Here is a 69683-nt window from a genome sequence, read left to right as displayed (position 1 = left end):
AACCAGAGAAAAAGGAAAGAAAAAGAACAGCAACGCCAGTCAAAAGACAAAATCCAAACAAGCCAATGTTCCAGAGATCAAAACGGTTCAGCAAATTCATAAGACGACGGCACGATAATTTAAGACCCAACACGAAGAACACTGTCAACGAACTTCGACGAAACACACACAAGACACAAGCACGGTTCTCCGTTCGACCCGACCTGACCAGACACGCATGCATATGGAGCATGCACGCACAACCTTCGAACGAGCTAGGTGACTCCGACCGGTGCAGTCCGGATCGGAGGGTCTGCGGCGCAGCTCGAGACGCCGTTGAGGGCTCCTAGGGGCGGCGCCGGCCTAGCTGGTGAGCCAGACCATGATCTCCGACACGGCTAGCTTGTATATGTCCTCCGCCGACGGGCTCTCGCCACCAGCTACGTTCACCTGTTTTTTTGGTAAGAATGAACAAATGTTAAGAGGCCATGTGATGAAAATGATACTTGTATACAAGCAGATTTTTACTGAAATGATTTTCTCTGGTAAATATCCTTGTTGTTAGGTTCTACACTTCTACTTGTAGCTAGAAGGTTCGAGTGTGGACGTTGGTGCTTAGATCCTGGTTTTCTAGATGTTGGGTTTGGATATATACGTGCTTGCTGCATATTAGTGGTAAACCATGCTACTCTATAGAGCTTCATGCTTGTGGGTGCTAGGAGATAAAACTACCATGTGCAAACTCTTCTCTGGCAGCAACATGGAATCGCGTAACACTGCATGATTCAAGTAGCAACTGCCGAATAGTATAGGAGTACTCTTGGTTGCTAAAAGATTATTCAAATGTATTACTGCTTTAAAATTAGCAATGAGGAAACAAATTAAACCTCTTGATAAAAATCTAAGCTTCGATTCGACATATATTAATTAGACAAGCTGGTCGCATTTGTGTGCAACAACAAAGATTTAATCATAAATATAATTGCCTAATAATTCATATAAAGTAAAAAAATGGTATGTGCACTAAAGAGATATTAATGATGTGAAAATTTGGGTTATGTTTATTTGATTCCAAGAGTATTTAGCTCTGTTAAAGAAAGAAAATATATTAAACATCACTAGCAACATATATGCTAGAAATAATTCAAGTAGATTTGTACAAATAAAAATTTCTTGAACCTGCTCTAATTTAATTCTAACCTTTTAATTTCAATCCTATAGGCAAGGTTTACATAGTGTACACTCAGAAGCTCTGCTTCTATGGCATCACTTATAGTAAAACCTAATTCTTCATACATCATACTTATGTACCATCGACTAAACATAATAAAGATCTCAGCCCCTGAAGTTTAGGATTACATTTGTTACATCCACTGTTACCTAAAAGTTCAGATCTAAACGGGTACTTCTCATTAAAAAATATACAATGGCACAAAAAAACTTCCAAACACACTGAGATTTTTTTTGGATCTTATTGGTGGCTTGTGTAGTTTGTTATGTCAACTTTAAAATCATGTTTCCTCTAAATATACACTGTGATAGAAATAGACTTCTAATGTACTATTTTCTTACGGTTACCAAAACCATACAATATTCAACTTATGCAAATTGACATTTTAGTTAAAAGGATGAGTAACCGAATCCATTGATTAGTTTAGCGAGATTCAGTTTGGTCGTTATTGAAATATCTTTTACATTAAAATAGTACAAAGTAGATGTCTAACATACTATTTTTTACGGTTACCAAAACCATTCAATCTCAACTCATGCAACCAGTTTGCAAACTAATATTTTTCCCTAAAAATTTCCTTCTACCTCTCCTTCACCCATGACCAACAAAATAAGGGTGCCACTCCACGACTGCGCACCGCTACAGGGCTTCCCTTGCTACTGGATCCGCCCCTTACTTTACTGGAAGTATGTAGCCTCAACACATGTAAATTGTTTGGAAAATTAAGATACTTAGTTGAAATAATTAGATTTGAATAATATTTTTTGATTATTTAGCAAGATTCAGTCAGAAAAATATTTTAAACTTGCAAACCAATCCTACTATCAAATGAAATCTGTATTTTTCAAGTTCACGGGAATTAGACCTGAATCCCTTGATATAAATGGAAACATAAACGATTTTCCTAGCAACTCCTATCCAGACGAGTCCACCTACAATAGTGTCGGATCTGCTATACCTATACATGACGTTCTGAAGAGACTCTCCACAGGTCATATATGGAATATGGTTACCAAAACATCTGCAACCCAGACTGCTGCAAGTCTGCAACCCAGCATCTAGTGACATGCCCCCAAAACGAAACCAGGAGGACGGTGGAGATCGAGCAGGCTACTTACACGGGTATAGATGGTGATCAAGCTCCGGGGGCCGTCGGCCGCGACGTGGGCCGTGATCACGTCGATCGCGTGCTTGCTCAGCACGGACATCACCAGCGTTAGCATGCGGGGTTGCCGCGGCAGGCACACGTTGATGATGGCCTTCTCGTTCGACACGCTCAGCACGACGTTCGGCGCCGACCACGTCTGGAACCCGGCCGGTCCCGTGGCCGTGGCGAGAGACGGCGGTGCCGCGGCCGCGGCAAGCGGCTGTTGGTGGTGTGGCACAGCTGGGCCCCAGCCATTCGACATGGCCGCCATCCCTTGCGCGGTCTGCGGGGCCGATAGCAAAGCGGACACCACGGCCTCGGCGGCGGCTTGCCGCGCGAGCGCCTGTTCCTGCTTCCGCCTCTCCAGCTGGGCCTTCGTCTGCTCCAGGGCCCTGATGAAGTGGATCGTCTCTCCCACCAAGGTCGCCTTGTCGACCTGTCGGAAAAAGAGATCACACCACAACCACATAAAACCACGAGATCACTTGACCTTGTCCCGGACCAGTTAACGAACCCTGCATTTGCAAGCTCCAAGCCCTAGCGAGCCAACGCATACGAGCCTCGCACGATGGATGGGTGTTGTCATGTGAGAGCCTCACCTTCTCGGGGACATGGGGCATGAGCGCGTGCAGATTGCTGAACAGATCCTTCATCCGCTTCCGGCGCTCTCGCTCCGTGATGATGTGCGCCTTGGTGTCGCCGCCGTCGTCAGCAGCCAAGGAGCCCTTACCCTTTGGGAAGCCATCTCCAGCGGCGGCGGTGGCAGCATCCCCCACTGCTGGGTGCTTACCTTTGGATTTGTCGGCGTTGGCCTCGCCGCCGCCGGCCGAGCCATGCTCTCCACCTTGGACGGCATTCGGGAGGACGACGTCCTTCCCCTTGCTGGCATCCATGCCCACCGGGCTGCCAATCCTGGATCCACCGTTGCGGTTCTCAGCTGGACCCAGGAAGGTCATGGTCGTCGGCGGCGTGAAGATGCGCTCGTCGGAGGCGGCGGCGGCCTGGTGGTCATGGGGACCGTTTTGAGCCATGGCAAAGCCCGGAGGATTTTGGACGAGGAGGGGTGGCGAAATGTGATTTTGGGATAGGAACACAGTAGCGTGCCTTTATTTGTAAGGACGTGAAAATTACCACATGTTTTTTTTTCTGATTTTTTTTAATCTCTTTCGCTGGTCAGAGATGCATCAAAAACAGCCAAATTACAGTGCTAAAGGATGTGTAACGTCTCCTTGCGGATTAGCTGTTTCACGGTAATTTGGCAGATCCATTGGAGAGTCACAGTAGGCTGCTCACTGCTCATTTAATTTATACACAGCAAGAAAAAGATGCGGCTAAAATGGAGAGTTTTCTGCATGATGACCTCAACTCCAAAAGCTCTCTCAGTACTGATAGATCAGCAATGGTTGCTGCCTCACAATGTTATACTGTATTTTAATTAGTGCTTCATTCCTTTCACATTTACTACTCTACTGAATTATTACTTGCCAAAGTTATATGCAAAATGATGCGGAGCGGTGACACATTCCACAGCCATTTTCTATATGAACTTCCAGTTACTCTCAGAATATGTCGATTCAGCAAATTTTTCTGATGTAGTTTCCAAATTTCCTTTTTCTTGAAGTTCGTATAGCTCTCCTTTCGATTGCTCTGCAAAACATTCCCTTGGCGTGTCAGCATTTTCATCAGGTACCAACTTACCGTGTATCCATAGTAAAAAAAAAGAAGAAAAATCATCCTAAACTTTAGTAACTGACTGCCAAAAACCTGTGCACGAATCCAAGCAAAACCACGTCGTCCCCATCCTTCCATACATAACAAAAATAAAAAAGAAGAAAAAGAAGAAGAAAAGTAGTCCACTCCAGAGAAGCAAAGTGATTTTACTTGTGCAACAGCAAGGATGCAAAATTACAAATTCTGTTCTTACTTTACAGTGAGCAAGCAACATTTCACGCATGCGGCTGTGTCTCGTCGTCACCTTTGGTTATCCCACCAAACACCTGGCAGGTCTCACCAGGCCGCAAGCAAGGCGTTGCCGTTCTCCTCATGAGCGCCGGATACAGCTTAGCGCATTTGGCCCCAAGCGCAACAAGAAGCTGCCTTGCATGCCGGTCTTTGCGTTTCCGTTTCAGTTCAAGCCTCTCAGCAAAAAGCTTATAGCCTAAGCGAGGGTTATCCATGAGGAGAAGATAATGCAATGCAAAGGCTTGAGAGCTTAGCAGTGGCGTTGTTTTTTTTTTGCTGCTTTTCTTTGCCTGTTTCTGCAGCTTTTGATCCGCCTTGTTGGCTGTTTTGCTCAGTTTTGCTATGTGCGCGCTATGGTGTTCGGAAGGCGGTGATATGCTTGCACGGAATGCATATCCAAGCATAGTTATTGGTACCGGATCAGACATTAAACCGGTGAGGCTCTCGGTTAACGGTTTGTTTGGTCTGACCGGTTATTAGACAGCGGTCTAGTTGTGCGCCGAGCGCCATATTACCAGCTCCTATTCCGATCTATGGTTTTCTACCGATTCCTTTCTCGATTTTCTTCCGGTTCTCTATGAAAACCTGATATTCAAATGTTTTTTTCGGGTCAGATTGCATGCCGCCTCTTTTAACTTGATCAGACCGGCACAGGCTCCTGTTTCGGTTTTTTTCCGATCAGACTGCGGTCGGGTCGGATCCTAATAACTACGTATCCATGTAGTCGTCCAATCTTTGAGATCGGTAGGTGAATCAGCAACGGTCAACGAATGGTCGTGGTGAACTCGAGGCATCTTATCAATCTTGGCTGCCCAATTTCCTGATTGGCTAATAAGCACCTAAGCAATGGCGTACGTGCTTCAAAAATTGCACAAGAATGGAGAACTGAAACTCGCAAAACCTGAAAGCAGCTTCCAAGCGCAATTTTGCTTGCACATTCAAATTACAGTGGGGAGCAATTTAAATTCAAGATTAATAACCTTGCTGGAATCATACCGTTAGTGATGCCAAGGTGTTTTGTGATGAAATCTAATCCCAACTAGTAAATAGAAAAAAGAAGGATAAACAGAATGGCACATTATCTTTTGGTTGTGGTAAACATTAGCCGAAGTACAACCTACACAGGAGTCAGTAGCAAATTCCACTAGGTTGAGCTGGCAATATGATTTAGGATGACTAGATTTCAGTGACACTAAGGTGGTTGACACAGATATCCATTCACCTATTGAACTAGTATTTTGTGGTAAAATCTGGTGCCAACTGGTGAATAAAAAATTAGGATAATACAAATGGCACATAATGTTGTAGTGGTGGTAAAGAGTAGCCGAAGTACAACTTATATGGGAGTTATTAGCCAAGTTGGGAATATGCCAAGGTGGCTGGTGCAGATATCAATTCACCCATTGATATAGTGTTTTGTGGTGAAATCTATTGCCAACTGGTGCATAAAAAAAGAAGGATAATACAAATGCCATATAATGTTTTAGTGGCTGTAAGCATTAGGTGGAGTACAACTTATATAGGAAGTATTAGCAAATTAAACTAGGTTGAGTTGGCAATACGATTTAAGATGACTAGTATTTTAGTGATACCAAGGTGGTTGGCACAGATACCAGTTCACCTTAGTTATAGTGTTTTGTGGTGAAATATGGTGCCAACTGGCGAATAAAAAAGGATAATACAAATGATACATAATCTTTTTAGTGGTGGTGAATACTAGCCGAAGTACAACTTCCACAGGAGTTATTAACAAATCATACTAGGTTGAGTTGGCAACAGGATTTAGGCTTACTAGTATTTCAGTCATGCCAAGGTATGAGGCCGATGCATAATGTGAAAGTTGTAGAAAACCCTAGATGCTACCTTTACAACATTAGTGATTGAAGAGCAAATCAAATTGCTTAGAGGTGTTAAAGGATTCTAAATGGTAAATAAAAGTGCATGAAGGGAAAGGAATAGGAAAGTTTTAACATGGGAAGGAGAACACAGGCCAACGTGAGATCATCATGTAGAAGAAGACTAAGTGTCTCGTTTGATGCATCTAACCTAGGACAGCGACTAGCTTGCTCTTACTAAGTCGACTCCAAAGTTTTCCATTTACCTTTTCCACTCACTATCCCATTGGCCCTCTTTCTTGGTAAAATTCTCATTTCCTTTTTTGGCTGTTGTTGGGAGGAATTAGTCTATACTTAACCCTTATCCTCAGCGAAGGGGGTGATGTACCCATTTACCTTTTCCACTCACTATCCAATTAGCACTCTTTCTCGGTGAAGTTCTTGTTTTCTTTTCTGGTTGTTGTTGGGAGGAAACAATCTATACTTAGCCCTTTTCCTTAGTGAAGGGGGTTGATTTATTTTCTTTGCAGGGTTAAGAAGAGAAGGCCAAGTGATGCTAGCCCCCAAGATAGAATTAATTTCCATGGTCCTCTGATATGGAGCCAGTGAGGATGGCTTCGTTGATTAAGCTTGGTACGGTGGGCTTCACCAATTAAGCAGGAAAGTATTCGTCGTGGGCTTTGTCGACCCAACAAAGAAGGCTTCAATTAACAAAATAAGAGAGATGGGCTTCATCGGTCGGGCAAGCAAAAGATGTGAAGAAGTGATGTGGACGCATATGGAGGACGTTAGAAGAGGCTTTGCTATCAAATGCCAGCAGCATGAGAGGAAGCGGTAAGAGATCCAGGTAAGTATTTTCCTCCTATGTATTGCAAAGACCATCGTGCCCATGGATATCATTAATTAAAATATAGTGGCTGAAAGGACACCATCCGTAATGTCTAGAAGTGACGGTTTATCTCCCTAATAGATAGGGGGCACAATGATTGTGTAATTCAATATTTTTGGAGGCAAATAAATATTGATCAAGATCACCCTATGGTTTTCGTTGGCCCAAAGAATCCCAACAGCTATCGCCTACTGCTGCTCGCACATTGAGAATGTAGGAGTTTATGCATCCAACACCTCCCTTGCATGTGCTGAAGAGCTTGTTCTCAACATGCCTAACGAACTGACCATAAGGGTTGGGCGCCACATGCTTCGTGATAGAGGCAGGGTAGGGGGAGTCCACATACATAAGAAAAGACAGAGGGTTAGGGGTAGTGAGCATCGAACCTGCCCAAAGCAAGCAAGCGAACTGTAGACAATGGCTGAGACCATGCGGTTTCGTTCAAACCTCGGCAATAAAATTTTTCATGGATCCTAGCAAATGCTAGATTGTGATTAGACACGAAGGATTATCTGATATATTCAAGAAAGAGGAACAATAAAGGAAATAGCGAAAGCTGAAAGACAGTAAAGAACTATGGGATATAGACTTTGGTGTCAGATTCTCAAGTTTTGTGTACAGCTTTTTTTTTTCTGGCAGCAGCACAAAAGAGCTTTGGCTCCACAAACTATAGGTGAATGTACAAGAATGTGGCCCTCTTTTGGATGCATAATTTAAAATTTCATAATTGGGACATCATGCATACACTATCAGAACTACCAACAGTAGTAGTGAATATCATGACAAAACACTACCAGTTGGTGGTTGGTAACTTCCTATCGGTTGTGAAATTGTCATGCTGTGTTAATACCGGTTTAAGTTACACCGGTTGTGACGGGGTGGTGCAATTTCATAGTATGCTTCTCCATGAGGAGCATAATACCAAATTTATACAACCATATTATCAATAATCCAGGTTTGAAAATAATAGCCGTGATTCACAAAAGTCAAAAGGCCCCCGGAAAGAATTAGGGGTGTAGATGGTTACCTGAGCTCTATCTCCAGCCCAGCATTTGTAGAGAATCAGAGTATGACTCTTTGTTATTATAATTTGCAGCAAATAATATTTAGGATTTGCACCACAAAATGGCTTCGTGGATGTCCAATCCAAGTTTTGTTACTCCATTACCTCAAGAAAAGTCTAGTCCATTGTTATCGAATCGTATACGTAGCTCCTCACCCTAGTTCCTTATACTTCCTCGGGGATTGGCACTGTACTTTGATTGTCGTGTACTATTCTCAAGAATACATTTGTATTTTGGTCATGTTTCATTGAAGAGGAGATCTGGCTGGTTGTATCCATTCTCCGTGTCTTGCACCGGATTCGACCCACCACCAGAGAGGAAGACACTTTCTATCCTTTAAGAATGTCAGAAACACCTTGATGAACTCATGGGCCCTACAAAAAGTCACATGTTTCTATGTGTCTGTTTCTTTGCAACATTTTTTTCTTTTGCACTCAGAATTGAAATGTAGTCTCTCATGATAACCTCTACCAAATACCCCCACAAAAGATGTGTCGACTTTGGAATATACTCAAACAACAAAAGCTCAACCCACTTAACCAAAATGGTCCAAAACAAAATGTTTTCCATCCCTCATGAGAAATATTCTAAGAAAGCAAGGCAAATGATTATAGAGATATTGACATATGATAGTGATACTTACGAGTGCTTTGATGATGAAGAAATAGAATAGCATTAGGAAATAGCGAAGTTGAAAGGCAGCAAAAAAATATGGGATAGAAAGACTCATCAGACTTTTGGTGTCCTATTTTCAAATTCTGTATATAAACTCCTTTCTTTTTTGTAGAAGCACAGAAGAACTATGGCTCCACAAACTATAGGTGAACATATAAGAATATGATACTCTTTGGAAGGCTTAATAGGACCAGATATATGCTGTCATATAGAGTCCGGGATATTTACTATTCCTTTATCTATAAAAATGACATTATGCAATTGGGACACCACCGAAACCAGTTGGAACAACAACTAGTTGTAATGATTGGGCTTTACTATTGGTTGAAGCGACTAACCTGTTGTGGATGTGCCCTGAGGTTTCTCTAGGACCTTTAGCCAAAAATTGGTAGCGAACCAAAACTGATGCATCACCACAACCGGTCTCTGAAATTGGTTCCGATGGGCTGATGGGTTGGGAGTGATGCTTATTTCACAGAAGTGCAATATAAAAAAGCCAATGATCCAGAAATTAAAACGGTTCAGCAACTCAAAATGATTACACAATACTTAAGACATGACACGAGACGAATGATGTCACGAACTTCGACATACACACACAAGCAAGCACTGGTTCTTAGTTCAACCCGACCTGACAAGACACATGCATATAGAGGCATGCACAATCCTCAAACCTTCAAATGGCGAATGCTAATTAATTAAACAAGCTATATTGTTACTCCAACAGCTCCAGTCTAGAGGGGCAGCAACGCTGAGCACATTGATGGGAGGTGACGCAGCTTGAGACATTGTTCAGGCCCCGATGGTGATGCCGGTCTAGTTAGAGATCCACACCATGATCTCCGACACCGCCAGCTTGTATACGTCTTCCGCCGACAGGTTCTCGCCACCAGCTCCATTCACCTGTTTTTTTTTTAAGAATGCACAAATGTTAGTGGGCTGGGTTCAATATTTTCTGATGCAAACAAGATCGGTGCTACAAAAATTGGTATAAAAGAATAAATTGTCAAAAAATTACTTCTTAAATAGCTCACTGTCATGTTCTACAAATATACGTAAGCAAAAATATTTGGTGCTTCAATTCTAGGCCGTGCCCAATGTCTACAGTAGCACTTATTTGTGATTAGCATAGTTTGTTACATCCACTACTACCCAACAGATCAGCTCAAAAGGTTTGTTAATTTCCCATAAAAATACACACTGCGACAAAAATAGACATGTAATGTCGGAGTATTTTCTTACTGTTAAAAAAACCATGCAACCTCAATCTATGCAAACCGTTGGCGAACTGACATCTTTGGTCAAAAGGATGAGACAATAAGGTAGAGCAACTGTATCCATTGATTAGTTTAGTTAGATTAATTTTGATTGGTACGAGAATCACCTTCCCCATCAAAATGCGATAGAATAGATCTTTAATGTACTACTTTCTTACGGTTTCCAAAAACAGCATATGACCTCAACTCGTGCAAAGCCGTTTGCTAACCAACCTCTTTGGTGAAAAGGTTAAGATAAAATAAGGCAGAGTAACGGTATTTCTTGATTAGTCTATCTAGATTCAATTTTATTCATATTTGGATCACCTTTTTATTAGAGTGCGACAAAGTAGAGCTCTAACGTACTATTTCATTATGGTTACTAAAACTATGTAGCCTCAACACGTGTACATCTATTGAAAACCGACATCCGTTCATCAACACGTGTCAACTAGTTTAGCTAGATTCAGTTTAGTTATTACTTCCTATCTAGATCCCTTTTTGTTGGATTCATATTCCCGCCTCGGCGTCTGATTCAACGGTAAAGAGGTCATTTTCAAGTTCAAATATTGGAAAAATAGGTGCTCTTTATTTTTTATAAGTCACACTAGCAGCCCTACCACCAAGTGAAATATATCCTTTTGGGTTTGTTCAGATAGGTGAGGAGTAGATCCAATTCCTTCATATCAGGATGGAAAACAAAAGTGAATTTAGTGGTCGAGTGTGGTGGGGTGCGAATTCCTACCTATCCAAAATAAGCTCACACACAGAAATAGCTGATTTGCTACAACATCACCCGAAGAAGGATCCTCCTCCATGCATACCGACCTATTCCCCACTGGTCATGGTTATCAGATAGTGCAAGCTGCAAGTACGTCTTCCCGAACAATAAAATTTAGAGATGCAACTTGGTGATCCTTAGGTGCACTTCCAACCTTTTTAGTTCAAATACTTGTGCTATTTTTCTAAAATAGTATCTTATTTTGAAGAAGTAGTATAAATATTTAAACTAAAAAGGATTGAAGGTGCACCTAAGCATCACCAATGTACACCCCTAATGAAACCTAACATCGAGAGCATGCAGGTTACTTACACGGGTATAGATGGTGAAGAAGCTCTGGACGTCGTCGGCCCCAATCTGAATCGAGATCACGTCGATCCCATGCTTGCTCAGCACGGACACAACCATTGTCAGCATGCCGCGCTGCCGCGGCGCGCACACGTTGATGATCGCCTCGTCGTTCAGCACACTCAGCACGACATTCGGTGTGGACCAGGTCTGGAACCCGACCGGCCCCGCCGCCGCGGCAAGCGGCGCTGCAGCAGGCGCAGCAGGTTGCTGCGGAGGCACGGGGTCCCAGCCGTCCGACAGGGCCGCCATCCCGTGAGCAGTGCACGGCACCGAGAAGGAGGACGCCCCGGCGGCGGCGGCCTCAGCGGTGGCCTGCCGCGCGAGCGCTTGCTCCAGCTTCTTCTTCTCCAGCTGGGCCTTGGTCTCCTCCAGGGTCTTGATGAAGTTGATCGTCTCGCCCACCAGGGTCGCTTTGTCAACCTGATAGAACAACAGATCACGTCACATGACCCGCGTCAGAGCCAGATCTCCTCCCAGACTAGCAAGATCCAAGCCCTAGCAAACGCAAATGATGCGATCATGTGAGAGCCTCACCTTGTTGGAGACGTGGGGCATTAGCTCATGCAGGGTGTTGAACATATCCTTCATCCGCCTCCGGCGCTCTCGCTCCATGATGATGTGCACCTTGAGCTCGCCGTTGTCGTCAGCAGCCAAGGGGCTCTTACCCTTGTTGGAGGTGGAGCCGTCTCCAGCAGCGTCGGCGGCAGCTGCGCCTGTGGCCAAGTCCTTACCTTCGGATGTGCCGGAGTTGGCCTTGCCGCCGCTGGCCGAGCCATCCCCACCTTGGATGGCATTCGGGACAGCGTCCTTCCCCTTGCCGGCATCCATGCCCACCGGGCTGCCAGTCCTGGATCCACGGTTGTCGTCGTTCTCAGCGGGACCCAGGAAGGTCATGGTCGTCGGTGGCACGAAGCTGCGCTCGTCGGAGGAGGCGGTGTCCTGGTGGTCATGGGGACCGTCTTGAGTCATGGCAAGGGGTGGAGGATTTTGGACGAGGAGGGGAGGCGAAATGTGATTTTGGGAGAAGTACACAGGAGTGTGCCTGTATTTGTAAGGATGGGAAACTAACCAGATGCTGTTTTCTGATTTTTTTAATTCACTTTCACTGGTCAGAGATGCCTGCGGAACAGACAAATTACAGTGCAAAAGGATGTGTAACGTCTGCGGACTCCGGGCCGATTAGCTGTTTCATGGTAATTTGACAAATTTCAGTATTTCACTGTGCCGCAATGGCCTGCTCATTTGATTCACAGTGTAAAACTCTAAAAAATTTGATTTTTTTAGAAAAGAGAAAGTTTCCGGCCTCTGCAACGGCACACAACCAATTTTTACAACAATATCAGCTTCAAAGCTGATCACAAGTAATAAAAAAAAGTGTACCCCAACTAAAGGAAGTAATTAAAAAGAAATTCTCTTACCAACAAGAAATTCGATTTACGACCAGCAAGAGAAATATGAACCCAAATGAAGAAGTGTTTTCTGCATGACGACCTACACTTCAAATGCTCACTCAGTGCTAGATAGATCAGCAATGATTGCTACCTCACAATGCTTTTTTTTTACTAGCTACCTCACAATGCTAGGCTATATTTTTAGTTACTCCTTCCTTTCACACCTAATTTACTTTACTCAGTTATTACTTGCCAAAGTACGTTTGGCCTAGCGGCGATAAAGTCCTCAGCCATATTCTATAAACTTCCAATCATCTCAGAATGTGACGATTCGGCTAATTTTTTCGATGCAGTTTCCAACAAATTTCTTTTTCATGAAGTTGCTATGTAGTTCTCAACTTCTCGTTTCAAAAACATTCGCGTTGGCGTGCCAGTATTTTCAACAGGTACCAACTTATCATGTATCCATAGGAAGGGAAAAAAATACACCCTAACTTTAGTAACTGATTGCCAAAAATCGGTGCATGAATCCAAGCAAAACAGCGTCCTCATTCTTCAAATCACTACAGAAAAAGATAAAAAAAGAAGAAGAAAAAAGTAGCTCACTCCACAGAAGCAAAGTGATGTTGCTTGCGCAAATTCAAATTCAGTTATCCCTTTACAGTGAGCAAGTAACATTTCACGCAATGGTGTCTCGTCGTCACCCTTGGCTATCCCAGCAAACACCTGGCAGGTCACACCAAGGCCATGCCGGATACAGCTTAGTGCATTTGGCCCCAAGCGTAACAAGAAGCTGCCTTTGCATGCCGGTGCCTGCGCTTCCGTTTCAATTCAAGCGTTCTCGGAAATATGAAGCTTACAGCCTAAGCAAGGGTGGTTATCCATGGGGGCAAGGCAACACAGCTTGAGAGCTTTAGCAATGGCAGTCGCTAGCCATCCACGCGAGAAGGGAATCATCTTTTTGCTGCATTTCTTGGCCTGTGTCTGCCGCTTCTGATCCGCCTTGTTGGCTGTTCTGCACTTCTATCTGCTATAGTGTGTTCAAGAGGCGGTGGAATGTTTGCACGCAATGCTAATCTTAGCGCCATGGTGTGTGATCGACTTCGTGAATCAACAGCGGTCACTTAATGGTCGTTGCAAACTTCAGCCGCCTTAATAAGAATGTTGGCTGTCCGCTATCACAGTCATCCATTAATTCCAGCACGAATCTCAAATAATAGAAGCTGTGAAGCAAGCTAAAATAGTTCAACATTAAAGCCCTACGGTTCCTCGGGGCTCCTATGTAACTATATAACTTGTAGGGGAAGATGGTTAAGGAATATAACTTTTAAGACCATTAGACCCAGATTAGAGATCTAATTAGATTCAATATTTTTTGAAAAATAGTTCAACATTTAAAAAGAATAGATTCAACATTTTCTAGAAACACAATGCAACAATTTTTTTAAAAAATACTACATTCAACAGTTTTACGAGCTATCTCAACATCTTCACATAATAGATTCAACATTTATCAAAATCTAAATCAAAATTTTCTAAAAAAACTGGAGGCAGCTTCTTCTCTGACGGCGACGGTGGGCGGCAGAGGTAGCTGGGGCGGCGCGGCACATGCGGTGGAGGCGGGTGCGGCATCAGCCGCGGCGGCGGCGGCTACCATGGACAGCCATAGCAACGGGACGCACAGCCCCAGCAATAGCCGTGGCTGCGGCGCGAGCGAGGCATCGGGGGCAGCCTCCGCGGCAGCGCACGAGGGAGGCATCAGGTCCGGGGGCGGCGGCGGTGCGTGTGGGAGGTATCGGGAGCGGCCGCGGCGATTGCGGGCACCTAGCAGCAGCAGCCATGGCGGAGGCGGCGGGCGCATGGTGGATGGAGGCGGGTGACGACGGTAGGAGATCGGATGGATAGAAGTAGTTTGCACGAGTCTTAACATCGGAAGTTATATAATAAAAAATCTTCCGGAAGATGCATAGGTTTTTCCGCGGTTCCTTAGCATAGACATTGCTGCAGTTGAGGAGACCCGGTAACTTAACTTAATCGGCCGGATAAGGAAATTGTAGGCAAAAGAATAATTGGCCCCAGGTAGATGTGTGGCCCACCAGGAGCACCTGGACTGAACTTAATAGGCTGGATAAGGAATTTCACATGAGGAATGACCAGCGAAACATGTATGTGTTCCTTGATGAAGTAGAGCAAAGAACAGTACACAGATGACCGCAAGAGAGAGAAAAGACGGCTGATCCAAAGGAAGGGTCGGCTTGGCCGGCATACTAGAAGGAAGGCGGCGGATGGGCCGCAAGCACGAGTGACGACTTCTCTAGGTTCTGCCTAGATCGCACGAGCGTGTGGAGAGTGTGGACTCGTTGTCTATCATATCGGCAGCGATCTACGTCGCCCGCGCAGCTACCTCGACCGGTTCTCTTGCGTACGGGCTAAGCAAGAGTCCGCCGGCGCCGCTTGATTGCGCCGTCGATCGGCAGTCCAGACTCCAGAGAGGCGTTGAACGTTCGGTTTTCTTGCACGGTGAGGTCTGAGGTCACGCGTGCGCGTTGCTTTGGCCTGCTAAGCAATTATTTATGATTTTACTAACTAATATATTTATCAAATGACTAATAATTTTTTTCTAAACATTATACTCTAGGTTGAGTATTCATAATCACAACAAGTAAACCATGACTACACATCCAGGGGCGGATTCAGAATTGCTGCTTTGGGGGGCTCATCTCCCTTCTCCTTCCTCCAGCCACCCCTTCTTCTTCTTCTTCTTCTTCTTATCTCCCTTCTTTCCTCTTCTTCTCCCTCCTCCTTTCCTCATCTTTTCATGGAGTTCTTGGGGTAGGGGGGCTTGAGCCCCCATGCCCCCACGCTGGGTCCGCCCCTGCTAAATAGCATTGTTTAGGTTAGATTTAGCGGAGAACTTTGCTCATCAGCTGTTGTAGCCTGCCATTTAGTACTACAGTCATGGCGGCAGCTAACGTTAGCGTTGCTATAGCCCGTAATTTGAAACATTGATCTTGGAATGCATTATAATGAAAATGGTAGTTTTAATGGATCCTAATTGAAAAAATTCCTCGCATACCATTGGTTAAACTCTAAATACGTTATATGCTACTGTCAGTGACTGTGAGGGAACCCACGTATCATGACATATGAGGGATTATGAGTTTTCTCGGTGGCATATAAGGAAATTGCCCATCCTAATTCACCCCCTCCGGTTGTTAGAACATTGAATACTTGTTCCTTTCAATCTGAATTCGTTAATAAATTAAAGTAGCAATTTCATTCGTAGTTTTTGACCAACACTACTTATTTCACTATTTACATGTATAGTGTAAAAACCAAAAATATTTAATATTATCAATAAATTAACCACATTAGAGCACATATGGCAGTAACTTGGCTCCTAAACAAATAAAAGATAGTCATAGTTTAGTGTCATGCATGTCTAATTAATGTGCCTATGTATTGAAGAGGATCAATGGTGGTCACCCTTGTACGATGAGTGATTGAAAACGTTGTGTGGATTGATGTATCTCTTGGCTTGTGATGTGCAGGCGTAGGATGTGATGTGATGGTCGACGGCATGTGGTGAAGGTCAAGCGAAAGGTTCATGCTGATGGACCAAGGGCGGTGAAGGATGGACGCGAGTAGGGTTGGACTGAGAGACCCGAGGAGTCCGGGTGGAGTCATGGGTGATCCACATGGTGCACGGAAGAGCGAGAGTACATGGACGGATGAAGACGATATCGATCGAGACAAGTGGGACAGAGGCATCAAAGGCTTGGCGGAGCCCGGACACTCAATGACATCGAGGAGGTCTTGTAGCGGCCAAGCGGAGATGGACAGTTTGGAAATCAAAGCATGCAGGTTTTTCGGTTTGGGCCTCAAAACCGGGGGCACGTTCAGTGCGGCCGGACGGTGGAGATGGAAGGCACGTGGTGTCATCATGAAGCTTGCATCGAGGTGAAGCAAAGTCGTGAAGGCAGCATGTCCGTCCGGTGCATCGATAAAAAGTTGGACTATTTTGCCCCTGCGTGGGCTTGTATCTAAATAATAGAGTTGGGGGCATTTTGGTCTTTAGGCCAAGACTATATATATGGAAGGGGGCTTAAATTTTCACTCAACTCTCCCATTCCTATTTCTCATTTTCTCTTTCAAGGCTAGAGTTTGCTTAAATGAAGGGGGATTAGGCTTAGAGAGTGATTGCTCTAGGTTTAGTGCTCCTAATAAAAAGTGGGAGGATGATGAGTGGTTCCTAGCCACGAATCTTCTTAAGATTTTCTTGATCTAATCATTCATAGTTGATTCATGGCTAGTCTTCTCCGTTTTTCTTTTTCTGCATTGTCAGGTGATTTTTGGATGAAGTTTTTTATCTCATGATTGGCAGCGATTTGGGGTGTTTTATTGGAGCAAATTAGTGCTACGATATGTTCAAGAACACCTAGGGTGATCCCCTACCAAATCCATGCACGAACACCACAAATTTTGAGATTTCTCCAAAACCCCTTTTCATGTGTTCTTGACCAAATCCGCCATATTGAAGGTGATAACTCGATCTTTTCGTAGAGATATTTTGGGCAAGGATTCACCGTAGGGTACAGAAGCTATAGCTCAAAAAGTTTTAGGTTCGGATCACGTTTGGTTAGATTTCACGCTTTGGATCTTGAGGATGTTCTTGAGCTCATTTTGTCCCTCTTCAAAACAATCTAGTGGCAAATTTGTGAGCTTTTCGAATTGATCTTTTGGGAATAGCTTTGGTATGTTGTTGTGAGCATATGGTTAAAATCTTTTAATTTTTGGAGGTTGTTTGATCGAGTTTCGAATTTTTCTAAACTCTACCAGCAGGTTGTTTTGGGAGCTGCGGAAACTCCGTAGAATTTTGCGGAGTCTTCGGAGATTTCTTCGGAGTTTTATATGGAGTCTCCGTAAGCTGCGGAATCTCTAGAGAGTTTTGGGGAGTTTCCGAACTCCAGTGCTGATTTTCGAAATCTTGCTCCAACAATATTTGGTATGTTTCAACTTTTGCTTCCGTTGGTTTTGTATGTGCTTCCTAGCCATTAGCTTATCTATAGCTAAGTGAACTTGATCCTGCTAGAAGAGAGGGATCGGGTTTGAATTTTGCGATATAGGCCTTGTTCTAGAAGAATTTTTAAAGGTTTCCATTCATTCCCTCTAGTTATCATTCCGATCCTTTAATTGAGTAGTAGACAACGTATCTGTTCACAATATGAGCATGTGGTGACTTCAGTTTGTCCTCTCATATTTTTTTACTCAAGGGTACTTTGGCACTTCGTGAAAGAAATTCGTGAAAGAAAATGATAGTCATGTTCTTGTCGTGCCGTAATTTTTTTACTCAAGGGTACTTTGGCACTTCGTGAAAGAAAATGATAGCCATGTTCTTGTCATGCCGTAATTTTTCAATAAAGGAAAACAGGAGTGAAGAACAAACCTCTCGACACTTTTAGTTTTTTACAAGCTTCATCAACCTAGTCTTGTTTAAATATTACCTCTATCTCAGAAAGAATGTAATTCTAGGTTTATACTGAGTCAAGCTTTCTTAAATTTACTAAATTTATAGAAAATATTGTTAATATTTATGACTTCAAATAGATATATTATCAAAATATATTTAATTGTAAATGTAATTATAATTATTTAGTACCAGTAATATTAATTTTTATATACTTAATACAAATTGAGATAAATTAACATTGACTTGATAGGATACTAGAATTGTATTTTTTAGATGGAAGAAGTACAACGTTAAGTATATTACTGGTGGATTTCTAGTCTTAGGTCCCGTTTTGTTTCCCTCGGACTAAAATTTAATCCCGTCATATCGGATGTTTGGACATTAAATATAGAGTAATTGCAAAACTAGATGAATAAATAGAGACTAATTCACGAGACAAATCCATTAAATCTAATTAGTCTATAATTTAATAATGTTGTGCTACAAGAAGCATATGCTATGATAGATTGATTAGATTTAATAGATTCACTCGTGAATTAGTCTCCATTTATATAATTAGTTTTATAATTAGCTCATATTTAGTCTCCTAATTAGTATCCAAATCTGCTAATGATAGATTGATTAGATTTAATAGATTCACTCGTGAATTAGTCTCCATTTATACAATTAGTTTTATAATTAGCTCATATTTAGTTCTCTAATTAGTATCCAAACCTCCGATAGGATCCGGAACTAAAATTAAGCCCCTGAATCCAAACAGTCGTGTAGAAACCGCAATCTGTCAAATCGTATGTAGCTATAACAAAATGGTGGGCCGAGCCGGCGGCAGCTATTTGACTGCCTGATACTGGCGAATGATGATTGCACGCGTCCGCAAATATTTCCAAGGAACGGCGTGGAGGATACCGTGTACGTCCCTAGGCATGTTTTCCATTTCCTTACGGGAAAACGAACCAAGACAAGAAAAATTCTTGAAGAAATTGAACCTTCTAGTAGATGCTTCAGAAGGTTCTAAAGATATTTGAATATCGTGGCTTTCTAGAAAATTCGGCGCTGCAGAACGAACGCCGTCATTTTCAACGGCACAACGCCAGCCGGTGTCCACCTTGCCGCTCCAGCTTGCTGACCTCAGCCTCAAGAGTTCGAACCTTACATGCTGGATTCTTTCATGTACTTTGCATTTCTATATCCATCCAAACTACAGCTTCAAGTATATAAATTTTTGATAAAAATATAGATCGGTACGGCCGGCCGTAATTCTATTCGATTCCACGGCCGCCCTATTTTTTAAAAGAGGACAAACTCTACATGTACAGATTTTTTCTATCAAATTTCTCCATGGTCTGGACAACAAAGCAACATAAAATAAAAGTGCAAACCTTATCTTTACTCTCTGTTATCCAGTAGGTGTGTGCATGCATGTGAGGGTGAAAAGGAGAGAAGAAAAAAAAAAGACGAGTGAATTAAGCACATGAATGCATATGTGAGGGGAGAAAAAGAATGGATAGCCGTGACATGCACATAATTTTAACAAAAAGATCGTAGTTTCAAAATCGAGCATCAAAATCAAAATCCGATTACGTAGTTGTGTTTGTTTCAATAAGAGCTTCAAAACAAGATCTCACACCACCATGTTTCAGTGATATATTTTTTTGAGAAAATACTTTTTGGTATATTCTAATTTGCTTATGATGTTTGCAAAAATTGCTTATGGCTTTATAGAATGCTGCTTCATACGTCTAAATTCAGTTAAGTGGATGGGGCGGATTTACAAGGGGGCTAGGGGGATCAAGTCCCCTACCTCCCCAAGATCAATGGATACCCTTTTAAGCCCCCTTTTATTTTTGGGAAGAAAGAATGAAGAAGAAGAGGGGAGGAAGAACAAGAAGAGAAGGAAGAAGAAGAAGAGAAGGGGAGGAGGAAGAAGAGAAGGGAGATGAGCTCCTCTTCACTCACTAGCTAGATTCGCCACTGGTTATGAAAATAAATTGTTTGGTGTGATTAGTGAACGAGGGTAAACAACTTTATTGGATAAGTGAATGTTTATTGTATAATCAATAATAGCTAACTTTAGCAGATTAGTTGAGCATTTTAACTAATTTATTTTGGTATTTTTCATTATACGTAAAGTAATTTATATATCTTTAAAAAATATTATCGAAATATATACAAGTGGGATCTTATTCCGAAGGTCTCTTCGAAACAGATATAACTGTGCAATCGGAATTTAAATTTGATGGATGGTTTAAGAACTATTAACTTTTTTAAGTTTTAAAATTGCTTGCACGTGGTCGTTGACCCACTATGGTAAACATTGCGCGTGGGGTGGATGTCAAATTTAAGCCGCCGTGCAATAACGCAAACGCACAGCAAGACGGAACAAAATCATTACCAAAAAATATTGCTTCCATCAATCCTAGATCCTTTTCATGATCCTTTAGTAGGATGACCCTTTCTAACTTAAATAAATCAGCGATCTTTTAGCTGAAAGAAATTGATTTGGCGGTCATACCTTGCCACTCCTACGCTGAGCCTCATCACATATGCATGGCTGGTAAATAGCCATCAGATGGATTAATTCCTAGCCGTGAAAATTGTACATCAGAGAAAAAGTGTTCTTTGGGATTAAAGGCTTGGATGCCAACCCCCGAGGAGCTAGTATGATATCTTTCTTATAGCAATAAGAGATTATTATTTTTAGTCAGACGAAACTTTGGATGATTATTTAGGCATCCAAATGACTTTTATTAAATACATTGTCAATTTAAAGTTGTAAACATCGATTAGAGGTAGCTACAATCTTCATTTAAAAAATCTTCAAATGACTATGAAGGTTTTAGGAACCCTTTTCATACCTAACTACAAACTGATAGATAACACTCACTTTCGCTGTTAGTTTCATCATGGATCAACTGCATATAGTATTATTTCATCATGTAAGTTCTACTATTATATTTGATCTTTTGTCTACATGTGTATCATCATTTTACTATATACACTGTTACTCTATATTTGTAATTCACACTACTTAATTACTTCCTATCCATCAGTGTATTATGTTATTATAGTTAGTTGGATCTTATTTAACCACATTATATATATATCAGCATTTCGTTGTATTCTTAATTACAACAGTTCATATGATTGATGCTACATAGTGTATTTATTTCAAACAATAACCACATACCAATTTTTAGTTGTAATTTTTTATTAAAAGTACCACATTAAAAATATTTTTGACAAAACAGTTAATCTTGAAAAATTATGCCTATTGTTCGTATTTAAAACCGTCTATGATATTAATTTGAATCCGTGTGGGATCAAACAGGTTATCAATCAAAGTTCTTGTTTGGAACCATAAGAGATGATAATAAGTTATACCTCACGTTTGTGTTTAGAACTAGTGGGGGTAAGTCTTGCGTAGATCCTAGCTTGACAAATAATTTTTTGTCGCATGATTTGAGTGGTTACACATGTACCTGTTCATAGAAAGTTTACACACAGGTATTAGAGATTTGTTTAGTATAGTTTTACTTGTTACTGTTGGCCTTGACTGAAGCTTGTACCAACATTGACTTCTAAAATCTATTGCCATATAGCATTTTTGATTTGTAATGGAAAGTAGTTTACAAACATTCTATATTTAGAGCTACTATCATTATAATTATGCAGAACAACGTGCTTTGAAATCTAACAGCGTTATCTGAAAATCTTCCTTCAGTGCCACGCGAAAGAGTACCATGCAAATTACAGTGTGATTGAAGAAGCAAGCAAGTACTTCCCCGTGTGGAAAAATGTTTCGCAGTTTCTAGAATCTCTGGGTCCAATTTTTCCCAGTCTTGGCACCGTGTGCGCAGACATTTCCCACTTCGTTTGCGCCATTGCTCACTTCGGAACATGCCACTTGCGCCAAAGTTAGCATTAGCCGGATCAGTGAACTATAAATACTCCCACATCTCCACAGCCTTTTCATACGAGACGATCACCGGCTGTGACACTGACACCACCAGCTGATGCGTCCACCTCCATCGTCCACGGTTCCGACGCCGCCGTTACGCGAGGCCACGGAGGCGGCGGCCATCGTGGCCGCCCTGGCCCAGGTCATTGCCGGTGGCCGTGGCGCGATGCTGACGACGCCACGACCGGCGACATCCCCCGCGCCGTCGCCTGTCGTGCCGCCGTGTCCGCCGACGGCAGTGGGCAGCCATCGCGGGGACGTCAGCCCGCCGGCGTGGCAAGGGGAGGCCTCGGCGTCGGCGTCGGCGCACATTGTTTCGGGTACGTCTGTTCGCTCCCCTGCCCCGGTCGCTTCGCCGAATGGATGCTCATGTGGCTTTTGCGTTCAGACTCTGCAGTGCCGCAAGTTCGCTCCGCACCTGCGCAGTGCTTGCTGCCGTCGCCAGCACAGGCTCCAATGGCGTCCACATGGCCGCAAGGAGCAGAGCAAGGGTTGGCGCCGCCGGCGCCGCGTAGCTACCGCGGGGTGAGGCGTCGGCCGTGGGGCAAGTGGGCGGCGGAGATCCGGGACCCCAAGAAGGCGGCGCGCGTCTGGCTCGGCACGTTTGTTACCCCCGAGGACGCGGCGCGCGCCTACGACGGCGCGGCGCTCTGCCTCCGCGGGAGCCGCGCCAAGCTCAATTTCCCAGAGGACGCGTCGTCGCTCCGGCACCTGCCGGCCCCTGTGGGCTCTCGGCAGCCCAGCTCCTGCTGGAATCGCACCATTGACCGCTCGCCATGCCCGGAGATGGTGCACCGGAGGGACACGACGGATGGGTTCAGCGGCGGTGACAATGGCCGGTTCTTGGGTTCTTGGAACATCGGAACCTCGTCGCCGTCGCCGAAGGCAACATGCTCGACTGCTCCCGTCAACGCTACTCTGCTTTGTGGGAGCCATGGAACAGGGAGCAGTGGAACGAAAGACGCGGGAAATGGTACAGACAAACGCAACAACGCGAGGCATTCATAGAAATCACTCTCTACATCCCGCTGTGGGATCGGATATAGCAGCATCTCGTAGTTGCCTTTTATTTTTCCTTTTGAGACGGCATTGCAATTCTAGGTTTTTTTGACGAGGGTTTATACTTAATTTGTGCATGTACAATATACCAACACAATATTAAAATTTGAACTTTCTGATCTTCTAATTCTTATTTCTTGGAACAGTCTTTTTATTTAGGGTGCTCGGCGCAGCCAGCGGCTGCGGCTGCAGCTGAATGGGACTTGTTTTTGTTTTCTTTAATACAGGTAAGGTATGATCCTTGATGGGTGGATTCAGCCTTTAAGTTTTGGTGGGGCTGAATGGCTGATACGAATGACTAATTGTACATGTACCAATACAACCTCGTACACGTACACTGGATGCTCTGTAATGGTTGTGAATAATTTATGAGTAAATTACATCACTATACAACAACTTGTATAACTATATTGCTTTGGTTTAACAAGCTGTAAAACATACAAATAGATACATGAAGTTGTGAAATGTGCGGATGTACAGTCCTATGTGTGCCACTAGCACCAGGTGCATCTTGCCATAATAATTGACCAGATGAACAGTAGTTTAGGTCACAAGTATTAAATTTAAGTAAGTGGAGGGATAAAATGCAAAATTGACATTCTATGCCTATCCCAACACCTCAACCCCTAACTTGGCTATTTTTAGTTTTTTACGACACAAACAATTGACAAATTGGGAAGGTGGCAGCCTAGCGGGTGGCACTAGCAGCACATGCCCTTTGCTCTCTTTGGTACAACATTATCTACAGCACCGTCCAAGACGATTAGGAGGAGTGGAGATTCATTGCGACACCTGTTGGGCTGCCAACCAGCTGATTCATGGGAAAGACGAAGGGCTTAGCAACGTTAATTTCGCAATTTGGCTCTCCAGCTCCTCAACTTAATACTTGTGACATAGTTTAGTAATGTTAATTTACCTTTTCCTTTTTGCTCTACGCCTTCTTAAAATTAACAGAACTATATCGTCCAGAAGTTTGATGCGAATCTCCCATCGGACGCTCTTTCGCAACATTTAAACTTAACTACTGCAATATTAGAAATGACCATTTGCAACATTGAAAATATTTATAAAAATGACATTGTCTTCGATTCTATGATAGAACATTCCCACAGCAATATGATATTATATTTAATACAATAACCATTGAGAATGGTAAATGTAGAAATAAAGTTTGCAACATACACGCTTAACTTTTGCAGCACTTAAAAGTTATAATCTCATCATTTTTAAACTACTACTACAACAAGCTAAAAGCTTAATATTTTTCTCAACATTTTCGCTACAGCTCTCCAAAGCTAGCATGTATGTTATAACAGCAAAATTATTATACAAGTAGGGATTAAAGTATGAATATTATGAGTATATAACACATGTTGATAAGGAGAACTCATCGAAAATAAAATTTATCAATAAATATTTCAATAATTAAATATATAAACAATCAAAACATAAAATAAATATATCCTTTACTAAATATATGGACATTTATCAAGAAATAATAAAAAGACTACAAAAAATCATCAATAAATAGACAAACTAAAGTATTTAAAATCAAACTTATCTTTATACATCTTAGTAAATCAAAAATAATATCATTGATCATTAAAAATAGAGATACCTTCTGAATACTTTCAATGAGCACATCATCAGTAACTTTGAAATTAATATCATCAAGCATTAGTCGAGGAGAAAACCCTTTGAATACATCATTAGTAAAGATATCATTTGCCATTAATTATAGAGATAACTTTTAGATAATTGCATATGGTTATTTACTGTCAACGAATACATATAGCGTTGGTTATTTTCTAATATAAATATGGAATGGGATACAGAAAAATACTAAAAAGCGAGATTCGGATATATCCATTTCAGTATCCTATCAAAATCGAATACAGGTAAGGATATTAGATAATTCAGATATTCACATTAATATTTCCATCCCTAATAAGCAGCAATTAGCTGGATAATCAAATAATTTGAATATTCATATTCATATTCATATTTCCACCCCTAACAAGTGCCGCTCAGCTAACTGTAGACTTGGAGCCCGCTTCTCTTCTCCCTCCTTCACTCTTTCCTCCAACTCGATAGAAATTTGATGTGAAAATAGTTCATATAGTTTGTCCATATCAACTTAGAGCAAGTATTATAAGATCTCGTAGACAGGCTAAATGGAATGCCACATCATATTTGTGCTAAGTTGGAGAAAGAGAAGAAGAGAGAAGAGAAGCATGCAGCAAATTTACTGTTTGCTCTCAACCAGCTGCAACACGTACTCCAATAAATTTGGTAAGAGAACAAAAGAAGGAAGATAAATCAAATATTAATGATGAAGTCCATCTATATAGCCAACTATTATATGGAATGACTATTAGATTGACTTAAAATGATATGGCAATGAGATATAGCTAGCAACAGGCTAAATTTGCTCCGACGTGTGATCCGAGTCTCGCATACGGCCAGCGTTTCCCCACTGCCATATCACCCGAACATGTAGCCTCACCGCTCCCCCCCCCCAATCACACGTGTTTTGGAATCCGACACATCATATTGACAGGAATTCTATTCCTCGCACGCGCTGCTGGGCGCGATCCTAGTGCAGAAGAGCCGCTAGGCTCGCTGCACGTGGGCCCGCGCCGCTACTGTTTATCTTCCTCGTGGAGATGAGCGCGCTGGCGAGGGGTGGGAGGTGGGGGATGTCGACCGGGGTGGGAGATGGGCAGAGCGGCCGCCGGTGAGGTCGCCGGCGGTCGGGGTGGTGGTCGAGACGGCGGAGCTTATGGTTTCGGATTGCCGGGGTTCCAGTGGCCACCGGTCCTAGAGGATGAGATCGGTGGCGGCGGCGGTCCGGCGGTGGTGGCGGTTCAGTCGGCGGCGGAGGCGAGACAATGCGCCGGAGTTGGATCTCTGATGGCTGTGGATTGCGGCGGGGTAAGAAGGGTGTGTGGAAGGCGACCGTGCGTGGTGGGCGGGCGGGCGGCATGATGGTGGACGGTGGACGTGCGGCGCGGCGGCGAGAGCTGCCAGCTGGGGCGGAGGACGAGAGGGTGTGGCGAGAAACGGCTATACGGAGGATGGTCCGAGAAAGGAGATAACCGGCAGTGGAAATAATTCTGCAATTGAATCCGCAGAAAAGCGATAAATAGACGCTCCCATATTGACCCCGCACCAACACCTCGCTATACGGTGTGATCTGACGTCGGAGGAGTGGCTCACGCGCGGTATGTGCAGTGGTGGGTGCGCCTGGTCTAGCGCAGCCTGCCTGTAACGGGGTCGAAATGGCGAGCGAATGGCAGCGCCGGGCGGCGCCGGCGCCACCCGGCTCGCCTGTCCACCCGACGGCGGCAGTGGCGGAGGCTGCTCGCGTCGACGGCTGGCGAGCAAGTTCCGAGGAACGGAGTGGAGGCCACGTGCGCACCTCTGGGCGCATGCTTCGGACGAGAAGGAAGTCAAAAGAATGGCAGAGGCGGAACGTTCTAGTAGCACCGCGTGCAGGTCACGGGATATCTCGGCATTCCCGAAGGTTCGGCTCCGTGGCGGCGCGTAAGCGTGTCCGCGCGTACCTCGGACTGATCACTGACACATCTTTTTTCACTGCAACTATGCTAAAGCCGTGGTTTTGCTCTCCATTTGTTTTCTCATAACTGAAGAGCTTTTTTTTCTTTGATAAAATTCTGCAGTTGTATCTGCAGATAGCAGCTTTTTTTTTCGGGAGAGGGGGGGGGGGGTTGGGGGGGGGGATCCTAAGTTAGACTAAAAAGTTAATTGTAGTGCTAATCTTCATTACTTCAATCATGCTCGACACTCAAAATAAAAGGAAAAAAAATGCCATAATAGATATATATGGTTATTCAAATGAAACTAATAAATCATTAAAGTGTAAATAGGTAACCTGATCTCCGCAGACCTGTAAATAATGCAATTATTTGAACAGCATATGCGTCAATCAGAACAGAGGACAAACCTTTGTCTCACTGTCTCGTGCTCTTCTGCTTGTTCATTGCTCTGGCACTTGAGTTCTTCATTTATATGTTTTGTTCATTTCAATAGAACATGCCTGCTCATTCCCTTCCCCATACTTGGATTCAATGTGTCCTCATTGCTGGTCAGTAATTCACATAGTTATTCAATCACCACATCAGCTCACAGAGGCAAATGATCGAGCATACGGTGTGCATAACGGAATTCAATTGAGAACAGCCAACATTGTCACTTGTGTGAGATGGGTGCTCAGGCCCAACACTCCAGCGTCATACGACACTAGTCAACAACAGTGCAATGCGTCAACACCATAAGGCACAAGCTCACGAAAGAGGATGGTCTTGCCTGTGTTACGCCCGCTCCAGTTCGCCACGTCGTTGCCGTACGTGCTAGTGCATGCAGCCGGCGTACATCCCAACCGCCGTGGCCCATGGGGGTGTCTCGCGTTGGAGCCTTAGTGGCGTGTCTGGGCCGGTGCAATGGCCAACGAGGTCGAAGCGCAGCAGGTCTCCGGCGGGAGCGCGACGAAGACCGACTGCATGCAGCAGCCATCTCCTTGACCTGAATAACCAACACCTTCTCCTCCACCTTGCTTACGGACGGGGAGGCAAGGTTGCGCCGCCGCTTCTCATCATCTGAGTTGGCGCCGCGCCGCGCCGCGCCGCGCCGGAGCCGCATTTCTTCATCGCGCCGCACCAGTACCGCATCTTCTCCCGACGAGTGCGGCGGAGGTGGTGGCGGTGGGGTCCCACCGGTGTCTCCGCTCGGCAGGCGAATGGAGACGCAGCAGAGGTGTGTGCGGGCTCTCCACGCGGGCGGCACAGCGTCTCCATGCGGCGTTTCTGTTACGCTCGGGACGAGACGCTGGAAAGTTCGGCAGAAACGGAGAAAGCTCCGGCACACGCAAGCTGCTGTGCCCGTGGCCGAACGGTCCGATTTAACTGAGACAGGAGATCGAACGGATGAGGTTCGCTGTAGACGTGGTCCAATGAGAGACCAGTAAACTAACTTCTATAGCGGATTTCTCAAACATAAAAACAGCTTCTACAGAGAGCATTGATCTTATTTACTATACCTTTTGGAACATTTGGAAGGCTAGAAACGCTCATAGATATTTCTAATAGAAGAAAAGACTTGAATCAAATTGCATTTGGAAGACAAACCAATATATTAGCCATGTTTGTAACTCGGGACGAGGACTCATGCTTGGAGACGAGCATTGAAAGAGTAAGAGATGGATCTTGGTTGAAAAATACAATGAAAAGCAGAAATCCTCTTTCAAGAAATCCAATGCTCACATTCATATGTTTTGGTGATGCATATTTATGGGACTGCCTTGAAAGAATAAGAGATGATGTAGCTCTGCCTACTTGCTTACGTAGAGCTCCTGTGAGTGGCATTGTGGTTAAGGCACAGTACGAGTGCTAGGGGAATGCATGGGGCATCCGTCTATACTGTGTCCTGATGTCATTCTCAATGTATTGGGTGTCGCATCCTATTAGGGTGGTTGACCTAAAATCACAAGGAGCGAGAAGTGTTTCTACATTTTACCCCTTCTTCTCCAGGATAGGTGGTAGGGTGGAGCGATCATCCAAGGAGAAGGACCCCTAAGCCATTGCTAGGCTCGTGTACGCCAAGAATGGATCATAGGTAGTCTCCTCCTAGTGAAGCACTACCCCTTGTTGAGTGAGGAGAGGCGGCACACGTAACTCCAACCTTCACCCACCCTAAGGAAGGCTAATGTGGGCATGTGTCCCTCAGGAGACACAATTCTTATACCAAAGGCATGGAATGAGTGTCCTGGACAATTCAAAATCCCAGTAACTAAATATCCACTAGACCCCTACCTCCCTCTCGACTCCTTAATCTGTTTGCAAATCTGATGCATCCCTTCGAGATGGTAATGGAGCAAGCATTTCCTTTGCTAACAACTTAGCCTCTCCTATTTGGTCAATTCACATTCAGGGCAAATGTTTGAATTTTGATACTCCCACTCATGCAAAGAAGATTGCTAACATTTCCCAAAGGGTTGTTTGCAAGTGACAATAATCTTTAGTATATTTGGATAACTGCTTGCCACAATTGTGCGAAGTGAGTGTGTTCCTGATAAAATCATTGAGAATGATACAAACTATACTACAAAAATCATCAGCCACTAAAGAAGAAATGTTAAATGTCATTAAATCTGTTGCCTACTGATACAAAAACTGTTGAAAAGTAGTAATTTTCCGGTAAATTTAGGTCTCACAGGAGTTTATTTTTGAAAGTGCTCATAGAGGTAGGGTTTGCGTACACGCATTCATGGGTGGGTGTGCGTGCGTCGTGAGTGTCTAAGTTGTACCGTGTAATCTAAAAGATAACTATTCCCTCAGGCAACTTTAATCGTTATCGACCATCCAAAAAACCAGCAGGCAGACTAGAGAATCAAATCTTTGGTTGAAGAGCTCACTTCTGATAAATTTAAGGATATTTCTTTTACTGCATCCTCAGTCAACTTCTCTCAAGACTACTATTTCTCACCAAGGATCTTTCCCCATCATTTATAAACTTTACTATGCGTTTGAACAAAATTCAAGCCTTTTATGGGGTGTCCTGCCTTCTGTCAAAACAGAGAAGGAAATGAAAATTTATCAATGCGCTTCACAATGATCGATTTTGGATCCACTCCGGTGCCCATGCTAGAATAGAGTAGCTTTGTCCTTGAAAATGATAGACGCGGTGACTGACGAAAGAGAAACCGAAGAGGCAATGCATCTAGACAACCATCTCTTCACTGTAGTCAGAGATTCAGGGAAGCAATCCGTGTGTGGAAAAGTCTCGCAGTTTCTAGACGATTGTGATCCGTTTTTCCCCTATCTTGGAAGTTGGGATCCTTCCCGGCCGCGTCTGCAGAAATTTTCGCAAGCCGCATGTTTTCGCTAATCGTCTTGCTGCGGAACACATGGCTTGCCGCCAAAATTAGCTGGAGCGGCCACTGGCGAAGTGAACTACAAATAGCCGCTTGAATTCCCCCTTTTCAACTGCTTCATCCGGACACGAACGCGAAGCGGAGAACGCTACTGTCCTGCTATGCGGCCGCCACCGTCTTCACCAGCGCCGGCGTCGTTGCTGGAGGCAGCCGAGGAAGCTATCATCGTGGCCGCCCTGACGCACGTCCTTGCCAATGGCCGTGGCGCGACGCTGACGCCGCATGCGCCGTCGCCCGTCGTGCCGCCGTGTCCGTGGACGGCGACGGGATGCCACCGTGGGCACGTCGGGCAGGCGGCGTGCCGCGGGGAGCCGTCGCCGTCGGCGCACATTGTATCGGGTACCTCCGTTCGCTCCCCTGCACCGGTCAGATCGCCTAACGGGCACTCACGCGGTCGTTGTGCTCTGCTTTGGCATTACAGCGCGTGATCGCTCTGCATGCGAGCAGGGCCTGATGGCGGCGTCGGCGACGCACGAGCTAGCTCCAATGGCGTCGGCGTGGCCGCAGGAAGCACAGCGGGGCGCCGCGGCGGCTGCGGCTTCGTCGCGGCGGCGTAGCTACCGCGGGGTGAGGCGGCGGCCGTGGGGAAAGTGGGCGGCGGAGATCCGGGACCCCAAGAAGGCGGCGCGCGTCTGGCTCGGCACGTTCGCGACCCCCGAGGACGCGGCGCGCGCCTACGACGGCGCGGCGCTCCGCCTCCACGGGAGCCGCGCCAAGCTCAATTTCCCGGAGGACGCGTCGTCGCTCCGGCACCCGCCGGCCCCTGTGGGCTCTCGGCAGCCTGGCTCCGGCTGGGATCGCACCTTGGACCGCTCGGCGTGCCCGGAGATGGTGAAACGGAGGGACAATGGCCGGTTCTTGGGTTATTGGAGCATCGGAACTTGGTCGCCGTCGCCCAAGCCAACATGTTGACTGCTCCCGTCGTCGCTCCTCTGCTTTCTGAGAGCAATGGAACAGGGAGCAGCGGGATAGTGGAATAGAAGACGCTCGTAGGAATCGCTGTCTACGTCTCGCTAGTGGTGGCAGAGCGACTTAAAATTTAACCTAGATATACAGACCAGGTTTTAATATTATATAATTTTAAGTGTTGTATTATGAAGAGACCATTAGGGTTATAATTACCACCCCTACATCTCCCTGCTGGATCGGCTTAGCATTTCGTAGCTATCTTTCTTCGGTGTAGTAGTTTTTTTCTCGAGTTCTTTTTTGTTTCACCGTGGCTACAAGCAAGTGATATTATTTTATTTTCCTATGGAGAAAAAATATTCTTTCCAGTTCGTCTCTCAATTTAATTTCTTTTATGAAGTAACAAATAAATATCTCCCTCTGACTCTCAAAACCAGTTCAGACTATGTCTATGTCCTAAGATGGTTTTCAACTCCAAACAGTGCAATTAGAAAATAGTTTTTTTCAGATAGATTAATAAATAAACTGCAAATAATTAGGTGGGCTCCACCTATGGTCTAATTTCTAAGATTACACTTTAGGTGGACTTCTTTCGAATAGTAGAGTCGCAGTTTTCATGGGACGGAGGGTAAATCTCATGTAGATTCACGTGGCGTTTTCTCCACATTCTCTCTCTCATTTCCAAATTAAACTTGAACCACTAGCACTGTTCTTAATTTGAACCACTAGCAAAGAGAAGAGTGGAATATGAAGCAGATCGAGTACTGTATCTTGGTACAAACTTTGCCAATGCAAAAACATACTGTTCACCTAATCTCTTTAATTGTACTTACGTGTATTCGATTTCCTGTATCGAATGTTCATATAGCCTTGGAGTTGGAAATTGTCGTGAATGCAGGTGTGAAGCGCAGCAGGTATAAATTTTCCTTCATTTTTTTTAACCTGATACTTGCTGAAACGACTGATAACTTTACAGAGGAGATTCTTCCATGAAAGCCATCATTTTTCGAGTGCTATACAAGATAACTCTTACCTACGCATATGATTTAGGAGTGGATTTACATTTGTCTGCTTTAGGATTTATGCACCTAGGAAAGGGACTTGGAGCTGTATGGGTAGGTTCTCACAGAATACAAGGATACTCAGATACAGAATTCCATGGCAGGCCATATGTGCACATATGCAGACGTACAAGCCGGGTCTGAGTGAGCAGGCACATTCGGCTCTGTTGTTGGTATGACATGAACAAGAAGGGGAGAAACTCGGCTCAACAGACGATCTTTTCACCGCTGTCTGTTCTCCAAACCCCTGTTGGTTCCCAATCCTACGGAGACAACAGAATGCAGAGTTTGAGCCACATTCTTTTGGGTTTTCAGTTTTCACTTCACGGGATCCACAACCCTTGTCTCCCCGTCCCCTCTCATATATATACCTGGTGTTACCCTTGACCTGAAGATATGTTTCTGCCGTTCTTTTAATTCATGTGCTTTTAAGACCAGTCTCGGTATAAAGTTTTATTGCACAGTTATCAAGATTAAAAATTTGGTAACCAAAACATGTGAGTGTCATGGGGATAAAACTCCCCTCTCATCCTATGAAACTCTCTCCTTTCTCTCTCTTCTCGTAATGATCCTGCCACATTAGCAAAACTTAATATACATGAACCTCTTATAAAACCTCATTAAGACTGGCCTAAGGCTGCAGTGATCGTCGCACACTGCACACACTCGTGCAGCAAATGCTTTTTACTCAACTCTTAGACAGAGTTTGTCGTTGTCTGAATTTTCATTTTGTACAGACCTTTTAAGGTCGGTAGCATGCGGACGAAAGCTGGAGCTCGAGGCCTTTCGGACAAACACCGAGGCTCCGTTTGATACTAGAAACAGTCGTACCGCGCACGTATCAAGGAAGCCAGCGAGGTTCTAATCATCTTTCGAGTTTTGGCCATTTTTTTACAGAGTATGCATACAGTGTCATTTTTTTTAAAAAATAATATGCATAATAATAATGTTTTCGTGTGCTCAATCTGTCTACTCATCAACTATCAAAAGCCAGAAACAATCCCACAAAGACGAATATACGGTGAAGGAGGAAGTATTGCTACACACCACTGATTCATGGATGAAAATTGCAGCTGCCGCTGAATATTTGCTGTCTGGCACTTTACTAGCAGCTAAGCTGCTAAGCAAAACAAAACAAGACTTATATGGACCCCTAATATAATTTGACATGCAGAACATTAAATTGGCCAACCGAGCGTCCAAGATCTTTTGTTTCGGCAAGGAGATGCATGCATTATGCAAGTGCCACGGGTGTAAGTGAGAGTGCGCCATGCTACGACATTTACAGATTCAAGACATGCTGATGAACAACGGAAACAGGGCTGTAAGCGAAGAACTACATATCTCAGAGGATCTAAAGCGAATGCATTAGGAGGAATTCCCGCCACGATAAAACACAAGAGTTCAGATTAATCATTACGGTGCGTTATTGGTGCCTATGGATAATGAAAATACTAAGGGCTTAGACATCAACGCGGTTAAAACACTGCATATCATCGTTACCGCAAAGAATCGGCAAGCCGCTCCGATATCAGTATCTGAATGATATGGCCACATTCCAGGCACCTCCCAACCCTAAGTGTATACTTCAAACCTGTATGAGAAAGGTTTCTCTTCTTGTATATGGACCCCAAATCGATGTTCTGAGGTAGCAAGACTGCCTATAATCAATTGTTTCTCTCTCTACTCTACCACGGTACTACCCTTGTACCTGTTGCCTTCTACATTCATGTTTCACCTCGGATGCTACTCAGACTCAGGATCTTATACTAGTGGCTATTGTCTCAAAGGGACACAAAACTAACACTTATTTACATGAAAATAAGTATGGCCAACTTATTTGGATTTTTCATTCTTTTATCACTGAAACTTCTACTTGATGTTGCACAACATCGAATTGTCGCAATAATCACTATAAAAAACGATTTGTAGCAACGTCTCGTTTTTTCCTGGAGCGGATCAAAATGTAACCCGTTCCTAAAATAAAGCGGGATTAATATAGCAGCAGACTCACCCTAGAATTGCATCTTCAGGGGGCGGGTGACGCCATCACCCACATCTGAAAATGAGCCCCATATTCAGGGGCGGGTCATGACGCCACCTGTCCCTAAAGATGGGATTTTCAGAGGCGGGTATCGCCATCACCGATCCCTAAAAATAGGACTCATTTTAAGGGGCGGGTGGCATCTCCACCCGCCCCTACAAATATTTTCACATTGGTTACAAAAATTTAATTAAATTAGAAAAATAACAAACCGCATAAAAAAGTGAAATTTGTACCCTAAGGCTATTGTGTCCTGTAGAACTAGAAAAAAATATGTCAAGTATATTTCATATTATATAATGCTTAAAAGTGTGGAAACTAGTAAGTATGACTTGAGTCGTATGAGATAGTAAGTGTTGGAGAATTCTACATTGTTGTTTCAACACTCTTAATCATTCTGTACACTAAAATATAGTTGTCACACATTCATTTTTTTTCTAGTTCTATAGGTGACAATAGGCTTAGGGTAAAAAAATTCACCTTTTTTAGATATGTTTTGCTATAATTTTTGAATTAATTGAATTTTCAGTATAAAATTGTAAAAAATTCTAAGGGCGGGTGAGCTCCCACCCCCCTAGAAATGATTTGTAGGGGCTGTAGGGGCGGATGGGGGGTCACCCGCCCCTGAAAATACATTTCTAGGAGCGGGTGGGGGGTGTCACCCGCCTTTGAAAATCCCTTCTCTATATATGTTGAACAGGATGAGGACTTAGCAAAATTTTCATTTCGCACGGACAAGGACGTTACGCTGCCAAAATTTCCTCTTCCCCGCCGGCGCCTCTCCATGTCGGCTCGGCCCTCCCACTTGCCGGCGCCTCTCCCCAGCGTCTCTCCTTCGCTGTCGCGCCTCCCTCGAACCGCCGTCCGCACACCTCCCTCGAACCGCCGTCCGCACGCCTCCCTCAACTTGCTGCCGCGCGACTCCCTCGATCCACAGTCGCGCGCCTCTGGATCCGGCCCGCTGCCGCATGCCTCCGGTTCTGCAGCACCCCTTGGCGGCTGCCACTCCTGCACTCATCGGCGGCCCCTCCCTCCCTCGGCAGTGCCCCTCCCCTCCCCTCCCCTTGGCCCACGCCCTCCCTCAGCAGTTCTTGATTTTTTTTCCTTTTGAATTAGTTAATGAATTAGTTAGTAAATTATTTAATGTGAAAGTGAATGTGACATGTGAATTTGTAGTGAAATTTCTTTTTATTTTGTCATTATAGTTAACTTTATTTTAGTGAATGAATAAGCATATGGCAAGTGGTGGCTTTGGTCGTGGTAGATTGGGTCGTGCTAGTGTCGGCAATGGTAGGGGGCATCAGGGTTTCCCTTTGCCTGAGGCTCGCCCTCTTGGCATCACTTCAGAAGAGCCAACAGGACTAGACCGACCTGATGTCCTCAAACAACCGTAGCAGCTCCAGGAAAAGTAAGATCATCTTTTTATCTTATTAAAAATTTTTGATCCTTATTAATGTTACATTATCTCTAATGCAGCGGATAGATGTGTTTATATGGCTTACCGAGGTAGTAAACTGCCTAGGTGGTACACCTCCTTAGGTGGAAACCATGGAGCGCCAAGAGTTCAAGAAACTAACAATCTCTTTCGAGATACCACCGAGAGGAGATTTAGGTAACATGATTCCAATAGTTACTAGTGGTAAAGAATCACCTATTTAGATGACATATGAAAGAAGTGCTATGGAAGCTTGCCTTTTAGAACTTGAGAGGTATGGTTATCTAATTCCAAACTTATCATGGTTCAAAATCAGAGCGCTTCAATAAAATAAATACAAGAGTTCAAAATCAGAGCGCTTCAACATATCTCAGAGGATCTAAAGCGAATGCATTAGGAGGAATTCCAGCCATGATAAAACACAAGAGTTCAGATTAATCAGTATGCTGCGTTGGTGCCTATGGATAATAAAAATATTAAGGGCGAAGACATCAACGCGGTTGAAAAATTGGCAATTATCGTTACAGCAGAAAATCAGCCAGCCACCCTGATATCAGTATTTGATATGGCCATATTCCAGGCACCTCCCAACCCTAACCCTAAGTGTATACTTTCAACCTATATGAGAAAGGTTTCTCTTCATGTACCTGTTGCCGGAGGTAGCAAGACTACTTATAATCAACTGTTTCTCTCTCTACTACGATACTACTCTTGTACCTGTTGCCTTCTACTTTCATGTTTCTCCTCCGATGCTACTCAGACTGGGTATCTTATACTAGTGGCGATTGTTTCAAAGGACACAAAACCAATGCTTGTTTACATGAAAACAAGAATGGACAACTTATTTGGATTTTTTGTTCTTTTATCACTGAATTTTCTATATGCTGTTGCACAACATCGAGTTGTCGCAATAAATATTGAGATTGGGTATATATGTGATGGTGGCTGCTCATAAACCATAGATTTATATAGACTGTCTGCTTACAAGCTACTTGTTACTGAAAGTTAAAATCATGTGTGTAACTCTACACCAACTACTTCGATTCTTCCATTTAACCACTATGAGTCTATGCCACATATATAGATGTAGCATACCAGGTCAATAGGGCGAGCTCGAGTACAATATTATATTGGTTACACAACTTCAATGCAGAAACGCAAGCATCACTTTTTTTCTCTATGTTCAATGTAGATGTTTGGACGTACTCCAAATAATTGTGTCCATGTGCTTCAATTCTACTCTTCTCTGGCTTCATGAAAGTACATCAATGTTTGCAGCATCAACATCAAGACGATGTCTGGCGATGGATTGGAAGTAAAGTTATGACAAGTTGAAGCATGATAACTTGGATGGAGCGACGACTGGGCTCTTGTTGAAAGGGTGTTCTAGGCAGCAGGTTCAGATTAGGTCGTCTCTCACGTCTGCCATCTCTCCATGCATCAAACTAGCTATTCACACCTCATATGTATGCCACCTTTACAGAGTTTCAGTTCCTTTTCAGGACAATGAGGTCGCAGCTGCTAGTTACTCTACTAACCACACCACTTCTTCAGTCAACAAATCAAACAAATTAAAGGGTATCGAAATCTCTAATTGAAAGTGGTAAGACGTCTAGTGGTATACTTATTGCACATCTCCCATAAACTGAATCCACACCTTACTAACTGCGACCACTAGCTTCATTACTTCTCGCTCCGAGCCCATGATTGTATAGGAAACTTTGCAAATGTTTTTGCAATATGCAAATTAACTTGTGACGACATTCTGCTTGTCATGTGATCTTTGACTCATTGATCTAAACTTCCAGTGACTCAACATCCATGGAATAGACTCTGCATTTTATAATGTTACTACTGTTAACGACAGATGCACTCCATAACAACACCACACTATCTTCAGTCCTACTGATGATTCCCGTGCAAAGAACCAGTAGTAGTGCTGTAGGACTCAAGCTTCCCAATACCTCCTATTCCCATATGGATTATTACTCTAGTCAATCAAGAAGGCACAAACACTTAAGGTATTATTGCATTCAATATATAGGGCCACCGAGGATCAAAATTGTTATTGTTTTTATCCTCAGGACGTCTCATTATGTTGGAGTCCCCTCCAATGATGAAAGGACTTTTTTTTGTGCTACAAACATGTACCTTTACTATGTTAGTGAGGAAATCAGTTTTTTATCGTCTTATGCTGGTCCATAGACTGCATATAATGCCCAAGTAAACCCATCCTCTTTATTTTTTAAAAGGAATTTAGTATAGAAATCCCCTTCAACAATGGAGTCAGTGTTGAAAATATTTGCATTGACCCCAATAACCATTCCACCTGATCTACCTCGTGGAGTCGTGGAGGCATAATATGCCATAGGTGTTCCAAACCAGCAAATAAATGATGTAAAGTTGAAGCAGGAAAAGTGCTTATACCCGTCTCCATAAAAAGCAAGTAAATCAATATGTTGCTCGTTGACAGTTTCAGAAGTGTAGTTATGCTTACTCAAGTCACCTAGATCTCTGCTATTCCAAAATATTCAAAATGGGCAGTCAATATAGGGTTTGTGTTGGAGGCCAGCACCCGCCAGTGCAGATGAATGTATGCTGGTGGTCAGCACCTGCGTAGAAGGTTGCTGGCACAAATCCCCAATCAGCCGCCAGTGCAAACGGTCTTTATTCATCTCAATCTCACTCTACTGCAATACCCCCCAAAACCATCTACATGCTGATCAACTTAATTAGGGCGCTAGATGGGAGCAAAAGGTTGTCTCTTACTTCCATCCAGGCTTGTGCCATTTTCATCCAGAGGGCCGCTCCTAGTTGGCATAACTCGATCATCACCAACAGAGAGCCCCTAGCTCTCACGCCAGTGACTTCGTCACCCCTACTATACCTATACCAATTTCTACGTCAACTCCAGAGGCTCTCATGGCGACAATAAGCTCTGCTCAGGTTAGTTTTAACCAACTTCTGCATTATCTAGATGTTATGATCATGCATGGGCTAAGTTTCATGTGGAATCGTACCTGATTATGTAAAAACTTAATTCAACATGAATAACTATTGTTGCAAATTAGAGTTTGAACTTGCTCCTTGAAGTGTAATATCTTGGGAGATGCTTCACCCCATTGGCACATAGATCTCCGATCTTCCAACAATGACAGCATGAGGTAGCACTTTGCTGGTATGTTTCGAGCACCCGGTGAACTGAAAACTAGCCTAGGGGTGACTTGGACGCACTTCTATCCAATGCAAATTAAATGCGGTGACTAGTTACCTCTACATCATACCAACTCGTGCTCTGGTAGGATGCTTGATCACTCTCCTAGTCCCTCTTATGTGATCCCTGTTATGCATGCACCAACCCTTATACTGGAGTTGATATACATGAATTCTCGGTGCCTCTCGAGCCTATCCTCTTCCATACTTGTACGGGTAAACTCTACCTCTACAGAGCACGTAGCAATGTGAAGTGATTCTTCGCAAAAAAATGTGAAGTGGTGAAAGCTGATGAAGTGGGAATCAGGAAGGATTCTTCCCTAATTCATATATACAGGAGGTCTCTCCTGTCTGTCCTACTTCACCTTCTTAAATACAGTTCTGAGTTATGTAATTTCCAGGTACTTGGTTGGTGTTCCATCATATAAATATTGTGAAACTGCGTAACCCATGCCTGTGAATCGCAACCAAATTAATTTCTCATTTAAGTAGAAAAAGGTATGCCAAGATAACTATTTTCTTTTGTCAACTTTTTTCTTTCACAACATACCAAAGTACTATGTTCGTTTTATCTTTTATGCCGACAACGTTTACGGGTTGACTGTCATGCGGTGGAGCCCCCTAGTCCGAAGGCCGAAAGGCCGAGGACGAGGAGCGAGGACCTTGCGGCAGTACAGGGCTGCTGGGCGCTGGCCATACTGCCGCAGGCGGAGTTTGGCGTGCTCCGTACCCGTGTGGACGATCGGCAGGGTCAGGAGGACCCACGAGCGTGACGACGTGACCTGGGACTGGGACTTTGGGAGTGCACACGGCTGCAGCTAATCAGGCAAATCACATCGACATGTCAAGAAGACACGGACTAAAAGTAAATGGGTAACTTTTTATTCTCTAACTGTACTAATCTACTCTCAAACTTCACTTCTTATGTTACATGTTATGTGTATGCTTTGCTAGTTTAATTTTAATTTTGTTCTTTTCATCTTATGTGTAGTGTTCCAAGGTCAAAGCCCTGCCTTCTGCAAGTCTCGATTTGGTTAGCTGGATAAAAACGTAAAAAAAACAAAGAATAGATGATTTAACCCAATTCGAGAAATGGGCTATGCATAGGTTTATTGTAAAAGAACTACAATTGTCCTCCAATAATTAGACACCTGATCAGGGCCTGCACTTGATAATAGCTAGTGTTGAAAATGATCGTAGAGATGCTAAAATTCTTGATGTATTATGTTGCTATGTTATACATTATACCATATCCATGATTTTAATATTTATTTCACCAATCTTTTTTGAAGGAAATTATTTCATCAGTCTAGTAGGATCAAATTTAGAGTTTCCCCCGGTTTACGCCGGCCCGGCCCTGGACCCACTTGACACAGTGTGGGAGAATTCCTGGTGCCTCTCAAGCGTATTCTCTCCCATGCTCCGGTCCAATTCGACCATCAGCTACTGTCTTTTCATGTGGCAAATGGTACCTTATGACACTGCAGCAACAATGCGACCATCATATATTCCTTTTCCCTCCAAACCGCAGCAAGTGCAGACGATGAATGACTGAATGAACATGGAGCCAGCATAACGCGCAGACTCTGACGAAAATTGTTGAGTAGCAGCTATGTGGACCAAACCTTGAAGCTGTGGTTCCTGTTGTGGTGTTATAGAGATTTTATTTATCCACGATGCGTTCTGCCCACAGAGTCAACATTAGCTTGTGATCTGCTGCAAAGACCAGGTACAATTGGTCCATTTCACTTGCTAGCTGCCCAAGAAGTTATAGGTCCCAACACCAAATTAACTTCAAAACCTCCTAGCGCACGTCAAGAATAATCCTCAAACCTATTGCTCGAAGCATGTAACTCGAAGCCTGCAAGATCCTGCGTTACAATTCTAAAAGGAGCCTGCAAGTGCGAGTGTTGAAAAACCTCCATGGCATCAACAACAGCTTGTTAATTCCAGCTATAGAACCCAGAGGTTTGGATACATTTGGGCCATGAGAGCTCTAATGAGTGATGGTATATATGATAAAAACAGTAGGCCAGCCAGGGATGACGACGCTGGGGTTAGCTCCATTGAGACGATGAGCTTGAACCTTAATGTGAACAGTACTTGATTAAGAAATTGTAGTACTTCGTCGTGGTTAGCTCCCCCGATGAAAGGGTCTAGCTGACTAGCTCCGATCCGCCCCTGAGGCCAGTGACCAGCGACTAAGGAAGAAAACTGCTTTGATCAACCTGTTCAAGACGGAAATGAGATTGGCAAGTGTGTAAAGTGATGGCGCAAATTTTTGATCAATAAGTTCAAGCGGCGTGCCGTGCTACTAAACCACACAGAGCATTCCCCGTAGTATTGTTGTATTGAGATACAACTTGGGATGCAAGTTACCATCTGGAACTGAGCGGTGGTGCAGCGGCGACGATTTTAAAGGAAGCCTCGTCATGTGCGGCTGCACCAGCGGACGACTTCATGCGTGATCCCTGTTATCCGTGGACAGTGCCGCTCGTCCCTGGCGATGTACGTGAATTCCTGGTGCCTCTCGAGCCTATCCTCTCCCGTACTTCTCACACACATCCACTCTGGCTCTGTAAGAGCAGACAGCAAGATGAAATAGTTGTGCAAACTAGTACCCCTTAGGAGTCAGTCATGGTGCTCTCTAGCTTTATAGAAGGTGTTAGTTACCTCCCGTTTCTCCTCACGCAGAGTACTGGTCCTCGCACTACGGATGGCAACGGGTCCAAACCCAGTGGGTTTTGCCGTCCTGAATTCAGACCCATGAAAAATATCTGGATCTATTAAAAAATCCATACCCATGATGGGTTTAGAATTTTACCCAAACTCGAACTAATCGGGTCAACAGGTACCCACAGGTGATCCATGGGTCTACACTTTACCATACTAGTTTTTATCATAATCAACAAGTTTAATATAGTAAGCATCAAATTTAAATACATGATGGGTAAGAAATCCATTGTTTATTAAAAATTACTAAAGGAAATAAAAATATAAATAACAAGTTCTATATTCAAATGATCATAACACCATACAAAGTCACAAATCCATCATATGTATATACAAACACGGCAACTGCAGAAGAACAACACCCCTACCCGCTACCAAAACATTCAAGATTCACAAAATAAGAAATGAAGAAAAGGATGTTAAGTTTATTATAAATTTATAAAATGAAATAACAATTGCACTAGGTTGGATCAGATTTAAAAAACCAAGGTTTACAGGTTCGGATATTGCAAGAACAAACCCGTACCCATAAACCCAACGGGTAGGACTTTGTGCCCATTAATAAACCCATGGGTCTAAAAGTTAACCCAAACCCATGCCCTAATGGAATAAAAACCCATCGGGTTTCGGTACCCATTGCCATCCTTACCTCGCACACTGCAATTTGCAAATTTAAAGGTTTCGGTTGGTGCTCAATACAATTGTGCAATTTTACAACCCTATCTGAGGGTGAGGACAGCTAACGAAGTAACTTTTCATTTAAGTACACAGATAATCAGATACGCCAAGGCAACTATTCTCTTAGTTTGTAAATATTTTCTTTCTCCACTTAATAGCTAGGAGGTTATATGCACCAGTCCCGACCACCACCACCGTATACCTAGGGGACCTAGGTGTGGTAAAGAGCCTCAAATTTTAGTCTAAATAATGCAAGGACTGGTTAAAAAGACTGAATTCTTATCTTATACGATTTCAAGTTAAAAATATATAAAAATCAAGTTGGATCGTGAATTGAATCGTGAATCATGAAGAGAGCACTAGGAGGTCATGATCCATTACCACCCCTACGTATACCTGCCTAACAACTGGAAAGCAGCAGTACTTACAAATGAAGACAATATGACGCTCGCACCAAGAGACTTCTCAGTGTTATCTTGTCCATGAAACTCACAACTTGTGTCTTCCATCATCTAAGAGGCTTGCCAAGCGTGTATTGGTGTGCATGTCAGAATACCGCCTTCGAACATTTTGTGCTTGGCAAATAGGTTCAACGGTTGCACATTCTCTTAACGGCACACCAACACAGTGTACAGGAATCCAATTTGGTTACAACACGCATCCACCATTTACCATTGCTGCGAGATAATTGGATGATTTGGAGGAACAGTACGGGTAACACATCAGCAATTCGAGTCTTCAGGTCCAAACACGAATAGAGCCGTCCACAGAAGATGTCAACATGCAGGCCTTCGTTGGGTGGTAACTTATGCTGGTTACCTGCCAAAAGAAATAAAATCATGTATAGCAATGAGAATAAGCTACAGAAAAATTGAAAAAAAAATGACACCTGATAGACGATAAGCAGTTGCAGCAAAAAGCATATGGTTTTCAATTCTGGAAAGAAAAATACCACAGAACTATGTGCCCTGAATCTTGCAACAACAGGTGCATCCACTAACTCCCAGAAGAAAACATAGCCATCCTCAGATCCGCCAACAACAAATGCATCATCACTTGTCAGGCAGCAATCCATCTTGAAGGACTGTGGAAATATGATAAATCAGAAATTGAACAATGCAGAGGAACAGAATTACAGTTTTTACTGGAAAAAAAGAACTTGCATTGGTGAATCATAATTGTTCCTTTGGGTTTTCAGCACTACATATGAAGCCCCCTGCTCTCCTTTAATGCATTAGGCAGAGTTTCTATAGCCCTACAGCAACACATAACAAGAAATGGAGAGAACACTGCAAGTTAAATTAAAACAAATTCTGGTCTGTTGTGGGCAATTGAGCAGGGATCGCAAGCTTCCACTACTAAACAGAAGTTGTCAGATTAAGTTGAAATTAAGCATGATGATCCATATAAGAATCCGTAAGTAATAATCACCAATATCACCGCAAGTTACATTTCTTATATTTGTAAGCAAAACTTGTCAGGTTAAGTTGAAATTAAGAATGATGATCAATGTAACAATCCGTAAGTAACAATTTCTACTATCACCAATGATGATCATTAAGAGATACCTTGCACGCATGCCCCTTGTACTCCTGCAACAGTTCTCCTGATGACCTAATGAACACAGCAGACATTGAAAGGTTAAATATCTTGCGCGTGACGCCCCTCAATCTGGTACATTGGACAAACAAGATCACTCTACTCAATAGAACAGAAGAATCACACACTTATGTCAGTATCATTATGAAAACACAATGTGGAGACATAGTGTAGCACATGTGCTTGGCATTCATAGTTAATCACGCACTCCTAGATTTTCTAGGGAAACAAGAAGGGAGAAAACCACCACTTATTATCCTAATATCATATATTCCTTTTCTCCCCAAAGTTCAGCAAGCGTCAATGCTAAATGAGCAATGGGGCCAGCATAATGCAGATTCTCAAAGCACAAGAAAGTCATTCTTAGTAGCTGTGTAGACCAAAATTTTAAGTTATAGCTCCCGGTTGTGATGATATAGGGATTTGACCACAATGATCTTCTGAAGTTCTGATGCACTAAGTCAAAATTAACATGTGATTTGTTGCAAAGACCAAGAAAAAGGGTCCATTTGACTAGCATCCCATGAAGGTACAAGTTTCAATACGTAGTAAACTTAAAGCTTCCTAATGCATGTAAAACCAACATGAAGCCAGCCAAAATCGTGAACTACAATTCCCAAATCTATTGCTTCAGAGATATGGAGAGGAGCCTGCAAGTGCAAGTGTATTGCACCTCCATGGCACCAACAACAGCTTAGTGCAGCTGTAGAACCCAATAGTTGGATATATTTGGAGCACAAGAGTTCCAATGAGTGGTGGTATGATAAAGTCAATAGGCCAATGATGGAAAAGAGATGAAGAGTTAAGGAGAAAAGTAGCTTCCACCAACCCTATTCAAGGTGGCAAATAAGATTGGCAGCTATGTCAATTGATGGAGGAACTTCCGCTACAGCCCACATTTGCATCATTGATGGTCATATCATCTTTCCAATCAAAGCTAAGTGGGAAGGGTATGACTGCATCCATCTATAAAGTACAGCCTCATAAGAATCACACCATATTGGAGTAATGGGGTTTAATTGCTCCAATGTGCTAAATAAAAGAGGCTTCCCTACAATTATTTGCCCAGGCCAAAAACAAAATACTGAGCAGTTTTGTGAAGTGCACTTACTTGTCTAGAAGCCTCACAGTAGAATCTAAACAGTTAGCCAAAAGGCAATTGTTGTCATTTGATAACGATATACAGTTCACAGGATGCCCCAGATTATCAACAGTCTCCCTGTTATAGGCAAAAGGGAAATGAATCAACAAGCCTTGTAGAATAAATGGGGAACAACCAAGGTGTATTCAGTAATCTAAAGAGCACATGTCAGAATTAATTCAAAGTTGAAAAGGCGACACTTACCTACCCATGCGAATGTCAAATGTCCGAACAGTACCGTCAACACTGCCCGCAATTATTTCTGTCTTTGTTAGGTTAACTGACATTACACTATCTTGAAAAGTATCAATAGTCTGCAATGCGACAGAAAAGAAACCGAAGTGTATGAGACTTGAGAAAAAAGAATATTACAAGAAGTTGATGCATCTATAAGTTAGTTAGCAATTTAAAACTACCTGAATAGGATCACTGTTTTGTGACCTGCAGTCAAATGCACGCACCGTACGGTCATAACCAGCTGAGACTACAACAGCATTATACTCATTAAACTTCACTGAATTGACCTAGAGAAAACAGAAAAAAAATAGCTGAGCAGAATAACAAATCATCAAGAAATCGCATCTTGTAGGCAGAGTTGTCTATATGTTTTGAGCATCACCAACAGGCCTGGCTACAATCACATTGTTGAAGTACAGTTTACAGTGCCAACTGTTAAAGGTATTGGATCTGGATCTATCACATAAAGACCACAAGAGTTCTCCTATTACAGAAGTATGGTTCAAATCACTGCTTCAGGTGGATCTAGTATCATAGTGATGGGTATTTGCTGCCCGATCACTACTTGTCGATGTGTTCTTAAATCTTCACATAGCATGCAGTGATATTCATAGAAACAAACGAAAATTGTGTACAGACAGCAGTAGCATCCGTAAATGACAACACTGCAATTGCAGTTAAGAAATAACCACATGCCGTCCTGGGCATCAACGCAAGGGATGAATAATCCGTTAATAATCACAAGATGAAAAGAACATCGATTGATGACTGGTCCGTTACCTCGCTGTTGTGACCACGGAACTTGCGGATGACGCGGCCCGAGGCAACGTCCCAGTAGAAAATCTGCCTGTCGGCGCCGCAGGACACCAGCTTCGCGTTATCCCTGACCAGAAACCAACCGTGAAACGAAGGAACAGCAAGAAGCGCTTGGCAAATTTCCCCCTCCTACGCCCTCCAGATCAGATGCGACACAACGAAGGGAGACAACGAGAGGTGAGCAAGGGGCGCGTGCGTACGTACGAGGAGGAGTGGACGTCGCGGACCTCGCGGGCGTGGGACTTGTAGGTCTTGACGTGGGCGCCGGTGTGCGGGTTCCAGAGGCGGAGGGTGCGGTCCTTGCCGCAGCTCAGGCAGTAGTTGCCGTCGCGGTTGAAGCGCACCGCGAGCACCGCCCCCTCGTGCCCCGACAGTGACCGCGCCTCCGTCCGCGGCAGATGCTGCGCGGTCGTCCCCGAGGACGACATCTCTGGCCCTCTCCTCCGCCGCCGCCGCCGCCGAGGATTGGATGGACGGAAAGAAGGCGACGAGTCGACGGCCACCGAGGGTGGGATGAATGTGTCTCAAAAAAAAAGGGTGGGATGAATGGTGGGCCGGTGATGTGAACTGGGCTGGCCAATGGGCTGTAGGCCCGCGAAACAATTAGTATTATAAACAGAAAATTGGTCCTCCCAATATTGCTCCTGCTTACAATCGGTTATTATCTTCTATTTTTTTCGAAACAGACACAGGCTCGTACACGCATGCATACTTATCCTATAAATATATGCATGCAATTCTACCTCTATAAACACTTTCGAGAGACTCAGACGGCAGATCCTCAAGATTGACGAAGTCACCACATCTTCTACTTTCCATAGTTCACGACAAAACCATTTTGTGAGTTTTAATCATGGCAAGGGAAAATAAATAAAAACTTGACCGGAACCACGGCAAAAAGAATGGCCATCAATATCCATCAACAGTGATCGAAGTCCGTGACTGATTCCGAACTAGGTTATGCGAATATCCAACCACTTGGATTTGGATGCTATCTGAAAACAAGGTTGTATTCCTTTTAAGCACTTGATAAACAGTCACACCTGACAAGATTGCCTAAAACCTAAGGTCTATAAAACACACGACTTGAGCACGTGTAGCTGCGCCCATATAGCTCCTCGTGGCAATCTTGGTGTGATGGTTTCCTGCTAGCATGGCACGTGTCTAGAAGTCAAGCTCTCGCTGGCTAGGTTCTACGAATGCACTAACAGTTCGATTAGTTATCTGTATTCATCCAGCCAGATTATGAATAGATGTTATTTGATCACCCGTACGAGAACACGTAACTTGAGATAAAATACAATAAAAAGTATCATTACGGTGTTTATTTTGTATAGTTGTATATGTTTGGATAGTTCTTAGTTTACCTTATTAGACCCTAATTATCTTTAAAAAATACTAATATCAGTTAATATATGCTAATCACCTACTTAACACCATCACTAGCCGATGGGCGCTGCATCCAGTGAGCCAAAACGTGGGAAATGGACTTCATTCTTATTTCCCGGGAGTAAGGTTTGCTGGTGCCTTTTGCATGTGTACAGCTTGGTCTCTACCAAACAGGTGCAGCTCTTGCATCCTGAGAGTCTACCTGAACCCGACGCACCCGACCAATCAGGCTCCCTATGATCCGATGTGAGGCTGCACCAAGAATGCAGATTATTACCTCCCTCTTCTTGCAGGACAGCGACGACCTAATTGCGATGCGTAGCTGATCACTCGCCATGATGGGATGGCATTGTGGTCCGCAAACCGAGCACGGTGATGCATAGATTTCTGATTCTTCCTCCCAAACCTATAGAACAACCGACGCAGAAAGAAGAATGCTTCTCGGCACCGCCACGTATGAAGCTGAAGCATCCACACCGTACCTTGCCATGCTCTAGCTAGCAGCTTAGCTTGCATGGTGCCTCTCATACTCTACCCCTCGTGTATGGATATGACCTCAGTTCTCATCCAAATTAAAGCTATGACTATCCTTTATTCTCCACTTGACTTCAAGAGGATGCTGGTTGTTGTTCCATCATCAATGCAAGTGGTGTTATCCATACTAATACAAAAGGTGTTGTCGTCCATATTAATACCTTGCTAGTTAATTTTTAGGAAAAAAATAAGACTCTTTGCTAGAAAGTTATATAATTTCTAGTAAACAGAACTGGACTTGCGGTCCAGTTGTACAAACATATTACCTATATACTAAATTCTAAATATAACAAAAGAATTATCAATTTTTAACAATCATTTCTTTTGTCTTGGATTCGGTTGGAGCTCGGCGCCATTAGCTATTGATGACGCCACCTGCATGGGCGGCGCCGGCAGAGAGCCATCTAAGTAGCCCAGGAGATTGGTGCTCCTTAGATAGGGCAAGAGCTGAGCGCGCCAGAGAAAAAAATTCTTCTGTGTTAACTTGATGGTGACGGCATGGTGAATTGGGATGGTAGGGAAAGCCGTAGCCATGGATTGCGTGGTGGTGGTAAGGGAGGAGGTGGTAAAAAAAAATCTTGATGGACATAAACTACATCTTGGCTCTGATATCATGTGAGAGTACCAAAGGCTGCCGTACCTCTCAAGGGGCCGGCTATCATTGTTATATAGGCCACGAAGGACCAGGTTTGTTACAAGACCGTGTCGTATACGAATAGAAGTTGAAGACGCGGATCTTGAGAATCAGAAAGACCGGTTGCCATACTACAACAACCAGGAAGTACAACTTGAAGATAGATTATATATCTAATAACACTCATATCATATGTCGTAGAGGCGATTAACTTCCCATGCACTCACAGGTACAGAAGAAGAGAGAGAGAACAAGAGCGGTGCCTAGCAAGCATTATATTCTCATGATGTGGCAATCATACGATCTGCAGCGACATCTGCACCTTTTTTTTTGGTGGATACACCGAGAATGAGTGTGCTGCCATCGCCTCACAAGCATGCGACAACCTAGTCGTGATGCGATGTTGAAGGCTCACCATACACACAGACTATGCACAGCGATGTGGTGCAAGGACCTAGCGCAGTGATGCATAGATTCATGATTCCTCCCAAGCCTATAGAAATCTGGTAAGCAGGTTTCTCCTACACCACCACGGACGATGCATCGACAGCTTGAATTGCCATGCTCTAAATATGCACGGTAGCAACTACACGTAACGTGGTCTATTGGTTTAAAATATGTATCCCGGTCATTGGAGTGGCCCACGAGAAGCAATTTGTTGTTGCGGTGCAGTTGTGATCATGAAGGGATTTTTGCCGATTTTCTCCAGCTAATTAAAGACCATGTTGTTAGTTGGGTCAGTTCGTTCTTGTACTAAAGTTATTTAGGGAAAGTGTGGCGCACTCCCTAGTTGTGTAAGTTTCGGATCCGGTTTCTCTCGTAGACTAGGGCACTTCACGTTTTCTAGTACAACAACAAATCTCCTATATATGGTCCTTTCCAAAAAAAAAAAAGCCATCACCTCCACTTCCATTATATTGCTTCAGTCTACGCGTTTCACTTACATTGATGTCAGTTTATCAGTAGAATTATAAAAAAAAAATGTAATGGCGTCAAACTGGACTAAACGAAATAATAAATGGAACCGTATGCCGTGCTGATTTCTGCATGGGCGAGTTCGATTTACCAGTAAACAAAATTAGCATAGAATATTTAAAACCAAAAACTCTTAAGCTATCCATCGAACATGCTGGTCATTTATTTCTTTTCGTAGGAGTGACCTTTAATTTTATTTTTGCAAATAAAATCCCGGGTTGTTTTTGCTAGCTAGCTCGTTAACACTAGACCAGAGACACAGTGACATCTATCAGCATACATCCATGGCTAACACAAGACCTGAACAGTGGTAGTACGACAGTTAATAAGCTCAATAGAATCTGATCGAGCGCAGCCAAATAATCACAGGTCCGCAGGATCATCTAAGCATAACACAACAACCGCGCGATGAGCAGCAGCGTGTGCAGCCCTAGGTGGATGCACCCAGAATCAGGTGATTCCCTCACCCAAACTAGAGCGCGACAATCTAGCTTGCGATGCACAAGGACAATGCGCGGCGCGGTGGACCGGAAACGAGCGAGGTGGCACAGATTCCTGATTCCTCCCACTCCTATATTTAAGAAACAGAGATGAACAGTTTCCTCCTACACCAACAGCTTGTCGTGCTCTAGATGTTGAATGACATCCATTTCCGTAGCGAGGGCGGCCGCACATTATGGAAACATCATTTGTGGCGCCTACGCAGTCGAGAAATTACAGAATGTTGTCGGAGTAAGAGCGAGTTTAACATGTGACAGTCACAAGATTGGCCAGCCAGTTCCAACGGAGGATAAAAAATACGATGGCATCAGCAATTTGGTGGGACGATTTTCCGACTTTGTTGCCTTTTTCTGTCCTGAGAAGTTGTTATATATACTGCTGGTGTTGTTTTGCTTTCCGAAAGATCCTGGCATAGTGATCTATGGTCATTTGCTGTACGGGTTACCAGCTACCACGGGTTAAAGAAAAAAAGAATGTGGGTGTTAAGCAAAATCAAGTGAAAGTAAATGACAATTTGCGTAAACAAGACGGGCGAAAAAGATAATAACAGAACGCTGCAACCAAAACACAAGATTTGGTCATGTTGTGTCGTAGCCTTTAATTTGGTGGATGCAGCTCGAGTGCTGGTGAGTGGTCATCCTAGTCGCATTGGGTCGCTCGTCGTGCACATAGCGTCATTGCTGCACGGGTGAGAAGCTGCAGTGACGTGATCACTGATTCCTCCCAAGCCTATAAAACAACGTAACCGACCAGTAAACAAACAGTGAGGCAGTATCTCCCTGCACCATGTATACATGCTTGCAATCTCAGCTTATCATGCTCTAGATAGCCTTTGCATGGTGTGTGTGCGTGTGTGTGTCGTCAACACCCCCACCCCGCCGTCATGTGGACCTGCAGGTATCAGTAACAATATAAAGGCTATCACTAACCATGGTCCACCACTAGGCTTTTATTAGGGCGGTTGCTGCAGCATCTCCCGTATTGCACAACAAAGCACCTTTTTCTAGCTGGCCTGCACTGAAGAAATCTTCCACATTACGCTACAGGATCACCAGAGTTATTAAGAAGGCACGGCTCTGGTTTGTGTAATTGGATCAGAAAGTGTTCCAACTTCCAAGCAACAATTTGTGTTGATTCGAGAGTCACAGCAAGAGCTCCATGTCGATTTTCGGCGCAGTCAGGCAAAGGAATGCAAATGATCTAACTACTACCGATCAGCACCAAAGCAGATAATCGAGACGAGATCGTGGTTGTTGAATTCACACGAGCGTCATTTGTCTGACACCCGTGTCTTCATCTTGTTCCAGCTGTTCCAGACAGGAAAACAAAATGAGTTAGCAAACCGGGAATTACGGAAAATATAAACCAGCTTCCAAAATTCCTACAGCAGCTTAGTAGTGAACTGTTACATGCTTCTACACAAGTTTCAGTGATGGAATCATTCAATTAACTTTTTTTTTGTGTGTGTGTGCGCGCGTGGTAACATGGAGACATACGAAATAGTTGTGTTGTGTCCTTTTGTTTTCATTTCGGTCTTCAAGAAATGGAAGGTAACTTTGTGGAAACTGAGTGCCCTGGCATAGAGTCATCAGAATATTCAGATTGAAGTTATAGGTTTTTACCTCACTCGTGACCTTCGTAGACCTTTTCCCTATCTTTGATCTCTTTTGTTTCTTTGCTACTTCCTCATCTAAAAGATCATCATCTGCATCTGTATAACCTGCAATTATTTTCAAAAGCATTTTAATCATATTAAAGTGGAATATTTGCCTTCCTGTGCCAAGTAAAGCCCACATCTAGCAACATATTTAAGCAGGCCTACGCAATTTTTAGAATCAAGCATTCCAGTGTCGTGCAGTTTCTTCATGGAAACTAGGGAACCAAGAACATAGAAGAAGAATCTTTGCTAGGGACAACTCCCAGACACCAGGTTAAATTTTAAAACAGTAGAAAGATGGAGCTCCTTATTACCACATTCACTGTTAGGAATGCCTTTAAAGTCTTCCATGTCATCCAGTCCCATTTCATTCTCATTAGGTTCAACATATTGGGTCGCATATTCCTGCATTGACAAGTGAACTCTCACGTAGATCAGAAGGCATCTGAACAGTGAAAAAAACAAAAAAACAAAAAAAGAGCTTGTGACTATAATGCTTACTTCATCTTCTTGCTCAAGTTTAACAATGTCACTGAAATCATTGAAGGGGTAATTGTATATTTCATTATTGTAACATCCTTTCTTCAGACGTTCGAGTAATTCACTTTGAATACACTGCATGCTAGCAGGTGCATTCGTTAGAATGTATCGATGGATAATCAACACCTGATAATAAAGAATATAAGGAAAATGACATTATCTATTTTTGCAGCCTGTTCAGCTTTTCTCGCTTGTGTGTCATCTATCCGAGTCTTCTTCCTGGGTACCGTCATTAACTTCTCCCTAAAAGAGTGGATGAATACGGTTAGCAGTATTTCCATGTGCCAGAGAATGAAGTAATCAATAAGTTTTTCTACAACAATGTACCGCTGTATTATTCATACCCCCTTGCCTATTATAATATCACATTCAGAAACAAAAGAAAATAGAAACTAATATAGTATGGAAATCTGTAGCAGAAGTGCCCACCTCACTTTCAGTTGAAGTTTCCTCATTCTTATTCGATACTGAGTCATTTTTGTCAGCCGTTGCTTGATTTTATGCACAAGTAACTGTGGCCAAAATTCCTAAAGGAAGGAATAAATGCATGCTATCAGGGGTTGAGAATTTACACTTGAAAATTTAACATTACAAAGTACCAACAGAAAGAGATACATACAAGATGCTTGTTGATAACTTCTATTGCTTTCTCGTAGTTCCTTGGCAATTTAACCCGCTCCCACAATTTATTTGGCAGATGAGATCTTTCAGCAGTTTTCATGTACAAATAAAAAATTCCTGCATGGCCCGTAAAAGGAGAACAGAATAACAATATCACCAACATATTCGGATAACAACTAGCTTACAATTAGAAAAAGAATCAAGAGCTTAACTAGAACTGATAGACAAGTTTACCACTGGGCATCCATGCATAAAAATACAGATAAAAAGATGCTTCAACTCCAAAGTTTCTGTTGTCAATTCACCCTCGTGGGCCAATTTGAGCCCATAAAGAAACACAACTTACAGCTTACAGGGCTAAAGATGATACAATACTCTGCCATCCTCCTTTGTCCTAAAATGACTGGTAAATAAGACTCGATATCGCCTACATCATCAATATGAAAGAAGTACAACCAGGACAGTTCAGATAATCCTCGGAACCAAACTAATCAATTTGTACATGGTAAAGACTGGTAATTGTTAATCTTTTGTGAACAGTGATTGTTCATTTATATTGTAGGTTATACAATTTTTTTCCATAAATAACACAAACAGTATAATAATTATCATCACATGGTGCTACTCAGTATTTTTCAAGGCACTCGATTAATCAAAAAATCGTTCCCTGGTCACATCAGCTGACTAGCTACTGGAGCTGGTAACTTGGGCTCCAGCCCAGAGGACCTCGTGTTTAATCAAGTATACATACTAAGACACACAGCAGCTCAATTGTTAAAGAAGTATATACACTAGCACATGATTTGCGAGATCTTAATTCCCTGAACATGGGTAAACTAGATTTATAGTCAGGAATAGCTATCCGACTAGGCTCAGTTTTATGATTTGAAAACATTGGTGCTACTAATACACTCAAGCATGAATCTGTTGGAGTAACTTGGTCCATTAGTTGTCGATCATTTAGTGGGTGCTAGGATTGGCTGCAATCGAAACATCTGAATTAACTTTTGTTGTATATATAGGATTCTAACTTGGTTCATTAACAATCTGTAGGCTGTAGCTGATTAGATTATGTCCAATTTGGGGAGTTGTTCTCAATTGAGTGGCTTTGGGGACTACATGCCGAAGCTAGACAGTAGAGACTCTGTTGTGTGGTACAGCCCCGAGTCAATTGTTGAACAAGGTACCCCTGGGCATCATAAGTAACCTTGGTTAAATTATCATGACATCCTATGAACTAAATTTCACTCGCGACACTGTCAGGCATGATAAGGAAAAGGTAATATTCCCCAAGCAACACATACTGTATATGAACTAATCACCATAGATTATGAGCTAAGGCTACCATCAATTGATGAATCTCACTAGGCTCGCAAAGAATTCAGGTAACTTCTTCATACCGGTAGGAGGCGAGACAGCAAAATTCAGACTCACCATCGTGATCGCGGATGGTGGCGTAGCGGCTGTTGGAGAGGGGGCAGGAGCTCCGGTTGCAGATGCCCGTCACGTTGTAGGGGTTCCTGCAGAAGATGCCCGTCTCGATCCTGCGAGAACAGCCGCTGCCGCTTCATCAACAGAAAAGGGGGGACAACAACTTTCTAAGAGAACGCAAGATACGGCGATCGCCGTCGTACTTGGCCATGAAGCTGCAGTGGCCGTGGCGGATGCAGTGCCACACCACGTCGTCGCTCATCTTCGACGGCGGCGGCGCCGACGCGGGGGCTGGGTATTCTCGTGCTAGCTGGTGATGCTTGATTGCCGAGGGTTTCGAGACGGCGGCGAGGCTTTGGTGTCCGGTCGGTTGGCTAGGGAAGATGGAGGCACCGCGGCAAGTACGTACATGAAGGGGCCAGGCTGAGCGTGTGGGCCGGGCAGGAGTTTTGGGCTCGCAAGCGTATTTTCACAAAAATAATACTTATCTTTTGATGACTCACAGCAAAATTAGTCATACAACCAATCTTTAGTTTTTTTTTGCGAATTACCAATCTTTAGTTGTAAAGATATAAAACGTAAAATTTTAAAAGTTTAACGAACAGATTCTAGTAAGAAACTGAAAAGAAAAAACCGAACGATTTTTCCCCTTTTTATTTTGGTTTCGAGAAGAGTGAATCGAAGTCATGATACATCTCAAAATAAAAAAAAACAGATCGTGACTTTTTTTTAGGCAAACAAATCGTGAATTGGCCTGCCCCCTTTCTTCAGTCAGGCCTTCGCCGGGCTGCACTAATGAGCCTACAAAAGCCCAGAAAGAGATGGGCCCATCCTAGTTACCCTTTTCAGCCCACCCAAATCAACCCCAGCCTGGCACCAAGAAAGGTTCCGGCTGCACGAGAAGACCAAACTGCCAAGCGAAACCAAATCATCCCCAAATCCACCATTCACTTTCCCCTTCAATTCCACAACAGTCGTCTGGAGAGCCGAGAGCCCGAGACATCCCGATTGCGTGGCCAGCTTCCAGGTCGCCATGGCGGACAACATAGGAGCCGCCGTCGGAAGTTATTCCTAAAATGTGCGACTGGCCGGTGTATTATAATATATATCCGCTGGAGATAATAATATTTTAAAATAAAATAAAATATTTTATAATAAAATAAAAGGCTGGGTATACCAATGTTTCAAAATATTTTTATCTTATTTTGAAATATTTTATTTTATTCAAGAATATTGTTATTTTCAACGGATATATGCGATGATGCAACGACTGCTTGCACGTGGATAACATTCGGCCACGATTGGAGAAGGATACACCACGACCTCGGCGACCATGACATGACGCGAGTGGCTTGAGAGAGAGTACCGGGTGTTCTACTGTACTGTTGTTTTCACACGGACCCGGGGGGGGGGGGGGTGCCGGGTTGGGACCGGGGTTTATCGTGTCATGTCCCTAAGTACCCCGGAGCATCCAATCAAGTACATCGAGCGCCCGGCCGACTTGGGAGCCGTCAGGGTCAGGCTGGTGCTGGCCGGCGGGACAACTCCGTCCTTCGAGATGGCGCTGTCATGGTCAGCGATTTTCTGCACTAGCTGCCGCAGGCTCGCCAGGTCAACAGCAACCTGATGGTGTTGCACACAGTTGACGAGGTGTTCTTCCATTGGATTCCTCCTCCAACGGTGTCAACAGGGAGACAGAATGGTTCATGTCGACGGTGACCAGCTGCTTGAGATTTGAGTTCAATGGCAGGCTCGCCAAGTCGCGCGTCGCGATCACCCTGGTTGGTCAGACATCGGTCCAAGTCTGGCTTCTCCATGGTAACCCTTGTACTGGGGATGCTTGGGTCTGGAACTCTGGATGTACGGGATTCCGTTGCCGGAGGCTGCGACGATCCAGGATTACCATGGCTATGATGGAGAAGCGATATGCGCAGCTGTGTTCGTCGTGTCCGACGGGCGGAATGTGCTGGTACAGTGCACGCACGCCACTTTGGAATGTGATGCCATGGGGACCGTGCTACAAACATACAACATGCTGATAACCGCACCATATTCTCTAAGATGCATGTTGCCCGGAAGCCTTCTTCTACATGACTTCCTGCCTTTTCCAGCGGAACGAAGACAATGGCGGCTGTAGATGCAAGTTATATATATTTTAGATCATCAGATCAACTTAAAAAGTTAATAAAATGAACTAGAATGACATTCTGCGTAAATAATTTGGGAAGATAAATGAACTAGAGTCGCATGCTATCATAATTTCCATCATAATTAATTCGCTAAGCCAAAATACTATTAGACACTTTAATGGCGGCAATCTCCCTTTCTTCCGGGCACCACAAGGTGCAGTTGTTGTTCTTGCCTAGCGACCTGTTTGCTTGTTTGGATTGTGTTTTTGGGGGGTGCTGAATTGCTTTGTGCAGTGTATTTCTGTGAACATATACCATTGCTAAATCGTTTCCTGCAGCAAGCATATTGGTTTGGCTTATCTGTTAGTGAACACTATGTGCTCAATTCCCTGAACTCTGACATGTTGAATGAGAAGAAAACAAGCTGATCTCTGTCTACTATGACATAATGCTGCATCCTTTGTTGTTATTCCTCTGTATATTCTTGTAGCTCGCACAAGTACATATAGTCTAGACTGTGATACTGGTAGTTTGCGAATTAATATGAAATGCAAGCTTTCTGAAATGTGATATTGATTTTTTGGTTTGCCGTTTGCACAGAATTACCTTGTGCGCCTGTGTGAACATTGCTAAGCTTGAAGATCTCAGTAAGGCAGTGGCACAAAGCGACATGTCTAGTATTCGGTCTTTTAAAATCTTGAAGTTGTGGTTAGAAAGAAACTACCATAACATGATAGTTTCATTTCAGGATTAGGCAATCTCTCAGTTCAACTTTTCATGTTCACTAAAGTCATCAACAACCCTATTAAACTGGTCATGATTAGTCGACCTGCTGTGGATTGGGAAGGTAGCAACCTGAATGTTGTCTACACCATTTGCTGACTCTGATTCATTTGTTTCAGCTTTCCGTGAGCTAAGAACTTCAGATAAAACTTTTCATGACTACTAGGATCAAAGCGAAAGGGTTATTGTTGTACGCAATGCAGGAACTATGGTATATGCCAGGAAGATGTAAATATGTAATTTCTTAAGAATGTTGGATCTCTGAATGGCTTCTTATAGTGGGCAAAGCTACAAAAATGCTCTTGAGATAGGAGTACTAGTCATTGCTATATTTAGTCATGGCTATTTACAGCAAACGATTCTAAATTTTCCGATGAGCATGGCAAGCCCAGGAGAAGCTGCCCCCCAAAATTCCTGGTCATGCCGAAGCCAAAGGGGAAGGCGAAGAGGCCTGTGCCGCCGCTGCCGCGGCGGTGGGCAGGAGGTCGCTGGCGACCCGTCGCGGTGGGCGGCGGGCTTGGGCTGGCCGCCGCGGCGTACGTGGGCGTGGACTACCTGCGGCACCTGTCCCCCGCATGGCATGGGCGGCTGCGCCCGGCGCTCTGGGCGGCGCTGGCGCTCGCCACCGCCGCGCGCGCGCCCTTCTACCGCCGATGGGACGCGGAGCTCCGCGCCGCCCCGCGGTTCCTCGCGGCCTTGGTGTTCATGCTCGCGGCATTGCTCTGCGAGGCCATCTCCGTTCGCTTCATCAACACCGTGCTCGGCCTCCAATGGCACCGGTTAGTTCCTTCTCGTGATTGAGGCATCGCGAAACCGACCAAACATTTGAAAATTTTAGGATTTTCCTGCACAAATGTGTGATTATTACATCCATGGTGCCGTTTAGATTATCTTTTAAGTGCAATCTGTAGCGATCACTTGTATATTGAATTATGGTTTACTGAAAATTTAGAAGAAGCATGCCTTAGGAAATAGCAATGTGGAAATTCGGCATTTCGGATGTTGATTGTTATGACATTGAAATTCACTGCGTTATACATGGATAAGTTGTGAATTGTGATTGTTCGCATAAACGCCTGATTTGGTCATGTGGTCAGCTCCTTTCTTCTACTCTGCGGCATTTCGGATGTTGATTGTTATGACATTCCTGTCAGTTCCTTCTCGTGATTGAGGCGTTGCGAAACCGACTAAATATATGAACATTTTAGGATTTTTCTTATGCAAATGTGATTATTAGTTTATTACGTCCATGGTGGCATCACTGTATAAGACTTTTCGGGTATACGAATGCATCTGTCCATGGTCAGGACTCTGGTTGTACATCAACCAATTGTAGACAGGAACTAAAGAAATTGCGTTTCCATCATCTAGTGATTCTGCATAGATTGTTTATTTGGGATGTTTTCTTTAGTTAGCATGAATGGTATCTTAAATCTGCAACCTGTTCTGAGACACATGTTCTTTTATTTTAAAACTTTGGCTAATGGTGGCTTTATTTATTCTTCCTCCCCAACCCGGAATTAGACATTCTCTAATATTTTAGACCTTTACAGACCAGTTTTTGTATTTTTATCAGCTTCCTTAGTGTTTGTCTTTAGATATTTCAGTTAGGTTTATTTCAGTGCAATCAGTATTCTGCACTTATGAAACATGAGAACTCTTCACTAGCAAAAGAGCTACACTAAGACAGGCCCACTGTTATCAACAGATCTACTGCTCCTCTTCCTGACACTGGCCAGTGGATCCTTCTAGCTTTGAATGAGAAGCTTCCTCAAACTGTGGTTGATCTACTGAGAGCTCGCATCATCTCTCTTCATCATTACTTGATGTTGTTCATCATGTTGGGTTTTTCGGCATTGTTTGACTGCATCAAAGGTCCAGGACTCGGTATAGGCTCAAGGTATATGTTCACGATGGCAGTTGGGCGTTTGCTCCGGACCATAACATTTCTTGCTACGATTCTTCCGTCCGCGCGACCTTGGTGTGCTGAAGCTCGATATCGAATACCTGACTATCCCCATCCTTGGGCACAGAAATATTACGCTCCATATGCTTCTGATAGGATGATGATCTGGAGGGTCATGAAACAGGACATGCCATACGGTCAGTACATTCAGCTTATTATTACCCTTTCTCTTAACTGTTATAGGTATATTGCTGCTTTGATAGACTAGTATGAGCTCATTTTCTTTTCGTCCTTCTTGATTATAGCTACTCTTCAAGATTACCCTGATGAGTATAAACCTGATTGGGGATTGATGAGCTTCTTAGTAGACATTTTGAGACCAAACACTGGAGAGGGGCCTTCATGGTATCATTTGCTGAAGAAATCAAGTGGTGGTTGCAGTGACCTTCTGTATAGTGGACATATGCTTGTTGCTGTCCTAACTGCTATGGCATGGACGGTATGCGATGTTTTCATCTTCCCAATTGATCAGATTGTTAATGTCATGTGTTCAATTAACCCTCCGGTTCCTCCGCTCCTGCTGCAACTGAAATCAATTTTTAACTGGTCAGAATCATCCTATTTAGGGATATGTGCACAGGAAAAAAAAAGTGATAGACTTGTCCATCCTATATATAAATATCATTTTAACACCTTAATTCCTTACCCGCCTATGTTGCCTCACAGGAAGCATATGGGGGATGGAGCTCAATTGTGATATGGTTCCTCGTCGTCCATAGTGCTCAGAGGGAGATACGGGAGCGCCATCATTACAGCGTTGACTGCATTGTAGCAATCTACGTTGGAATGCTCTTGTGGAGGATGACTGGATTCCTCTGGTCTGCAAGGGAGACCAATCGATCCAGAAGGATTGCCAAGCTTGATGAGGTTCAGAACAGACTATTCCGTGCTGCAAAGGATTCAGACATCCTTGAAGTAAGGAGCCTGCTAGGTGAAGTTGAGTTGGCTGGTCAAGAAAAGAAGGGCTTTTCACAGTGCATCATCTTCTCCTTCGCCGCAGCTATGATTGTTTTTACCCTCTTGTTTGTTCTCCTGGCATTCACATTAACCAATGATGGGTGATTTCTCGATGTCCCGCCAATTTCGGTATTCCCCGATCCTATTAGGAGGAGCTTAATTTAGTCAGCTTAGTGAGTTGAAAGTTATGGATTTTCAGTTGAGAAAAGGCGATAGGCTGTTTAGGGCAGTGGGGGAGGAGGGCATATAGTGGTGCCAAGCCGAGGGGGGCGGCAATAAATGTGAAGGATTCTACCTACAATAATCTGAGTACCACTTCTTTTGACAGGGGCAACCAGCTACTTGCATAAAACGTATTGTCAGCTGAATTGCATAGCTGAACTCCTTTCAACAGAAACAGCTACTGACTTCCATTAGAAATACTAGTGTGTAAGCTGAGCTGTATATGCATATGCAACTCTTCTTTTCAAAAGCATTCTATCAGTTGAAAATATAGGGTAAATACCGCATATTCTAACTTGTGCACACATCGGTGATATTTTGTTCCACTAGTGTTGCTACCTGGAAATAGTCTGCAATATAATTATGTTTCCTTTAGTGCCTTCCAATTGCAGTAGAGGCCGGGTTACACAATGTCCTGTATCTACATGGCATCAGTTCCACATTTTCACAGGCTAGTTTTTGTTCCTTAGAATTTCCACGGGTTGGATCTGAGGAAATATTTTGTGCAGACCAAGTCCTCGATGTGTTCAAGGCTCCCCATTCAGACCATTGGATCCTTATGTATATGAACTGAAACTGACGGCCCTCATGTTGCCAATTCTCTGGCACAAATGTTAACAATCGGATTCAGATAATGTGATTTGCATCCTTAGCTCTGAAGAAAACTTGCGAGATGGACGTTTGATGTGTACCTTTTCCCTTTGGCTCCATCCGGACCCGATGCAACCGGTGTTGCGCGTTGAACTGACAATAACTAGGTCATCAGATCACCTCGTGGGTTCACAACGATGGATTAGGACTTCAAATGATAACGCGTTCCCGTTTTCCAACCCGCCACGGAAAGTAGCAAGTAGCAGCCAATGTTCTGGACCTCTTTTTTCTCTCAAAGCCACCTGCTTAAGGTACTTCGACGTTTGGCTATCCAGCTTGTAAACTCGCACGTCGAATATTCATACATTTTAATTTTTTTTGGATTTATGGTACGGATATATGGGTTTCACACCGCCGCGACTGTGAATTAATTATGGAGCTCTTTGCTGGTTCAAGGCGCCTATTAGAATTCATAAATTTATTTACTATATATCCAGAAAGATCAAAACAACCTATAATTTGGATCGGAGTGAGTACCCCTCGTGTACCAAAAATGAAGTCGTTGTAGTTTCATCATAAATAAACCGTATTTAAATTTGACAAATTTTGTGAAAAAATGCACAAATATCTATAATGTTAATCCATATTTTCTGGTTAAATCAACATATATGAAGAAGAAGTCGCGATCACGGGCCATTTCAGCGTCAAACTTTTGGAATTGCAGATATCGGTTTGGAGAAGTTTTAAAAGCTTCGGTAACCACTGAAAATATCGACGCGATGCGCAGCACGATTAGGACGCCTAGTTTGTCCCTGGTCAGTGGATCATTAACAATCGCAGGTGCAGAGATGGCGGTATTTGACTGGCCGGTGGTGGTGTTATTGGAGGAGCAGACGGAGGGTTCGTTGATTCTTCGTCCCGTCTCGTTTAATTTCGTCCTATAAATACCCGGTGGTTTCCCGGTTCATATCCATCACCACAAGAAGCTCGATCGATCGGCGGCTTTCCAGTTTTCCCCCCGACCTAAGAGATAAACAGGCAGCTGATCATCACCCGGAGCAAATGGCTGAGGAGAAGAAGCACCACCACCACCTGTTCCACCGCCACAAGGACGGCGAGGAGGAGGGGAGCGCCGGCGGCGAGGTGGACTACGAGAAGAAGGAGAAGCACCACAAGCACCTGGAGCAGCTCGGCGGGCTCGGCGCCATCGCCGCCGGCGCATACGCCATTGTACGTAGCTCTCGTCGCTCCTGCTCGATCTGCTTCTTGCCTATTACTCATGCGTAATGTGTTGGTGTGCTGAAACGCGCGACTCTCGGATGATGCAAAATGCAGCACGAGAAGCACAAGGCGAAGAAGGACCCCGAGAACGCGCAGGGGCACAGGGTGAAGGAGGAGGTGGCGGCGGTGGCGGCGCTGGGCGCGGCCGGGTTCGCGTTCCACGAGCACCACCAGAAGAAGGACGCCAAGAAGCACGCCGCCGCCGACAACTGACGATGGGGTGATGGCTTCGCTGCTTGTGTCGTGTTTCGTGATTGCGAGATTATTGTTTCGTCGCCGTTCTTCTTCTTCCTCCTCTTGCGCTCTCGATCGATCCGTAAAATAATTGTCCGTGCGTGTCAGCTTGCTCCTCGCAGCAGCTCCGATCCCTGCTTTGTGTAATATTTTTTTCGACGAATGCTCGTGTAATATGTGTACTAGTACATGCATCGTTCTTAGTACTACTTGTTTGGTGCCTCGTCCATTTTGTTTTCTCCGCCACATTCGATCATCATCCGACGATAATTTGTTTTCGTCAAGCTGCTGGGAAAAGAAATGATCCATCGGATATGGATAGAGGTGGGTGGCAAATGATGTAAAAATTTAGCCTGGAAATTTTAGAGATCAGATTAAAAAAAACGTTAGATGATTAGAAACTTAGGAGTAGTTGGATTGTGAATAAGATACTAGGACTGCGATCCATTCGCACCTCTGAATATGAATGTGTTAGTTGTAGCAAATTATTTTCCGTGCCACGCTTGCTGCAAATCAAACTCAGAAGCGTTTTTTTCTGCCTCGGTGGCGCGGGCGCCTGCGGAGTCTCGTCAGAGGGGGGGAAAAATCGTCTGCTTTTTTTTCTGGCAGAGGCGTCGATCGTTTTCCGCAGGCGTCGCGTTGGAACAAGAAGGGATTTCATCGGGCGGAGTCGCGAGGGCGTGATTGGTTTCCCGCATCAGCCTCGAGCCAGGCCCGCGGGATGCAGTTTCAGTCCGTTTGGTTACATGCACAAATACCGAGCCTAGCTCCCGCGATGCAAAAAAGGCTCACGAGCCTGGCTCTGGAGGAACGCAAAAATCGGCCGTAGCTGGCGAGCCTGAGAACTAGTTCTGTTTTTTTTTGAGCGAGCAGGTGGGCGCGGCCCGACTGCCCTGCTTCGCCGGGTCGCGCAGTGGGGGCCCAATCTTGGTGTGCAGCAGCGAGGAGGAGCCCCCGGCTGAATTATAGTTGGCCATTGGGCCTGAGGCACGAAAGCCCGGCACGGGGCATGCAATTTTGGCCCGGCGCAAGAATGGCCTGACCCGGTAGCACGTGCCGTGCTTGGGCCGCCATCCCGGCACGTGGGCTGCCCTGGCACGGTCCATTAATCAACGGTCGGCCCGATACCAGCCCGATCCCCTAGGGGAGGATATATACCTCCCCGTCCTCCCATCCCCTCCCCACCCTAAAACCCTAATTCATTTTCCCCCACTTTCTCTGCATCCCTGCTACCCCTCGACGGCCATCGCCGGCCTCTCTCCTCTCCCGACCCCCACACAGATCTAAGATCCCCTTCTTCCACAGGGCCCCACCCTCTCCGACTCCGGTGAGCTCACGGTGAGGCCCTCTCCAGCTCCGTTCCCCTGCTCTTGCTCCCTGCCTCCCTCTCCTGATCTCCTCCAAGTCCCACCTCACCACCGGCCCCCGTACTCCGCATCCTTGCCTGTCATCATCACCCGTTGCTGTCTCGGGTGTCCCTTCCTAGCTTCCTTGCCTTGTTGTCAACCTCTCCGGCTCCAAGCTTCGGCTGCGCAAGTACCTCATACGTGGAACCCTAACCCTAGCCTTCTAGATCTGCTATTGTAGCACCTGAAAGCATCTAGGCCCCTAATTCGAGTTTTGGTAATTAATGACAACGGTTTATGGATTAACAATTCCTTTTGAGAAAATGAGTATAGGTTGATCCACGGATGAATGAGTGTTATTTGTGAACGTGTGGATTTTTGGAGACGATGAACAAAGCTTGGGCTCAAGGCAAAGGTATAAAATAGGGTCTTTTGAATTTTACCGGTCACAAGGTGTTTAGTGGATGAAAAGTGACCGGATTTGTTGGATAGATAGCCATACTATCAAGAGGGGTCATGTACTCATGCTTGACGGAGTGCCACTTTGCTCAAAATGTCTAGATGCATGCATGAGGGCTAACAATGCTTTGTCGGGTTTTGAAAAAGAACAAGTTAGAGAGCTAACTGCTCAAGCGCGGACGGTCCGCTCCATGCGCGCGGACGGTCCGCTACCGTTACAGAAGGTCTGGTGGAAATCTTATGTGGCTGGCGGACGGTCCGGCCCACATGGGCGGACTAACTCTCTTCATTCCAGTAAGGGTGTTCTCTGGTCAGGCTTGTGGTCTAGTCTGCGGACGGTTCGCCGCTGGGGCGCGGACAGTCCGCAGGTTTTTTGATAAATTGAACCAGAAACATTGCTATCTCTGTTTGTTCTTCTAGGATGAACTGCGGACGGTCCGCTCTTTGGGAGCGGACGGTCCGCTGGCTAATTTCAGTGTTGTTCCAGAGACTGTTTCGTCTCTAGAGCTGTGGAACTCTTAACTGCGGACTGTCCGCCGATTGTGCGCGGACGGTCCGCCAGGGCTGTAACGGCTAGTTCTGACACGCATTTAATGCACTCTGTCTCTCTGGCTTATAACGGCGGACGGTCCGGTTTTTGAAACCGGACAGTCCGCGATCTCGCAGAAAAGACTGTAACGGCTAGTTTTTGATGGGATGTCTATATATACCCAATGCCCGGCTATTAGGTCACTCTCTTGGCCATTTGGACTGCATTCTTGACACTCTAGAGCTAAGACATCCCTCTCTCTCACACACTTGCTAAGGATTTGCATTTTTGAGAGTGAGAGAGCTTCCTAGTGCATTGCATCAAGAGTTTGAGCTTTGGGGCACTAGAGAATCTTCAAGCAAAGATCATTGGCTTGTTACTCTTGGGAGTTGCCGCTCTCTAGACGGCTTAGAGAAGGTGATTTCGTGGAGCTTCTTGAAGGAGATTGTTGAGAAGCCCCGATTTCGGTTGTGAGAGGTTTTGTGCTCACCTTGCCGGAGTGGTGAAGAGCAATTCTAGTGAAATCGAGGTGTGAAGCGGTTCCTTGGTTCAAGCCGGCTCAAGATCAAGAGGTTCTTGATAGAGGAGCGGTTGATTCTTGGAATCCACCTCAACGTGGATTAGGGGTGACCGGCAAGTCATCGACACCACGGGATAAATTTGTGTGTCAAGCTTGGTTATCTCTCTTGCTTACTTTAATTGTTGTTTATTTTGAGCAATTTACTTTACTAGAGCTTGAATTGTATCTTGTCACCCTAGGTTGCAAACCTCTCTAGAGATAGCAGTAGCATGACATAAGGCTTTCTTTTGTTACTAATTAAATTTCTCTAGTGTTGTTGATTTTAGTTTTAAACCGCCTATTCACCCCCCTCTAGTCAGTGCTTTTGATCCTACAGCACCACTGTTGAATTAGATAGGGTGTAGATCTAACGTTTTCATATTTTGCAGGACGTTGGCCGATGCCTCATGCATCTGGCGGGTGCGCAGCGCGCCGTTGAGGAATGGAGCTGCTGAGAGAAGACTAGACGAGGCTTGTGGGTGATGGATGACATCGATTCAGCACTTCCGATGGCTGCGGAAGGTGGTGACGGTGGCGCGGGTGTTGCTCCGATCGGTAATAGTGTTGCTTCGATCAATGTGGAGCCGGAAGGCGGTGGCGTGGGTGGGTGGGGGGGGGCCTGGAACCCCGACGCTGATGTCGGCGCCTAGTTCCTCTACGGGGACAAGCGCTCGCACGAAGCGTAACAGATCTAAGGTCTAGAACGACTTCAACAAACTCTTCAAGGAGGGCGTGAACGACAAGAAGGTAAGATCTTTTGCTATCTGTAAGTTTTGCAAGCACCAACTTAGTGCTCGTTCTGCTGCTGGTACTGGCCACTTGCTTAGGCACCAAAAGATGTGCAAAGCTAAAGCCGACCATGCTGAACTAGTCTAGTCCCAGCTTCAGTTCAATCCTGATGGTTTTGTTCGTAATTGGTATTATATCCCTGAAGTTGCTCATACTAAGTTGTGCCGCTTGATTGCTAGATTAAATTTACCTCTTAGTATTGGTGACACTTCCTGCTTTTGAGGAGTATATTTAGCTTGCTCATAATCCCGTTTTACCAAAGTTTCTAGGCAAAGTACAAGTAGAGATCTTGTTAAATATTACTCTAAGCACCATGCTAAACTTGTTCAATGCTTGAAGTCCTCTATTTCATCTGTTTGTCTTATATCTGATATATGGTCCGGTAATACTAAGGAAGATTATCTTAGTATGGTTGCTCACTTTGTTTGTGCTGATTGGGAATTAGAGAAGAGAGTTATAGGGCTTAGGCTTATTGATGTTATGCATTCTGGTATCAACATTGCTGAACGTATTGAGTCTGTTGTTACTGAGTATGGTTTGAATGATAAAATTTTTGCTGTGACTCTTGATAATATTTCTTCTAACTCATCTGCTGTGGCAAACCTAAGACCTAAGTTGATTGATTATCTGGGTTCCGAGCCTGAACCGCTTGGCTCTGGTTCTGCCATGAACGTTGTGCTTGCCATATAATTAACCTTATTATCAAATCTGGTTTGAAGAGGTTAAAGCCTTACATTGAGGCTTTCAGAACTACTATATCTTTCTTAAATTCCTCTAACCAACGCGTTGCTGCATACAAGAACTTCTGCATTGCCAAGGGGGTACATCCTCATAAGTTTGGTTTGGACATGGATGCGAGGTGGAACTCTACTTACCTCATGCTGAAGCATCATGTACCATATCGTAGCACTTTTTCAGTATTTATTGCTACCCACTATAGTTTGCATAAAGGTCAACCACTACTTTCTGGTAGCCACTGGTATGCTGCTGAAAAAGTATTGAAATTCCTTGAAATATTTTATGAATCTGCTGTTGCTTTATCTGGTGTTTACTATCCAACTAGTCTATTGATGCTGCATCATATACTTGATATTGCTGGCTATTTGCAAAACTTTGAGCATAATTCATTGCTAAGAATTGTTGTTGCTCTATGAAACTTAAACCTAATTTTAAAGTATTGGCAGAATATTCCATTGTTATATTCATATGCATTTATTTTGGATCCTAGAGCTAAGATGAGAGGTTTCCATAATATTCTTCAGATTCTATCTCAGTCTACTAGTACTGATTACTCTGCATATTTTGGTGAGGTAAGAACTGAGCTCTATAATCTCTTTAACAAATATGAAACAAATTTGGTGCAGTCAAGTCCCAGACAGCTTCAAGATCAACAGGTGGCCTTGGTAAGAGAAGAACTGCATGGGGAAAAACTTTTAGTGCTGCTGGTGTCACAGGTGTAGTTGGTCATTCTTAGTCACATGTTACTGGTCCCTCGCAATCTATTTCTGAGCTCTCAGCCTACCTTGACAACCTCGACAGTGACACTATCACATGCTATGACGATGACATTTAACATTCTTAGTTGGTGGCATGAGCATAAACAAACCTTTCTAATTCTATATATATTGGCTAGAGACGTGTTGTCAGTTTCTATTTCTACTGTCTTTTCGGAGTGTTGCTTTAGTCTTACTGGCAGGGTGATCGAGGAGTGGCGACGATGCCTAGCCCCTGGTGAGTGATCGAGGAGTGGCGACAATGCCTAGCCCCTGGTGGAGATGTTAACGTGCATCAAGGATTGGGAGCTAGGAGAAGAAGGGCACAACATGAAGTTGAGAACAGGGAAATTGAAGAGGTATTCAAGCACATATACCTTGATGATGGATAAGAACAAACTACTATAGATACATAAGCACAAGTGTAAAGTAACTGGTAAGTACTTAGATCCTAATAGTGCTATTCAATTTTACAATCTTTGCTAGTTTGCTTAATGCTTGTTAACTTGAATTTTATTGTTTCTACTTGCTATAGAGGATTGGAGCCTTCAAGTTGGAGGAAGTCTGCAAGGCAACAAGATTACAAGAGCTCTGGAAGTCAAGAAAATGGCTTTATCTTATTTGTTCCTGTAATGCAATGATGTATATTTTACTAGAACTGGACTGTAATGTTGAACAATTGAACCTATTTTTGCTAGAGCTAGGTTGTACTCTTTTTTTCTTGCTAAAATTTTCTCACGAGGTGTGAGTTTTTACCTAACAAGGTTTTTAATAAGGCAGCCAAAACTACTATGAAACAACTCTACTAATATTATTTTGCTATTTCTATTAAGTCATGTGATGTATTGATGTGTGTTGCTTCTGTATGTGTTGCTTTTTAAGTGTGTTCTACTTTATTTTTTTACATATGCTTTTATCTGTCTTCGTAGTGAAATTTGAAGTTGAGGGAGGGATTTTTTTTAACGTGCTCCGGGCCAGCACGGCACGACTGTTTGGACGTGATTTTCGAGCCAGCTCGGCACGAAAATAAGCCCATAGGCTCGTGCTTGGGCCTAGGGCGCAGCCCATGGACGAGCACGGCACGGCCCGAATGATGATCGTGCTGTGCCCAGCCCGATGCAGTCATGCCCGAGCCGGCGCGGGTCCGTGCTGGACGGCCCGAATGGCCATCCATAGGATGGATAGCAGTATCATAGCACGGGCGGCGGTGGCGCCTGCCGCCCGCGCTGCTGCACCGGGGAACCGCGGAACCCGCACGCATGCCGGCCCGGCGCGCGCATCTCTCGGTTGCCGTGGTCCGTGGCGCTGATCCAGGAAAGAGCGACGGATCAGTGACGACGACGACTCCGGTAGGGGCAACCAGAGGACGACGAAGAAAGCGACAAGCTATGCACGCACGCACTAGCCATCTCCATGGGCCATGTATGCTGCTGCTACGACACCGAGGTAGCACAGTACTAAATTAATCATCATCCATCCGTTATAATCGATCGCATCATCATTCATCAGCGTGTAAAACATCCACATGATGACGCCATGATTGAGCCCTTCCGAGCGCCTTGTCCATGGCGCTGGGTTTGGTGGTGTGCCCACTGGTGCAGAAGCGAGGCGTGCGTTTCCGTTTGGACGTGGCGATTTGAACGGGGCGCCGCCTCTGCTGCGGGCTCGCCATCCATCCTTCCCGGACGCCGAGAGAGATTCCCTCAACAGCAGCTGATGAAAAGCTCGTCGGTGGTGGGGGGCCCGCCGCCGGCCGCCATGGGAGGAGGAGAGCGGCAATGGCAATGGCAAGGGAACCAACCAACGCGAGTGCGTGCGCGCCCGTGCCAGCCATTGATGTCGCAATTATCGGGGCCCAAAAGGCGCCCTCGGAACCCACGCGCGCTCCGCTCTCCCTCTCCCCCTCCCCCCACATCGGAATCCCATCCGGATCCGAAACACGGAGCAAAAGGCCTTCAAAGCTCAGACAGCGAAACAAAGCCGCGACCAAAACCCCACGCGGCAGTCTGACCCGCTCAGCTCCACCGCCTTCTCTTTGTCCGCGTCTGGGAGCTGAGCTGAGCTCCACGTCGCGTGATTAACCGCCCCCAAAAGTGAAAAGCCCCGGGCGATTAGCTGCAAATCCACATGAGGATCTGGCCGCCGATTAGCATAACCATTTGCCCCATCATCATGGTGCCCGAAAAGCTCCCAAGGCCTG

General features: G+C 44.2%; 8 protein-coding genes across 8 annotated transcripts; 4 read left to right on the top strand and 4 right to left on the bottom strand.

The window, feature by feature from the left end:
* Positions 1-342: 342 nt before the first annotated feature.
* Positions 343-3388, bottom strand: LOC112897530 (transcription factor bHLH95-like). The gene is made up of 3 exons (XM_025965846.1): positions 2957-3388; positions 2329-2793; positions 343-429 (listed from the first exon to the last, which is right to left on the bottom strand). The coding sequence occupies exons 1-3, from the start codon at positions 3386-3388 to the stop codon at positions 343-345; spliced, it is 984 nt and encodes a 327-aa protein (XP_025821631.1).
* Positions 3389-9598: 6210 nt separating this feature from the next.
* LOC112897523 (transcription factor bHLH95-like) lies at positions 9599-12139 on the bottom strand. Its single transcript, XM_025965834.1, has 3 exons — positions 11705-12139; positions 11132-11590; positions 9599-9685 (listed from the first exon to the last, which is right to left on the bottom strand). Exons 1-3 carry the CDS (start codon positions 12137-12139, stop codon positions 9599-9601), a joined length of 981 nt encoding a protein of 326 aa, XP_025821619.1.
* A 10306-nt stretch (positions 12140-22445) lies between these two features.
* On the top strand, positions 22446-22997 carry LOC112897514 (ethylene-responsive transcription factor ERF095-like). Its single transcript, XM_025965824.1, has one exon. The coding sequence runs from the start codon at positions 22446-22448 to the stop codon at positions 22995-22997; it is 552 nt and encodes a 183-aa protein (XP_025821609.1).
* A 7104-nt stretch (positions 22998-30101) lies between these two features.
* LOC112897505 (ethylene-responsive transcription factor ERF110-like) lies at positions 30102-30912 on the top strand. Its single transcript, XM_025965813.1, has 2 exons — positions 30102-30332; positions 30448-30912. Exons 1-2 carry the CDS (start codon positions 30102-30104, stop codon positions 30910-30912), a joined length of 696 nt encoding a protein of 231 aa, XP_025821598.1.
* Positions 30913-42332: 11420 nt separating this feature from the next.
* LOC112878062 (WD repeat domain-containing protein 83) lies at positions 42333-46355 on the bottom strand. Its single transcript, XM_025942462.1, has 8 exons — positions 46068-46355; positions 45828-45930; positions 45227-45334; positions 45015-45124; positions 44781-44888; positions 43639-43684; positions 43023-43154; positions 42333-42889 (listed from the first exon to the last, which is right to left on the bottom strand). The coding sequence occupies exons 1-8, from the start codon at positions 46289-46291 to the stop codon at positions 42809-42811; spliced, it is 912 nt and encodes a 303-aa protein (XP_025798247.1). The 5' UTR covers positions 46292-46355; the 3' UTR covers positions 42333-42808.
* Positions 46356-50885: 4530 nt separating this feature from the next.
* Positions 50886-54544, bottom strand: LOC112875912 (protein MAK16 homolog). Its single transcript, XM_025939922.1, has 9 exons — positions 54349-54544; positions 54149-54258; positions 52713-52831; positions 52523-52620; positions 52249-52336; positions 52055-52168; positions 51868-51958; positions 51519-51616; positions 50886-51203 (listed from the first exon to the last, which is right to left on the bottom strand). Exons 1-9 carry the CDS (start codon positions 54405-54407, stop codon positions 51156-51158), a joined length of 825 nt encoding a protein of 274 aa, XP_025795707.1. The 5' UTR covers positions 54408-54544; the 3' UTR covers positions 50886-51155.
* Positions 54545-57457: 2913 nt separating this feature from the next.
* On the top strand, positions 57458-60482 carry LOC112875279. Its single transcript, XM_025939079.1, has 4 exons — positions 57458-57836; positions 58766-59160; positions 59269-59462; positions 59690-60482. The coding sequence occupies exons 1-4, from the start codon at positions 57478-57480 to the stop codon at positions 60083-60085; spliced, it is 1344 nt and encodes a 447-aa protein (XP_025794864.1). The 5' UTR covers positions 57458-57477; the 3' UTR covers positions 60086-60482.
* A 1215-nt stretch (positions 60483-61697) lies between these two features.
* Positions 61698-62517, top strand: LOC112900294 (abscisic stress-ripening protein 1-like). Its single transcript, XM_025969104.1, has 2 exons — positions 61698-62023; positions 62129-62517. The coding sequence occupies exons 1-2, from the start codon at positions 61856-61858 to the stop codon at positions 62285-62287; spliced, it is 327 nt and encodes a 108-aa protein (XP_025824889.1). The 5' UTR covers positions 61698-61855; the 3' UTR covers positions 62288-62517.
* The last annotated feature ends 7166 nt before the right edge of the window (positions 62518-69683 follow it).

This window comes from Panicum hallii, chromosome 1 (assembly GCF_002211085.1).
Source record: "Panicum hallii strain FIL2 chromosome 1, PHallii_v3.1, whole genome shotgun sequence".
Lineage (NCBI taxonomy): Eukaryota > Viridiplantae > Streptophyta > Magnoliopsida > Poales > Poaceae > Panicum > Panicum hallii.
The sequence above is the reverse complement of the archived record's forward strand: the minus strand, read 5'-3'. Positions and strand labels throughout refer to the sequence as shown.

Excerpts from the sequence above, each read along its gene's own strand:
- LOC112897530 (XM_025965846.1), bottom strand. The coding sequence starts at position 3,388 with ATGGCTCAAAACGGTCCCCATGACCACCAGGCCGCCGCCGCCTCCGAC. Across the intron at positions 2,794-2,956 it reads TGCCCCATGTCCCCGAGAAG|GTCGACAAGGCGACCTTGGT; the intron begins GTGAGGCTCTCA and ends TTTTTCCGACAG. Across the intron at positions 430-2,328 it reads TGATCACCATCTATACCCGT|GTGAACGTAGCTGGTGGCGA; the intron begins GTAAGTAGCCTG and ends CCAAAAAAACAG.
- LOC112897523 (XM_025965834.1), bottom strand. The coding sequence starts at position 12,139 with ATGACTCAAGACGGTCCCCATGACCACCAGGACACCGCCTCCTCCGAC. Across the intron at positions 11,591-11,704 it reads TGCCCCACGTCTCCAACAAG|GTTGACAAAGCGACCCTGGT; the intron begins GTGAGGCTCTCA and ends TTGTTCTATCAG. Across the intron at positions 9,686-11,131 it reads TCTTCACCATCTATACCCGT|GTGAATGGAGCTGGTGGCGA; the intron begins GTAAGTAACCTG and ends AAAAAAAAACAG.
- LOC112897514 (XM_025965824.1), top strand. The coding sequence starts at position 22,446 with ATGGCGTCCACATGGCCGCAAGGAGCAGAGCAAGGGTTGGCGCCGCCG.
- LOC112897505 (XM_025965813.1), top strand. The coding sequence starts at position 30,102 with ATGCGGCCGCCACCGTCTTCACCAGCGCCGGCGTCGTTGCTGGAGGCA. Across the intron at positions 30,333-30,447 it reads CGTCGCCGTCGGCGCACATT|GGCCTGATGGCGGCGTCGGC; the intron begins GTATCGGGTACC and ends GCATGCGAGCAG.
- LOC112878062 (XM_025942462.1), bottom strand. The coding sequence starts at position 46,291 with ATGTCGTCCTCGGGGACGACCGCGCAGCATCTGCCGCGGACGGAGGCG. Across the intron at positions 45,931-46,067 it reads CGCGACGTCCACTCCTCCTC|GGATAACGCGAAGCTGGTGT; the intron begins GTACGTACGCAC and ends GTTTCTGGTCAG. Across the intron at positions 42,890-43,022 it reads TCAGGGCACATAGTTCTGTG|GTAACCAGCATAAGTTACCA; the intron begins GTATTTTTCTTT and ends TTCTTTTGGCAG.
- LOC112875912 (XM_025939922.1), bottom strand. The coding sequence starts at position 54,407 with ATGAGCGACGACGTGGTGTGGCACTGCATCCGCCACGGCCACTGCAGC. Across the intron at positions 54,259-54,348 it reads CACTGCAGCTTCATGGCCAA|GATCGAGACGGGCATCTTCT; the intron begins GTACGACGGCGA and ends CTGTTCTCGCAG. Across the intron at positions 51,204-51,518 it reads CTACGAAGGTCACGAGTGAG|CTGGAACAAGATGAAGACAC; the intron begins GTAAAAACCTAT and ends TGTCTGGAACAG.
- LOC112875279 (XM_025939079.1), top strand. The coding sequence starts at position 57,478 with ATGCCGAAGCCAAAGGGGAAGGCGAAGAGGCCTGTGCCGCCGCTGCCG. Across the intron at positions 57,837-58,765 it reads CTCGGCCTCCAATGGCACCG|ATCTACTGCTCCTCTTCCTG; the intron begins GTTAGTTCCTTC and ends TGTTATCAACAG. Across the intron at positions 59,161-59,268 it reads GAAACAGGACATGCCATACG|CTACTCTTCAAGATTACCCT; the intron begins GTCAGTACATTC and ends TCTTGATTATAG.
- LOC112900294 (XM_025969104.1), top strand. The coding sequence starts at position 61,856 with ATGGCTGAGGAGAAGAAGCACCACCACCACCTGTTCCACCGCCACAAG. Across the intron at positions 62,024-62,128 it reads CCGCCGGCGCATACGCCATT|CACGAGAAGCACAAGGCGAA; the intron begins GTACGTAGCTCT and ends TGCAAAATGCAG.